Below are 61,549 nucleotides of genomic sequence, written 5' to 3'. Positions count from 1 at the left end.
GTAACACCTTCTTGTGGTACCAAAATGCTGCTGTGAAGCAGCGGTTTGCGCCGAGTGGCATGTCCTGTTTTTTGGCAGGCATGTCCTGTTTTGTCGCGTGTGTGCCTGGCGGGCATGTCCTGTTTTCTGGTAGGCGTGTCCTTTTCTGGCGGGCATGTCCCGTTTGGCCTGCACCTGGCGGGCATGTCCTGTTTTTGTCCGTTGGTTACTGCAGGAAGCATGACTTCATGTGTCCCCGGGATCTGGTTCAGGTGAGTCACTGCTTTGGGGATGGATAGGCAGAGAGCTTGGCCCTGCTCCATGCACCTGTTACTCGCCACACCCCCAGTCACCTGCATTCTTTGTGCTGCTCCGGAACCCGTGCACGGACCCACCTTCCCAGCCTGAGCGCGGTGATCAAAGTGCGCCGGTATGAGCGGGTACTGAGCACCACTAACAAATCTACGCTTTCAATTCTGTGTTAACCTCTTCACTGCAGGTACTGCATGGTTTTATTGTTACACACAGAAGATGAAAGTAATAAACCCGGGCAGGTTTTTTTGTTTTTGTTTAACCCTTTCACTCCTGGGCTGCTGTGCTTAAACAAGCCTTTGATTTTGGAACACAGACAATATAAATGTCAGGAAAGGATTATTGCAAAAAGCATCAATAGTGTTGTATTAAAAAAAAGTGTGTGTGTGTATGTATGTATGTATATATATATATATATTTATTTATTTATTTTCGAATTGAGTAGTGCGGTAAAGGCGGTGTCTTTAACCTCTTCAGTGCTGCAGGAGCCAGCAACATTGTGCTATGCGGGGGTTAATTGTATCCTCCTCCTACTTCTGCAGGTATACTTCCTGTAACAAAAAAAAATGTAAAGGAAAGCGGCATTGCTCCTTTAAAACCTGTCCTGTGGGGGTTCTTGAGGACGAGTTGGGAATGGCTGAAGCGTCCTGTCCCGCGCATACACACAGCGGGGTTCGCAAAGCTGCAATAAGGGGTATCAGAGAACGATCTTTTACCTGTCTGACTTGCAGTTTCTTCCAGTCAAGCTCAGATGCTGCTAATCGGCGCTTAATGAATCCCCCTCTCCCCCCCCTGCTTAGAGAGCGGTGTCCTATCGCTTGTATGACCATGTACTCATCGCTTTACAACATTGCAAGGGGCAGTAAATAATGCCTATGCCAAACAACGGGAATGAGTACAACAGGTACATGTCAAAGGCCAATTTCTAATTTAGATAAGTGAGTTGATTTGCATTTGTCTGTTAACCCTTTTGCTGCCAAAATTATGTTTGCTGTAAGTATTGCGAAGGTCCTTTATGTATGTATTTCGCCTTCCTTGGGATTAACCTTTTAACCCTAAAAGATCAGCATGAAGTGGAAGAAACGCAAACCGTATAAAATACGCAGCAGTGTAAAATTAGCACCAGGGATAAATTCTTCCACCGGGTCATTGCTCACATATTGTCTGTTTGATACCTAGCTCCCCATAATTACATTTACTGCAGTTACCCAGGTGAGGCACCTTTTGTATTAACTGCCCCCCCGCTGTAGTGAACTGATGATATGAGCTTCAGACAATAAGAGGCTCAGCTCTGAACATTCTGATCCAGAACGGGGAGAACGCAGAACCCAGAGCAGGGGCCCTGTTCCATGTACCAAGCACACGGGCTGTCGGTATGTGCCGGCGATATTCTTCTCCGGGTATAATGTTTCGGTTCCCATGGCTGACTGCGCAGCGTTACTACACAAATAGGATTTCCGCTCCCAGCACAGAGCCAAAACATGACTTCAATAATCGGCCTTTTGATGGAAGAAACCTTTGCCGTTTAACTGCTTCCGTCTCTGGAATGTCTCCAGTCCCCAAGAGCTACCAACAGGTCAGGATTTCAGGATATCCCTGCTTCACTCAGTCTCCGACTGAGCCACTGATTGAGCCACTTTTGCTGAAGCAGGGATATCCTGAAAACCTGACCTGTTGGTAGCTCTTGAGGACTGCAGTTGGCCGACCCTGCGCTAGCTATTGCAAAAAAGCAGTGAATGCTGTGAGAATGATACCTGCTAATGCACACAGTGCAATGCTTTTCTCACCAGCAACTAAAGTGTTAATTCCCCAAATACAATGAAATCTGAATTACGGGCTGTCTATGAAACGCTGTCACGTGAAGTGTCTAATTAATCATGGTTCCCTTGCAGCACAATTATAGGTCAGGGGATATTAAACATCACACCTAATGTCTTGTAAGACGAAGGTTAGAGGTTAAACTTGAGAGGGCTTTTGCTGTCTTTCATGTAACCGGAGTACGAGAGAATGAGATGTGTTACTTTGAAATAAGCCACTCTCTGTCCTGTGAACGTCACTTGTGTCAGGATACGCCGCTTGTGGGCTTTCTCTGCGCAGGGAACAGCGGAAAGCTGTCTGCCTTTCACTTCAAAGGAGAGAAGTGTGTCAGATATGGATATTTACTCAAATAGAAATGTAAGCTTTCGTAACAAAGGGGTGTGACCGACATAGGCGAGACCAGGGGGTGGGCAACTCCAGTCCTCAAGGGCAGGTCAGGTTTTCAGGATATCCCTGCTTCAGCACAGGGGATGTAGTCAATGATTGAGCCACTTGTGCTGAAGCAGGGAAACTGGACCTGTTGGGGACCCTTAAGGACTGGAGTTGGCCACTCCCAGGATAGAGGTGCTAAAGAAATGTCAAAGATGCTCGTTTGGGCGACGGTCCCTAAAGTCAGATCTCTGCTATAAGAACGGGGGGGGGGGTGTTAATGTATCCATCTTTTGGAACAAGATGTGCGTTTAGTGGAGCATAACACTACAAAAGTTTTGTGTTTTAGATGAACAAAAAATGAAAGGTAGTTGGTTTGTGAAGAGTTAATAAGGTGCATATATTAAAATTAAAACAGTCCTAATCTGCACCTTTTTACGTATTGGGAATGGCTGAAGGGGGGAAGGTGGTTTATTCTGAAAGGTTTGGTTTGTGCCGTTATAGAGTAAGTACAAGAATAATCTGTTTGTGCCGGAGTTTCACCCTAGCGGCGAATTCACATTTAAGAGCCTGCATTGTATTTCTCGCGTTCTTGAGCAAATTGCACGGATCTTTGAAACCACATGTTTGAAATCCCTATAAAGTGATGGGAGCTTATCTGTGTTCTAATACTATGGGGCTGTGTGCCATTATTTGTACTGCCATGTTCTTTATAGCATCAATACCACATAAGTGAGGCATGCACTTACCCCTGGCACTTACCCCTGGCACATACCTCGTGTTTCTGGCTAAACCTGCAGAGGTTTGTGGTCAGTAAGCTCCGATATTGTGTATGCGGCACTAATCTTTGCCGGGTGTTAGTGCCGGGCTCCGCCGGCCTTATTGCATCATTTCTCACTTGCTTGTCACTTGCCAAATGATGTTAGCCAGTAATTTACAAAGAATGTCAACTACTTGGGTGTTTACAATCTATTGTCTGCACTTTATGGTCCACCCTACACACTATTAAATCAGCCTCTTTAATCAGGTTCATGCACATAGCACTTTACAGCAGTAATACATGTGAGTGGGGGGGGGGGGGGGGGAGTATATATAAAATGTGTGTGTGTATATATCTATATCTATCATATAAAACAGAAAAGTACATTGAAAAAAGTGAGAACATGATATAATAGAAGGGATGAGTCCCACAGTAGGATGTAACATTATAGTAATTCAAAAGAATCTTTAACCCCCAATGTAATGCTGCCCCCCCCCGTCCCCCCCAAGAGGTTTAAAGGCTTCTGAAGGTGCAGTTACTTGTGTAACTTTTTGTGGATCTTTTGTTACAGCCTGAAGAGGATCACTGACCAGGGATCCTTTCTCTCTGCTGATCCCCCGACACCCTCATGAACAGAATCACCTTAAGGAACTTGTGGACAGCAGCAGCAGCGGCGATCAAACAGAAATAGGTAGGTTATTATGTTTTCTGCGCTTTGTTCATGAAAATCGGGTCCCCACGTGTGTTTTTCAGCGGCGCTTTCTCTGGTAACTCTGATTTATTGTCTGTTGTTTCCCAGTGAAAATGTAGAAATATAATGGGTAGAGCTAGAAAGCAAAGTTCATGATTTAAGGGCCGTCCTGCGGATCCATCCCGCACAAAACAAAATGAAAAGTACAGCTCAACCCCCTTATAACGCTGCGCTTGAGGTCCAAAGAATCACATCGCGTTATAAGCGGATCGCGATAGAAATAACGTACAATTGTTTGCATTGTACAATAAAGTATTTAAGACGCCAATAATCGTGTTGTAAAGTATTCATAATTACGAAAATTGGGAGCCGCGCGGGCATCGCGTTATAACGGGGTTGAGCTGTATGTCGTTGTTGTTAATACTTCGGGTTTTTTTTTATTGAGGTTTATGAAAGTTCTAGAGGGGATCCAAACAGGAAGAGGGGATAGTTCTTAAGGGGGTTACTTCACAAGGAAAACCGTTTGATGAAAGACGTGGAAGGGGAGAAAGGGTCGGTGTCAGAGAGGACATTCTCCTGATCTCGTGTAACATGAAGTGTGTGGAGTGGGGAAAAAATAACACATAAAATATCCTACAGATGAGGAATATGGGGGCTGTGTAATAAAAAGGCGTATTTTATTGTGACTGGTTTGACTACAATGACTCTTGTTCATACCGAGCCCTAAAACATCACCGTTACTGTGTCCCAGGTCAGGGGCGGCTCAGAAGCCCTCATTCCGATTCCAACCCAGAGGCGCCACCATCGGAGATGAGGAATCAGGAAGATCAAGCCGCCACCACCGTGTTGCAGAGACTGCTGCAGGAGCAGCTGCGATACGGAAATCCCAATGAGAATCGCAACCTGCTGGCCTTGCACCAACAAGCCACCGGGAACGTGCCTCCTTACGGCAACGGACAGGGTCACCAGAACGAAGGGCTGACCGCTCAGGACCTCCAGCTGGTTCCCCATGCTGCTCGCCAGGAGCCTCAGGGGCAGGAGATCCAGGTGGAGAACATGATGGAGAAGCAGCTCCCGTTGAGAGCTCAGAACAGCGAGGACCTTCCTACGTATGAGGAGGCCAAGGTTCAGTCTCAGTATTTCCGGGGTCAGCCGCACGCAAGCGTGGGAGCCGCCTTCTATGTGACTGGTGTTACCAACCAGAAGTTGAGGACTGAGGGCCGGCCGACTGTTCAGAGGGTCAGCCAAGGGAAAGTCCATCAAGATGACGGTCTGAAAGACCTCAAACAGGGCCACGTACGCTCTCTCAGCGAGAGGCTCATGCAGCTCTCGCTGGCCACCAGCGGGGTAAAAGCTCACGCCCCCGTCACCAGCGCACCGCTCTCTCCGCAGCCCATGGATATTTACAAGGGCGCCGGTTCTAACGAGATGTACAAGAACCACTCGCAAAAGGGGATGGAGCACAGGGGACCCCCGCCTGACTACCCCTTCAAGAACATTTCCACACTTCCCGCGCACGGAAAGGCCAGGGAATCGGGGTACCACTACGGGGAACACCGAGGCAGCCAGCAGAACCGCTCCGATGGGCCCATGGTCCGGTACCAGCCGCCTCCGGAATATGGAGCTTCCAGGTAAGATTTTATATATATATATATATATATATATATATATATATATATAGATATATCTATCTATATATATATATCAAAAAATAAATAGATGATACCGTTCTGTGGCTAACGAAATGCTTTTATTTGTGCGAGCTTTCGAGATACACTGATCTCTTCTTCCGGCGATGTTACAATGAATGAAGCAAGCAAAAGGTATACTTAAAAACAGTGTCTATTGGAATGTTATCTGTGCTAGTCCTTCCCCCCGTGTGGATGTGTTATATGGCTAGAGGTGTCAAAAGGTTCCTGAAAGCAAGTGATGTAAGAGTGTATGTGTATCTGTGTGAATATAAATGAATGGAGAGCCCACAGTGTATACAGTGCTTTACACAAGGTGTGTGTGGAGTGGGAGTGGATATAAATGGTGTGGGTAGGTGTGGAAATGTGAGAGATTGTAGCATAACTAAAAGTGTGTGTGGATACTATGTGGTCCCTATTGGTGTATAGGGATGGAAAAACAAGGAGTATAAGTATGTGTAAGAGACAGCTGTGTGTGCATACATATAGCACAGTATGTACAGACATGGCCTTTAGCGCTCATGGGAAGAGTCCACTTGTGTCAGTAATGACTCATAAAATTTCGATCTCTGTTTAGGCCACCGCTAAGTGTCCCGAACAGTTGCATAAATTTGTATTCATGCAACCGTCTCTCTTTCGGTGTTTTAAGATTACCTTTGAGTATGGCAACCCTCAGATCGTTCATCTTATGGCCAGAGTCAGAGAAATGTTCGCCGACAGGACTGTCTCTTGTTCCGCGTGTGATGCTGTGGCGGTGCAGGTTCATTCTCTTGTTTAGCCCCTGCCCTGTCTCACCTATGTAGTAGCAGCATTTCATGCACATGAAGCTCGGCTAACACGGTACTGATGATACCTCTATATATACACTCGCTCACATCCTTCCCCCCCTTCAAAATAGCTCATGTGTTTTTGTGGACCATTAAAGTTAATTAATTTTATTACCGTTTGGCAGCAGTAATTAATTTGCGCAGATTAGGAGGGAAACATGACCATCGATTGTATGCAAACGTTGTATCACCTTGTCTTGAAGCTAGTTAGGACCATGTCTACTAAGCAAATGCTATGCTATAAGGCAAGTGAATGGTCCGTAAGATGTGTTGTGACTAAGCAGCGCTTGGTAAATAAACCTTTAACGCCGTGCCGATCTGCCATTACCTTCCGTTTTTACAGGTTTCGATAATTCTCTTCAAAAGCCGGGTTGTGGGCTTCCAATTTCTCTTGGTGTGAGTGTGAAACCCTGTCTCTGTTCTTGCTTGTTCTGTCTTCCTGCACAGAACCGGTTTCCCTCTGAAAATCAGAGCCCCTTTAGAGCAGCATTGCATTAATAATAAGCAGCAAAAATCCCCCTAGGATTGAAGCAGGGGGTCTTCATAGCTGAATCTGGTTAATTTCAGATCTGGGGACCCCCTGCTTCCCGAGATACCTCTCCCCCCCCCTAACCCCCCTGCATAGGTACTGTATGGAGGTTAAATTCCCTGCGCGGGCTGAGGGTGACTTTGCGGCGTCTGTCCCGCGGAGGATTCACATCTCCATATTGTTCACCCAGCCAGGGATGCGACCAGCAGCACCTACAGAGGGAGCGAGTATCCCAGGAAACGGGGGGTCCCGGAGCTAAAATAAACTCCTATAAGAAACTAAACTAAAGGCTCCCAGGCAGAACGTCTCCCTTATTGAGGACTAAGGCGTGTGGTAAGGGAGTTGTATCATGCAGCTGTTCAAATAGGAAGGCTCGTTTCCACACCAGATGCGCTTTTGAAGTTAGGAGCCCTCTTGCTACATTTTGCCTAATATATATATATGATATTGTAAAGCCTCGGGCGGGACTTGATTTCTGTACAATAATCGCAGCGGATGATCTAATGATAAACACATCCTAACTATTCAGTTTGGGGTGGTTAATATGTGTATCTGTCTCAACCAGCCCAGGATCTGGTGGAGTGAATAAGGTGACTGCATATCATATAGAGGAGGGGGGGGGGGGGCGTGCAACTCCAGTCCTCAAGTGCCACCAACAGGTCAGGTTTTCAGGATATCCTTGCTTCAGCACAGGTCAATGACTGAGCCACCTGCCCTGAAGCAGGGATATCCTGAGAACCTGACCTGTTGGTGGGACTGGAGTTGCCCCCCCCTCCTGATGTAGACTGGCTAAGCTTATAGATAAGGATCAGCAGTTCCCAACCTTTGTACACGGTGCGCCCTCCGCTGGAAAACGTGTTACGGGAATGAATCTTATCGCCGACTCCTCAGACTATCGCTAACAGACCTGTGTGACCGATCCCAGGCAGTGTGGTGTCCTGAGCCCGTGGGGGGAGCACATGCTTAATAATCCCCCAAACTGCCCCTCCCTGTGTGCAGGCAGCATGGGGGTATCGCTGTCCCCCTCTGCGGGAGCTTCCAAAGTCACGCCCCACTATGCCTTGCTGCTGTGAATGCAAAGCATTGTGGGGAGCGACTTTGGAAACTCCTGCTGCGAGTGACAGCGATACCCCTCACACTAAGGTGCAGTTTGGGGCCTTACTAAGGCCTCGGACATGGTGGCAACAAGAGCGCTGGGCAGCGCTGACACTCATGCTCTCCTGCTCAAGCAGGAGCTTTTTCGTGTCCCTGCATGAGCGTCAGCGAGCGCGCTTGTGTGCCGGGTGGGAGGCGGAGCAGGAGGCGGGGCTAGCGCGTCACGGCGCCGACGTCACGGACTGCCATTGGCTTTTGGCAGTCACGTGACCGGCCCTGCACTTCCCTCAGAGGGAAAAATTAAATTGGGCTGTCGGCTGAAATTCCACACGCCTGCGGAAGCGCCGTCTAAAGCCGTGCTGAGAGGGATGATGTTTCCCCTCAGCGCGGCTCAGCGCGGTCTTTTTGACCATGGCCCTGGCCTACGTGCTCAGTCCCCGCACGGGCTCAGGACCCCACTATACTGCCTGGGAATCCGCCATGATAGATTTCTTTGGGGTCTTGGAGACCCCTCACAGACCCCTAAGGGTTCCTGAACCCCCTGATGGGAATCACGTGTGTGTTCCCCCCCCCCCCCCCCCCCCCGTCCCATGCCAATATCACTAATAAAATTGAGGTAAATCCGAACACTGAATGTGAAGATATTCAGTGTGTGTATATAACCAAATAACTCCTATTGTGGAAAGATAACAAGCACCATGGTATGCTGCCCTGGGGGCGATCCGTAGACTCACAGCCGTGAGCCAGGGACAGATCCCTCTGTGGCTAGGGGTATGTAACTCCTGGAGTAGGAACTGTCGCGAGTAGGATGAAATATCAAGTGGTATAGGTATAGGGTACTCGCGTCCTCCACAAAGTATCTCCGGGTCCGGCGTGCGCAGGGCTGAAGGGAATAGAAGATGGGAAGTCCTCCCACAGGGGGAAAGCAAAGTGGTGCGCTGCGCGATGATGGCGACTGGATCGCGTGAAAAAAAATAATCACTTTTATGCTAACCTGGCAGCATGAAAACCGGGAAACGGAGAACACGAATGCATTCTGCGCTGTGCAGTCCGAGACAAAACGCTGCACAGCGCAAAATGCACTCGTGTGTTCTATATGTTTCCTGATTTTCATGCTGATGGATTAGAATAAAAGTGATTTATTTTTTTCACGCGATCCAGTCGTCATCATAAAGGGAATAAGTGTTACAGACCCAAAAAAGTAAGTTGGGTAAAGGACTCCCTGCCGCCTGGTTGAAGAGTTACATAGTAGATGAGGTTGAAAAAAGACACGCGTCCATCAAGTTCAACCTATGCTAAATGTAGATGACAGATACTTTATCCTATATCTATACTTACAATATATTGATCCAGAGGAAGGCAAACAAACCCCAGTGACGCATCATCCAATGATATCTCATAAGGGGAAATAAATTCCTTCCTGACTTCAAATATTTGCAATCAGATTTCTCCCTGGATCAGCATCCTTCCCATGTATACTTATTTGGTATATCCCTGTATACCTTTCCTATCTAAATACATGTCCAACTTTTATTTTTTTTTAACAAGTTTATTGTATCTTCCATTAGTCTCCATGGGTAATGAATCCCACACTGTAACTGCCCTTACTGTAAAGAACCCTTTCCTTTGTTGCTGAAGTAATCTCCTTTCCCCCCAACCTTAAGTAAATAAATACTTACTACGTGGGCAATTAATATTTAAAGTGTGATCAAAGGCCTAATTCCAGTAGCCCCCAGTGCATGAATGATACATTGCAGAGTAAAGTACGGAGTCCCTTTTATTTCTGATTGTTACTTTTCAGTTGTGTGAGCCCTTTAAACAGGCAAAGGAAGACTTGCTAAAGCCATGAGCAGCAGCCAATCGGAATGCAAGTGTGACGCAGCCAATAAAAGGCTGGTGATTGGCACATGGGACAGGTTTTTCTTTGGCTGCTTGGCCTCTGGAATGCCCTTCCTTCACCGGCAGTATTTCACAGGGGGATTAGGTGAGCATTCCATGTATTAAGCTCTGCTTTCTGATTGGTTGAGGCTCTCACGTGTGCGTGAAAAGAAACTTGCAAATGTCATTAAAGTCAAACGCGCATATCTGTCCCGCCTCTCGCACACACATTATTGCAACTGCTGCTCCCATCCAATTCTCTGGAGGTGCATTTTAAAACCCCCAAATTTAACTTGTTTGTGTCTAACGATCAAAACCTCTTTTGTAACCACGGATTATTTGTAAAGGTATCAAAGGTGCAATCTGTGATCCTCTGTTTCAGATGGGGTGATGTTGCCTTTTGATAACTGTGCTAGTGCAGGGGGCCACCAACAGGTCAGGTTAGTCGTTGATTGACCAACTCCAGTCCTCAAGGGCCATGAACAGATCAGGGGTTTTGGATATCTGAGCCACTGATTGAGCCACCTGTGCTGAAGCAGGAATATCTGTAAACCTGAGCAGTTGGTGCCCTTGAGGACTGGAGTTGGCCACTCCTGTGCGAAAGTAAAACCTCTGATTTAATAGTACTTGGGTTTGAACCTCCAAAAGGTTATTTGACATTTTTTATGTAGCTGGTTCATGCACAGTGCAGCGTACACTGCTGGTGGCAGCGCTGTTTTAAATAAGTAACAGGAGTTTGTAGCATGAGTTTAGAAGAGGGAGTGCTTCTCTAATAAGAGTTTGTGTCACTGGATTAGCGCTTGCAGAGGGAGGGGATGAAGTAAAAGGCAGAGGAACCAGTCCTGTGCATTCGCGATGGCTGTGAAATTACAGCCCTGACTGCCGAGTGTGATCTGACCTACATTCCCCTTGTGACACATGCACAGATCCACCTCTTCCATATGTGGGCAGGCAGGATGAAACTGGGACTGCTCTGTGCTGCGAGCAGAGCTCGGAGACGCAAGCAGGTGACTCCTGTCATCTCCTGACTTTTAACTTCTCCACAACCGACGCACCGAGATTGGCACAGCTTTATTGGGAGAGTCCTGGTCGTGTTACTAAGTTGCACCCGTCGTCTTTGTGTGCGACGAGGCTTTGCCTGGATAGAGACTGGCGCAGTTTCCAGTTACCAGGAGATGGAACACGTTTAGATACTTTGCTCCCAAAATGAGGCAACACACATAGAAGATGCCAATGGAGGGAGGTGTCGACAAGCAGATATTTTGAAGAAACCTTAGTATCTCGTGAGATCTTTGGTGTTTGTTTGGGCAGCGCGCCTGATTTTCATGTATGTACAGAGCTTTGAATCCGGCTCCTCTTGTTTATACAGAGCTTGTGTACAGTATGTGTTTATAGATAGATATATATAGTTGTATATGATGTTGTGTACATTTCTAATACCCCGAACTCTTCTGTAATGAGTGTTTGGAGGATAGGAAAGAGATAATTAGCAGTTACATTTTATTTTAGGACTCCAAATCCCGGCATTGTTTCTTTTCCCTGAGAGTTTGTTTTGTACATTCTGCGCTCCTAGAAACGCTGGTACGTGAAGGCGTTAATTGTTATTTTATTGCCCTGCGCTTTTTAGATTTGAGAATACAGACAGACCCCCCCCCCCCCGCCCCCCTCACACGCATTGTGGTGTGGGTCAGGGAGTTGGATTTACCGTGTGTTTCTTTTCATCCGCAGGCAAAACCAGGATGCACAGCTCCAGTTCCAGTACCGATCCGCTCACTACCACAGCCCCACCTCCTCTCTCACCTCCCTGGGATCTATGAGCCTCCTGCAGTCGCCTCCTCCCCCTGGAATGTCACCGTCTCAGCAGCAGCAGCAGCAGCAGCAGCAGCAGCAGCAGCAGCAGCAGCAGCTTCCATCTCCGAGCCATGGGGACTTCTTCTCCGGACCTCCCCGGTCCCAGAACCACCCTCTGTCCAATCATTTCCAGCAGGGAGATTTCTACCGCCTGTCTCAGTCATACCTCGGTCAGCACCAGCAGCCTCAGATGGACCCTGTCATGTCCAGACCCCCCCAGCTGCCCTCTCCCTACCCGCAGATGCAGGCGGATCCCTTTGCCATTGTCTCCCGGGCGCAGCAGATGGTGGCCATACTTTCGGAGGAGAACAGGTCTTTGCGGCAGGAGTTGGAAGGATGCTATGACAAAGTGGCGAGGTTCCAGAAAGTATGTCCGTCTACCTAGTTAACCTTCTCCCCACTGTCATTTTCACGTAGAAATCCTTTAACCGCTTTACCGATTGCTGCATGTGCTTTTTTTTTTTTTTTTGGTGTGTGATGACATCATCACCATGGCATGTGACATCACCGGCAACAAACATTATGTAGCTGTATGTGCACATGTAACATCTCCTGATGAATTCATGTCAAACAGCTTTGCGGAGGAACGCTAGTTTTGTACATCTTGCTGCAGCCTCTTAAAGCGGTCCTGTCCTTTTTATATTGGTGTCAAATGGGACCCCCGCAGAAAATGAATATATGCAACGTAGTGTAATTGTGCCGAGTACCTCCTTACACACCGCCTTAAGAATACCTAACGGCGAATAACTAAACCCTTTCACTGCCAGTGTATGTATCCCCATTCTGCCACTTTATACAGGAGTGCCCAGTATCTATCTATCTATCTATCTATCTATCTATCTATCTATCTATCTATCTATCTATCTATCTATCTCAGACCTCTCTGGCTGTACATGGGTGAAGTTTGCAGAGCATCGGCCTATGTGCTTCACGTGGAGTTTAACTTGCAGCAATAACGGCTACGTCCCCCGCAGGGAGTCTGGGCAGTGTAGGAAGTGGCTGCAATTCTTGTAACCTGTGCTGTTTCTCTGGTCCTGGTACATGTTAGCTGGTTGTTAGTGCATCGTTATGCCGCATGTACAATGAATACAGAATGTTACTTCTCAGGCAGGCAACACCTGCAGTGTCATTACTGCGGGAGAGTATATACAACACGCTGTTCTCTGAGCTCCTTTGCATGGAGTCGCTGGCGCTCCGCCTTGCCGGCTCTGCGCTGGCGCTGCCTCGCCAGCTCTGCTCGCGCTGTACCTCGCCGGCTCTGCGTGGGCTGCTGGCACTGTGCCTCGCTGGCTCTGCGTGGGCTTGTGGTGCTTTCTCGCCGGCTCTGCGTGGGCTGCTGGTCAGCTGACGCTCTGCGAGGGGCATTTTGCAAGGCCCGCTGACGCTCTGTGCAGGGTGCTGAGCAAGGCCCGCTGACGCTCTGTGCGAGGCACTGCGCGAGGCCCGCTGACGCTCTGTGCAGGGTGCTGAGCAAGGCCCGCTGACGCTCTGTGCGAGGGACTGCGCGAGGCCCGCTGACGCTCTGTGCGAGGGACTGCGCGAGGCCCGCTGACGCTCTGTGCGAGGGACTGCGCGAGGCCCGCTGACGCTCTGTGCGAGGGACTGCGCGAGGCCCGCTGACGCTCTGTGCGAGGGACTGCGCGAGGCCCGCTGACGCTCTGCGCGGGGCCCGCTGACGCTCTGCGCGGGGCTCGCTCACGCTCTGCGCGGGGCTCGCTGACGCTCTGCGCGGGGCCCGCTGACGCTCTGCGCGGGGCCCGCTGACGCTCTGCGCGGGGCCAGCTGACGCTCTGCGCGGGGCTCGCTGACGCTCTGCGCGGGGCCAGCTGACGCTCTGCGCGGGGCCAGCTGACGCTCTGCGCGGGGCTCGCTGACGCTCTGCGCGGGGTCCACTGACGCTCTGCGCGGGGTCCGCTGACGCTGTGCGCGGGGCCTGCTGACGCTCTGCGCCGGGTCCGCTGACGCTCTGCGCCGGGTCCGCTGACGCTCTGCGCGGGGCCAGCTGACGCTCTGCGCGGGGCCTGCTGACACTCTGCGCGGGGCCTGCTGACACTCTGCGCGGGGCCCGCTGACGCTCTGCGCGGGGCCCGCTGATGCTCTGCGCGGGGCCCGCTGACGCTCTGCGCGGGGCCTGCTGACACTGCGCGGGGTCCGCTGACGCTCTGCGCGGGGCCAGCTGACGCTCTGCGCGGGGCCCGCTGACGCTCTGCGCGGGGCCAGCTGACGCTCTGCGCTGGGCCAGCTGACGCTCTGCGCGGGGCCTGCTGACGCTCTGCGCGGGGCCTGCTGACGCTCTGCGCGGGGCCTGCTGACGCTCTGCCTTATCTGTTTCAGATGGAAATGGAAATCCAGAGGGTTTCCGAAGCTTATGAAAATTTGGTGAAGTCCTCGTCCAAGAGGGAAACTTTGGAGAAAGCTATGAGAAGCAAACTGGAGGGAGAGATCCGCAGGCTGCACGATTTCAACAGGGATCTCAGAGGTAGCGCTAGGGGAGGAGCTGAGCATCTTTATACCCCACACCCAATTTATAGCTGCAGTTCCATGTAGGACCATAATACATAGTGGGTTTGTCATCATGTGCAAGGCAAGTTTAAGTATTTTTATTCATTTGATTGTAACCTGACATTTTTGACGGGTTACCCTCTTCACTCCGCATTATCTCTCTCTTATCCTGGCACATTCCTTAGTAGGTCTTCTGACGGGGCATATCTTAGATTACATTTGATTGCACTCTGACTAAGGATAAACCATCATCCCATCTCAGATCCCTCTGCTGTGAGGGTGGGGGTGGGGGAGGGTTAAATATTTAAAAATATGGATGTTCTATCCCTCTGTATTTCTTAACATATTAACCCTCGCCAGCACTGCACCTGTCGCAAGCAACATGCTTCTGTCCACCAATTACTTTGCTGAGCTAATCCCTCCAGATATGTGATAATCTAGTGAATTATTTGACCGTGAAAGGGTATTTGGAGCATCTAAGCCAGGGGCGGCCAGCTCCAGTCCTCAAGGACCCGCCACAGGTCTTCAGGATATCCCTGCTTCAGCGCAGGTGGCTGAATCAGTTGGTTAGTCGTTGACTGGCCAACTCCGGTCCTCAAAGGCCACCAACAGATCAGTGTTTACGGATATCCCTGCTTCAGCACAGGTGGCTCCATCAGTGGCTCAGTCTTCGACTGAGCCACTGATGGAGCCACCTGTGCTGAAGCAGGGATATCCTGAAGACTTGTTGCTGGCCCTTGAGGACTGGTGTTGGCCAGAGGTACTGCACTTCTCACCGGGCCTGAGAAGTGAGGGTGTTGACATGGATTGCCGGTCGGATGCGTCGGTGCCGGGATTATCGTCCCAGGCCCTTATGACCGTATAACTCAGGTATTCTGCTCCGTCTGGTTCTCTAAAGATTTTCGGGGAGTTTTCTAAGTTGAAGGCCTCTCCCTCCCGAGTGACATCTCGCCTGAGGGCTGTGTGGGAAAGACACTAAATTCCAGCCGACTCCCACACCTGACATGGAATTTGCTGCTCGCCGACACGCACTGCGCGCTGTTTCACCTGCAGCGCTACGCAGGCGGTGGGTACCTTAAATCCCCCCCGGTCTCTTAGAAAGAGTAAAGACATATGTTCTTATTTTGCAAATTGCCTTTCCTTCATCCTCCCTCCCCACCCCTCCTAACCCAAAAGTCTTCGTGTTTTTGTTTGCGGGTTTGTTTTTTGCGGTGCCTCGTTACAATGGCTGCCGTGTAGAATTTGGCTGCAGCTCAGCCGTTGTGCAATGTCTGCCGCATTTTATATCTCGTTCCTTTACTAGCCCCGAACAGACGCGCTGCGTTATAACCTTGTAAAAGCGTGTGCCTATGTTGTAAGTCACCTGTGAAATGTTTATAGCAGGGAGTGGCCAACTCAAGTCCACCAGGGCTACCAACAGGCCAGGCATTAGGGATATTATCCCTGCTTCAGCACAGGTGGCTCAACCAGTTGGTCAGTCGTTGACTGGCCAACTACAGGCCTCAAAGGGCTACCAGCAGATCCGAATTTACGGATATCCCTGCTTCAGCACAGGTGGCTCAGTCTTCGACTGTGCTGAAGCAGGGATATCCTGGAAACCTGGCCTGTTGGTAGCTCTTGAGGACTGGAGTTGGCCGCCCTTAGTTTATAGAGATACCTAAGTACGTGTAATTGTTCCTCTGCAGAACGCATGGAGACCGCCAACAAACAGCTCGCGGCGAAGGAGTTTGAGGGCACGGAAGACAGCAGGAAGACCATATCCCAGCTTCTGGCGCAGAGTGAGTGCCGCGCTGCGACCTTCCTTCCGGAGCGCAGGCGTCTGGTCCCTCGCTCACTGGCGTATGTGACATCTCGTGTGTAATTGCCTTGAAAAAAAAAAAAAAAGATAATATACACACACCTATAAGTATCTTTAAATCGTGGTTTGTACAGCGTGGGAAATTGGGGTTTGATTTCTTCTAGCTGCTCCCTTCTGTTTGATGTTGGTGAGCAGGTCGTTCTCCGCCTGTCACGGGAACGGGCAGGGACTCGGGACAGCCTGTGACCTGCCCGTTCAGAGCCCACCTTACAGAAGAAAGGAAAAAGCCAACTTCCAAACAGAAGCTGACAGCAGTTTTGCTTTAATCATGTCTACATTTTGATTTAAAGGAAGCTCATCTGCTTACAGATTATTGTTTCTTGGTGTTTGCCGGGTTGGGAATTCAGCGGAAATTCCTCAGAACAGAACTTCTGCTTTTTTTTTAACACCAGGGCAATTCTTTTACCCCCACCCCCTTCATCCCCACCACCCCCTTCTTCTCTCCCCCCCCCCTTCTACTCTTCCCCCCACCCTAGTTCATCCTTTCTGCTCCCCCCCACCCCCTTCTTCCTTTTCTCCTTCCCCCACACCCCCTTCTTCCTTTTTCATTTCTCCCCACTTCTCCACCCCTCCCTTCTTCCTTCCCCCCCGCCCCCGCCACCCTTCTTCCTTCCCTCCGCCCCCCTTCTTCCTTCCCCCCCCCCCCCCTCCAGCCCCCCTTCTTCCCCTGACAGAATTATTCCTGGTACACCGAAAATATATATTTGTACTGTGACAATTTTGGGGGAATTTCTCCTGAAATGGATAAGCATCGTTCCATTGGAACTATTTCTAGGTCTTTCATTTCCGGCCCAGTAAAGGGTTCCGTTTCCTTTAATGTCCCCCCTTTGGCCCAGGCGCACCCCTGCGGACCCCGTGACTCGGAGTTGGCTCTGTCCTGCTTACGCTGGGACCTTTCACTTTTTTAACATGACCTCGTGGACATGCCCTGTCACGGATTGCGGGCACTCAGGTCACTTTCACTGGGGGGGAATTTGTGTTAATCCGCGTTCCTTCAATTAACAGTCTGTCATTACCACTGCAGTTTTAATTAAAGGCAGCAGTGGGAATAATTATAATCTGTAAATAAATAAACATCACACATTGAGGAATAATCTCACCACTTTTTTTTATGGTGGGGAGTGGTTCTGCAGTAAACGCTTCTTTGTCGCACACATGCGCGCACACATACACGTGTGTGTGTGTGTATATATTATATATATATATGTATATATAAAAAAATAGAAGAAAAGAAGCGCTTTAACAATGGATTTAACAATGCTCATATGTGGTATGTATATGTATATATCCTTTCTGCGTAAGGCTGTAAATATTGCCTATGTGACAATTCATAAGGTATTTTAAATAACATTTGGTATCGCTTGCGTACTTTTAACATTCCTGCCTGAGCGCACTGCAGTGCGTTTTAATGCGGATTCTTCCTGGATCTCTTCGCGCATTCGTGAGATTACCGCTTCTGCTTTTCGCAATTGGTCTTGTTTGTGTTGCTGGGTAGATTCACAAAGATGAAAGCCTCACACAGATCGCTACAAGTGGCAATCTTTTTGATCCATCCTGTTTTCTTGTAGTCTCTGCCCGCATTTGCTGTCATCGCTGGATATTATTCCTTGGAATGCAATCCTGCTGGTCTGACGGTTACTGGGTGTAAACGGCCCCAGGGACTATGCAGTTATGCGTTCTTTTGTTTAGTTCCTGTTCCCTTGTAGCTGAACAAGCAGTGCAGACGGTGACAGCGCCATTCCTGACGCTTGCAGTCATTCCGTTAAAGGCGCAGGCAACGAAGTGATGCTCAACTCCCCAACAGGTCTGGTTTTCAGGGTATCCTATCTTCAGCACAGGTGGCTCAATCAAAAGCTCAGTCAAAGACATTAGCCTCTAATTGATCCACCTGTGCTGAAGCAGGGATATCTTTAAAACCTGACCTGTTGGAGTTCACCACCCCTGGTTTCATGGGTAAAATCTTAATTTGGGGCGACTATAATGAATTTCAATTAATTTGTGAACGACTGACTGAAAATGTTACCTTCACTTAAATTGACAACAAAGACTGCTTTTAGGATGGGAAAAGTGATTGACACGAATGCCCGTCAGTTAAATAACATGCTGGCACACTGCCTGAGCACCAATTGGATAGGTCAGAGGTGCGAACACATTTCGGTATACAATGTTTTACACACATTTCCAAGATGAAACTTCCCATAAGCATTGACGGCTCTCTCTGTCTGGGGCGCTAGAATGCTGGAAGCAGTTGGCCAACAAACCTTGTTTTGCTAATGTGCTCGTTTTTAGTCTCGAGGTCTGATGAGCACAGCGCCAAATACTGTGGGTTATGAACCTCACACTGCATTACTGGGGGACCCCTGCCTCGCTGAGCGAGGATGCAGCTGCCATCAATGGCAGCCACGTACCAAATCTTAGAGGAAACGTCACGAAAGCTCCTGTTTGTGAGACATTAGGTGCGAGTTCCATGAGAAAAAGCAAAAAATCCCAGTAATTGGGCTATTCTGGCCCAAACCCACTGTGGCAAGGGAGCAGGATCAGGGAGCTAAACCCATCGCCTTTACAGGCACACGGAGTCCTGTAGCTTTTATTGGCGGGGTTTGTGCAGAAGGGATAAAACTAACAACGGGTAACATTTGTGGGGAGAAGGTGAAGAGGAATCCTATTCCTGGGGGGACAGTGACAGGTGCATCCACTCCCTGGCTGTAAAAGGGAGCACCCTTTCCTGTCCATGCAGGAACAAGCACTGGGGCATACCACTAACAAAGCATAGCAGGGGACCGTGGGCAAAGCATCTCAGGCTGCGTTCAAACAGAATGCGATGTGACGCGCGCGCAAGTTCGCCACGCTTTTACTTTGGTGTGTGAGTTTTCAAACTGAAAACGACCCCGGCGGCGAAGTACGGCGTTGACACCGGTGCACTTGAAGGAGACAACTGAACTTGTGATTTCAAGCGGCAGCCGCGTCACGCGCACTTCGCCAGCCAATCACAAACACACACTTTTTTGTTTCTTTTTTTATTCAATGGCTGAGTAGTCCCGCCTCCAAGTCGGTTCATTCTGTCTGCTGGGGATGAGCACGCATCGCCGAGCAGACAGAGGCGCGGACGCGCAGTTTCCTGTCTGAACTCAGCCTTACTGGGAAAAGAGGGGCGTTGCCAAGGCAACTGGCTGGGAAGCCACAATGGGATAGCAACATTGTTGCAGTCTTGGCTGAGGAGCAATGGCTGCCTCAGAACAGGGAGCTTCCGGGAGAGGTGCCTTCAACTGCGACAGCCCGATACTTACCGGGCCCCTGGTCGATACGCTGGGAAGTCCTCGTCTTCTCCGTGCGGGAGTCCCGCGCCGCTGCATTTACTCCGTCGCACCTTTTTGTCAGGGACGGTTTTAAGAGGCGCCAGGAAAGTGTGCGGTATCAAGACGGAAACAGAAAAGCGAAGAGCAATTGTCGCTCTAATCTGAAAGTGATCCGGCCGCGCATTAATATAAATCCACTGAATCCACTGCCAGTTCTTCTTCTTACTATGCAAATGTTCTTTTGCATTCTGCCCAAACCCGCCAGCGCCGAGTATGTCTGACAAGTTAATTTTATCTGGTGACCGTTTCCGGGCCCTGCTTACCCCCCGGTAATGATGAACAGGCGTCCATCCCCCCATCCCCCGGCAGTTATTTCTCTTTAGAGAAGGGGCTTTAAGGTCAGTAGTGGGGGTTCAGAGGCTGGAATTATTTGGGGACCCCCCGTGATGTGGTTTTTTATTTTGCATGTCTCTCTCCCGAGCAGGAAGAAGCTACAGATCTCTAGCACTGGGCACCTTTTTTGTCGCGCTGTGTTTATTTTTTTTCGCAGGGTATTGGGGGCGCGGTCCCCGAACACCATTCTGAATTTTGTTTAATTTCATACCTGGCTCTAAAAGTTATAGTAGTCCCATAATATCTCCATTCCTGGGAACATGCTGACTTTATTCTCTGCGTTCAGTTGAGTTTGGGGGAATGTTTTGGGGTTTCTGGTGTGGTAATGGGGGTTATCCAAGTGCAACTTCGCACCAATTTTGCCCCAAGTGAGAACTCTTCTCTCGGGCTGATTTATGTCCCGAAGTTACCACAGACGCACACCCATCTTCAGGCGCACACCCAGATGTTTCTTGTGCATAGTTGGAAATAAAGGGATGGTGGTGATGCTGATTTTAATTACTGTTTAATTGCATGAGTCACAGGACGGGAATTGAAGAAGTGGGGAGGCTTCGAGTGCACAGTGGGGGCCATTTGAATATCGCTTTTCTCTTTTTATTTTTTATACAAACTGTGGACAGAGGTCACAGTGATTGAACAGAGGATATGTTGCACAGAAAAGGATAACCATATTCACCCCATCTACCCATGTTCCACCGATGCTGTTAATGCCATGTACCATTGTGGCATATATTCCTTTACTGCATAGGCATCCACGACCTCCGCTGGGCGACCGTTCCTTGTATTTACTACCCTTTCAGTGACAAGCTCCCGCATGCTTTCACTATATGTAAAACTCCTCGTAAATGAAATGTGAAGTTTTCGTTGCCGATTTTGTGCAGGAAATATAAACACCCCCCCTGGGGTGGGTTGTATTTGATAATATAACTAGGGGTGCAGCTGTGTCATTACTGTTTTATTGCTCGGGTTATAATAAATGTGTGCGTTTGGTATTCAATTGTAAGCAGATCTATTCTGCATTAATGGAACTCGCTGGAGCTTCTGTAACAATGTATCCATTCGAGCAGCCTGCGCTAGCTGAGCGCGCAAGGCGGGAACACGTCGGAGTGGCATCGTGCGTCTCTCATGCCTGTAACATCTTTCTCTTTCCCTCTTAGACAAGGAGATCCAGAGGGAGAAGGAGAAGCTGGAAATGGAGGTTTCCTCTTTACGCTCCTCAAATGATGACCAAAGGAGGCATATCGAAATCCGGGATCAGGCGCTGAACAACGCGCAGGCCAAGGTGATGAAACTGGAGGAGGAGGTAAGAGATCAAACAAGCATGCAGACCCATTCAGAGACAGCTGATCATGTCCCTTTGTCAGTAGGATACTGGCTGTGGTGTGATGCAGACCAGGAGCAATGTACCGCCATGTTTGCTCAAAAATAGGGATTAAAACCCCTCTGCTTTTCCTTCCAATGGGGGCTAAAAGTTTCCCAAACCTTGAGGATAGGCTACCATATTTAGTATTTATTACAAAGATCTCAAATCGTATCACTATGAAGAGTGAGTGATAAAGCTGTGGGATCAGGGAGTAAATTCAGCTATAATGCAGCATTGTGGTGCATTAAGTATATGTAAACGAAAAGATATAGACTTTGGGTTCCTTTTACCCCCAACAGCAGGGGTTCTCCACTCTGCCTCAAGTCACCCCCCCCCCCCCCCCGCAAGAGGTCAGGTTTTCAGAATATCCTGCTTCAGCACAGATGGCTTAATCTTCGAATGAGTCACTGATTGAGCCACATGTGCTGAAGCAGGGCTATCCTTAAAACCTGACCTGTTGAAGGGGGAGGGTGTCTTGAGGCCTGGAGTTAAGAACCCCTGCCCTACAGGAACCTTACACCGGGAATGATGTTTCCAGCACAAAGGGCAGCATCCAAGTGTCAGCTCTTGTGCCTTACTTGGTGGAGGGATGTAAGAGTAAAAGGGTAATCAGCATTGACAGAGGTTAAAGATCGATGGCCTGTAGCAGAGCTAAGGAGCTCTCCGCTGCTAAGTGGTGTTGGAAATGCACCTTCCTCACAAGCGCTGCCCGGGCACTGTCGGGATAAGAGCAATTCTTAGGAGTTCAGAATGAAACCTTTTCATGTTTGGCTCTCACGCCCGGGAGGCATCAGGCGGCGTGTGATGTTCGCAGAAAGTTTACCAATCCGTATCCGTGTGCGAGAAACAGCCCACAACGTGGTCTGCCTCCAGCTATTTCAAACAAACACGCTAAGGACGTGCCGAGAGGCTTGTTTTGTTTTTTGTTTAAAGGTACATTTCATGTTTGGGACTTCAAAGGTCTCTGAGGTTGTATTTCACTGTGTAAGGGGCAGATTAATGGCGCGGCAGATTAATGGCGTGTCGGTGCTGGAGACAGCGCCCAATCTGGCGCTAACTCCCATTCAAGCCCATGTGAGTTACAGTTGAATCCGGAGCTTGATGAATCTACCGCTAAGTACTTTAAAACTTCCCAGCAGACCTGTGTGCGGTGGCACTGCCACCCCTCCCCGGGCGAGATTGCTGTGTACCCACGGTGCCCCCTAAACTCTCTGCTTTTTTATTCTGAACAAAAAAACAAAGGAAGGGCTTTCCTACATGTTATTGTACAGAGGAGGGAGAGGGAGTAGGGGTGTGATACCTTTTTATTGTACCAACAAGTAGTTGATACGTTACAAGCTTTCCAACCTCTCGGGATACGGGTAGGACCTGATTAAGGACCCTGAGAGGTTGGAAAGCTTGTAACATGTCAACTCAACTCAACATCAATCTCTCCCTCCTCTGTCACTACATGAAAGAAAGGACCAGCACGGCCCCCCACCCTTCTGTGCCTACAAGGGCAATAATGTAACTGCAATACCAAACATCATTGTGAGCCCCTCGGAAGCCAAGGTGTAACTGGTTTTATTACTGTTTGTTAAATGTGCTTATTTTACCCATTAATCTGTTTCTGAATCGTTTAATCAGGAAGCGATGGTTTGAACCCACCCAAGAATCTGATTCGGATGATAACTGTAATCCTCCTGCACCCCCGCCCCTTTTTTTTTTTTAACTGTAAAAATACCTCTCTTATGAATTTTAAAAGCAAAGGAGATTAACGTCTCCGGAAGCAACGCCGCCTTATCTGTTCCCGGGATGTTGGACATCGCTGGCATTTTATCACAGTTGCCCTCTTGACGCCACTAAAGAATTTAGACCCCTGGTCAGTGATGGACAGTAGCGGAGTTGCCAGTCACTCATCCCATAGCACAGGAGTGGCCAACTCCCGTCCTCAAGGGCCACCAACAGGCCAGGTATTGGGTATATGCCTGCTTCAGCGCAGGGGGCTCAGTCTTCAGTACCTTGAGCGATGAGTATAAACAGAGAATTCCTGCCATAGTTTTGTCAAGTGGCATCTACAAGAGACCCTGTAAGTACTCTGAATACTCGGGATTCTCTGCATACTAGAACTGGACCATAAAAGGCTCTAGAAAATTGCGCTGGAACATAGCTTTATATTGCCTACCTCAGGTTTAACCCTTGACTTGCCAGAAAGGCCAACGCAAGTCACACTTCCAAGACGACACCTGGCTCCGATAATCTATTTAAACATTTGAGCCGGCCAGATTGCTGTATACTGTACTTATATATTTAAAAAAGAAGAGAGATATGGGACTGGGTAAGACTCTCTTTGTGGTATTTTTAATCTTTATTATTTAGGAGTAGTGGTTGCAGGAATGAACCACCCTGCAGGGGTGTTGGAGGCCAATACAATCAGGGTCCGCCATTTAATTAAGTAAACAAACCACGAATCGCCGTCCAAGTGATTTGGAAGCTGATGCACAGGTGGAGAAGGAATTCAAAATGCTGATGTGTGGTGACTGACACAGGGGAATAAGCGGTGCGCTGCTCTCCCCTGGGGACCTGACAGGTTAAGGAAAATAATATGCAAAAAATGTGACCAAACTGGTATTGGTCTGCCATGCCTCCGACGAGCGTGCCTAAGCAGGCCCGAGTAGCTGTTTGTGATGGCATCATCCACCTGCCGCTGTGACTTGTAGGGAGTCGGTAATCCAAACACTCAGTAGAAATGTTCTTGCTCATTTTGAGAGTTTTTGAGTCTTGGTATTTCCTGGCTGGAGTCCCAAACATCAGGCAGATATTTGGCTCGGATGTCTCTCTTTTTTTAGATCACATGTTTTCTTTTTTCGATACACGGTTTTCTCCCCCCCTCCTCCGTTCCACAGGCTGATTTAGTAATAAATATATCTGGATAAATAAAAAAAAAGATGTTCAGGGTGGGGGGGCTCATTTCCTACTCGCTATCGCTTCTTCTACAAAATATCATTGTTTGAGCCCCCCAATATAATAATAATAATAATAAAATCTGTTAGAACTCACAGCCACGGTACTCCCATACAATCTTGGGAAGACACTTGCAGATGTTTCTGGAGCTGAAAAACAATTAAAAATTGCAAATAAAGTGTGCAATTAACAATGTGCCATGAATCTGGATCACATTTTGATCCGGATCACTTTGCACCAGCTGGTCCATGTGCATGACGATTGTTAATCTGGTTTCTTGCGTCTCAAACCTGGCGGATTTATTTGACGGGAAGAGAGAAACCACTATTGGCGCACGTTTTGGTACATATTCCAATAATGTGCTCCCGATCTCCTCCTCCGATGCAAGTGGAGCTAAACTGGACCAGAGCAGCTTGATACATTGATGCAAAGTTGACCATCAAAATGGTCGTGCCGTTGGCACCTATTTTTAGAGCCGCGCTCCAGTTTGCGACACTTGATAGTGTCTCGCGTGTCAGTGCCACGGAGACTCCACGGCTCTGACCTCCGCTCCTCCTTGTTTCAGCTGAAGAAGAAGCAGGTTTATGTGGACAAGGTGGAGAAGATGCAGCAGGCTCTGGGTCAGCTTCAGGCCGCCTGTGAGAAGCGAGAGCAGCTGGAACACCGGCTCAGAACCAGGCTGGAGAGAGAGCTGGAATCTCTCCGCATGCAGCAGGTAACCCCCGTGTGTGTGTGTGTGTGTGTGTGTGTGTGTGTGTGTGTGTGTGTGTGTGTGTGTGCCGCATGCAGCAGGTAACCCACGTGTGTGTGTGTGTGTGTGTGTGTGTGCGCCGCATGCAGCAGGTAACCCACGTGTGTGTGTGCCGCATGCAGCAGGTAACCCACGTGTGTGTGTGTGCCGCATGCAGCAGGTAACCCCCCCCCCCCCGTGTGTGTGTGTGTACACACAGGAATATCCAGCTCCATTCCTAATGTGTGTAATATTGCATTTGGAGACAATAACAACAATTCCTTTGATCTAAAGTTGAATTATTTATTGTAGTTGAGATATAAAGTACGCTTCTGGCACCTTTTTTAAAACACAAACACACACACACACACACACACACACACACACACACACCAAAGTGCTGTGTGTGCACATTACTCTGTGTTTGCACAGTCAGGATGTGACAGAGCCCTGAGCCGTCCAAGTGTCCTGAAAAAACCACGAGAGGTGGAGTGTGGTGCGCTGCCCGCGGAGCGAGCAAAACAATCGTCTTGTTTGTTTGTCCAGAAAGAAAATGTGTTTAAATCATGCTCCATTCTAGCCGCTTCTTCTAGACACTCCTCTGGTCACTGACTGCGCCCTGTATACTGTGTCCTGCTCACATCATGGGGAGGAATTTTAACGAACTGAGTCTTTTCGCCAAGTCAATGGCTCATTGTTACAGGGCATAATACGTTCAGCTATTAACCCTTTGCAGTATTCTGTTGGACCATAGATTTAATGGGGTTGAATTCAATTTAAAATCCCTCACGGAGTCTGAGACCTATGAACACCCATGAATCGAAACATGGAGACTTTTTAAGGATAAGATGGAAATATAAACTTTGGTATGTATGTTATGTATGTATGTATGTATCTATGTATGTTATGTATGTATGTATGTATGTATGTAAGTATGTATGTTATGTATGTATGTATCTATGTATCTATGTATGTATGTATGTATGTATGTATGTATGTATGTATGTTATGTATGAAGCGTTTTATATTCCCGGCTACATCCTGGTCACAAGAAGTCATTGTAAAATCTTTGAATTTGAAGGTGTTGGAATTAAAAAAAAAAAAAAACAAACCTGCCTAATCACTCACTAGGCCGCATGTCACATTGATGCTGAGCCTTTTACTGTTAGAATCGTATGCTTCCACTTCCCAAACTTTGACATAATATATAGTGTGTGTGTGTGTGTGTGTGTGTGTGTGTGTGTGTGTGTGTGTGTGTGTGTGTGTGTGTGTGTGTGTGTGTGTGTGTATATGCAGAACAAACCTCCCACATGGCAGGTGTACAGCTGGTGGCTTTCAATGTTTTGTACTGTAGGAGTATGTTCCAAAGTTAAAGCTGTTCTGAGAAGATTGACCAGCTTGAATTCTTCCAATTTGGGCTAACATATACTCGTGACATGTTTTATAACATTTTTATTTTTCAACCGTCATGCTTTATTTGGAAGAAACCCATCTTGGTAACGTAAAGAAACATTTTTATGCTGTCTACTGATATTCCGGTGCATCTGTCCACAGGGACTGACCTGGGAAAACTGGGATGATTCTAACTTTTGTTTTTATGGGAACTGCCCCATTATGAAGTTAGTGACACTGAAATATTCCCCCCCCCCCCCGCCCCCCCTTCAAGTGAAACCTACAAACACGGCACCGGGAGGAAGCATTTAAAGAGCCTGGACTCATGACCACTGCCCCGCGCACCCACAGTGGCACTCACCCACCGTTAAGGCCAGCCACTGCCACCGACTACACTTCTGTCCCTTTTTGTCTCTGTAGGACTCCCAACAACACAATTAGATTGTAAGCTCTGCGGGGCAGGAACTCCCTTTCTCTTTTGTTTCTCTTCTGGTAACAATATTATCTGTTTTGCAAAGCCCTGTGCACACTGTTGGCGCTATATAAATACTATGCTTCTGTCCCAGCGTCAGGGGAGCTCTCAGTCCCCCAATGTGTCGGAGTACAACGCCGCGGCGCTCATGGAGCTGCTCAGAGAGAAGGAGGAGCGCGTTCTCGCCCTCGAAGCGGACATGACCAAGTGGGAGCAGAAGTACCTGGAGGAGAGCGTCATGAGGCAGTTTGCGCTGGATGCAGCCGCCACCGTGGCCGCGCAGAGGTGAGGGTCCGCACGGTGTCTAGTGCAGGGGTTCCCAACTCCCAGTCCTCAAGACCCCCTCCCCCCCCCAACAGGTCAGGATATCACTGCTTCAGCACGGGTAGCTCACTCAGTCCCTGCTTCAGCACAGTTGGCTCAATCAGAGGCTGTCGAAGACTCGGCCCCTGAGCCACGTGTGCTGAAGCTGGGATATCCGGAAAACCTGACCTGTTGAGGAAGAGGAGGAGGAGTGGGGAGGGGGTCTTGAGGCCGGGAGTTGACCGCCTCTGGTGCAGTGTGCTGGGGATCGCTGGCACAGCCTCTGCTTTTATTACATAACAGCAAATGTGTTGCAGATTCCTCCTGCTGGGAATGGGTCAAAAGGAAATATCTGGGGTATTCTGTTTTTTTTGGTATTTTATTTTTTATGTAGATATGTATTTCATAGATTTAAATTCTAGTGGACAGAGCGTTCCAAACCTCACAGGCTTCCCCCCCCCCCCCCCCCCCCAAACCTCACAGGTTCTCTCCCTCCCCCCCCCCCCAAACCTCACAGGTTCTCTCCCCCCCCCCCCCATTCTTTATACAAAGTAAAGCTAGATTTGATTTGCTATAAATATGGTATTCTGCTGTGCACGCTCCAATTCTGCGAATATTCCTAGGCAGAGTTCCGTTCTCCTGTACACCGTGCGGACACTTTGTTACACGTCGCAGAATACAGGAGTGGATGGGATAGCGCTTGTGTTGCACACCCGCCTGACAGTGCAGGGATTAGTGGGAGTTAAAGATGCAGGTGTTTTTAGCTGGCTGCCCAAGCTGGGAACTCGTTATAAATGTGTTTGGAATTGGGCCAGCCCCTAATTAGCTGGGTGTGCTTTGTATGCATTCCATGCTTATCTTCTCTCTCTGCCCTGTGTGCAGGAATTCTGCACATACAGTATCCCAGGGACAGAGCTGTTTGAGGATTATAAAGTAATAACGTTGCAATGCTACTCACTCAGTTTATTGGTATAAGCACACACTTTATTTTGTATTGAATGACTTGTTCTCCGGTTGTGTATACAGGCCTTTTGAACTGCAGTTTCTTTCTGGCCAGGTGTGTGTGTGTGTGTGTGTGTGTGTGTGTGTGTGTGTGTGTACACACACACACACACATACACGTATGTGTGTGTGTGTGTGTGTGTACACACACACACACACACATACACGTATGTATGTATGTATATGTGTGTGTGTGTGTGTATATTTGTTTTTTCTTTTTTTCGGTGCTTTGTGTAACACTTTTGTGCACCTCTCATTATACATTAATCCCAACACCATGTTTCTCCCAGTTTTGTTGGAGGCACCATATTAATGGTTGATTAGATTGCAAGCTCTTCAGGGCAGGGTTGCCTGTCCCCAGGTGTCTTCTTGTTAAATCTGCTACTCCCATTTGTTTCAAGGGGTTTCCTAGTTAAGGAGGTATTCACCTCCAGCATGCAGGCATTTTCGGGAGCCTAAAATGGCCACCAATAACAAGCTGCTGATGAGCCAGTTCTTATTTGAGGCCCCTGGTTGGCTCACACGCGTGAACCTGTCCAGAGGACATCTTGGAGGGGAGCAAATTCTCTCCTGTAATAGTTAAGTTGTAAGAAAAATACAATCCTACAGGAGGAGACCTGCTTGGGTTAGACGCCCCATAAGAATGGATGGTTTCAATTTGAAATCTTTCTGTATGCTAATTATTTAAAGTGCTAAGTAGGACTTGGTATACCGGGAGATAATGGACCCTATTTACTAAGCAGTATATATTCCATAAGACCCCCTTCTAGCATCTGAAGACCCCTTACAGCCCATCCACTTAAATGGACCTTAAAGTGTCTTCCAGCGCCGGATGTTGTCTTATGGAATAATTATCACTTATTAAATATGGGCCAGTATGTTCTGTAACGGGTGGTTCTGTCCATAGATGAGCCCTGACCTCACTCATTTCTGTCTCATTGTTAGAGACACCACGGCGATCAGCCACTCTCCCAGCGGGAGCTACGACATCTCTCTGGAGGCTCGGATCCAGAAGGAGGAAGAGGAGATCCTTCTGGCCAACAGGAGATGTGTGGACATGGAGGGCAGGTAAGCTGAAGACTCCTTCCCGGTGACCCCGGTGACCTCGGTGCTGGAAGTTCTGCGGCACCAGTGTGCCACAGACTCTCATCACCCACCATATGATCTCTTGTGTGGCCCCTAACATCGAAAAACCAGTGTAAAACCCTCCTCTCCAGCCCCCGTTCAGCTCCCTGAGAGCGGCGGACAACGTCCACTGGACATCACAAGGGTCACCAGAGTGCCGTCCAGTAGATGTCATTGGGACACCTGAGGGTTTTTTAGGTGCAATTCCTCCATAAATGTTTTTGAGAACCACAAAATACTCAAACAGTCCGCATTCAATTTTCGGAACAGTCATTTCTCTTTGGACATTATAAGGCAGTAAAATGATTTCTCTAGGGGAGGAAAGGGCAGGCATTATTTCTTTCATCTATCCACAAAAATGTGCAACTTGCAAATGGATATCCCTGGGGCGCTCAGCCTGAAGAAGGCGCTCTGTGCTAAGAACACAGCGCAGTGTCCCCTCTCCTTGGAACCTTGAGCGTCCCTTATCCCCCTGTGCTTCAGGCAGGGGGCTCGTCCCCACACAGTTCTGGGTACAGCACTGGGAACCTTGTCGGTGGTGATCCAGATATAGTAGGGATTCCGGTGTTCATTTTTTGCTTTCAGGCGTTTTCATTTTATAATGATAATAAAAAAATAATCTGTGTTTGCAATGAGAAATAATTGGCGCGCATTTTAAATTGGTGTTGATCGTGCACTTCGTTTTAGTTTCCATACCCCCCCCCCCCCCCCCCCGTGATGTCTCCTACCGTTGGCCAGGCTTCCACGAGAGTTTGAATAAAAAAGGCGGCTTCGTTTGCGGTGTTTATCGGGTTTAACCGAAAGTGCGAGATGATCAGTCAGTGTTTTTTCTGTGTTTTTCAGTTAAAACCTAAAGCTGGAATCCCAGTATATAATGATATTACCGTGCGCGCGCGTCTGACCATCGCTCTGTAAAGGTAGACTTAGAGGTGGAAGCCCGAGCCTGAGACTTATCTTTCCCCTCTGTCCCTCCCCAGGATAAAGACGCTGCACGCGCAGATCATTGAGAAGGACGCCATGATAAAAGTGCTTCAGCAGCGTTCCCGTAAGGATCACGGCAAGCTAGAGCCGCCTTCCTCCATGCGCCCGTCCAAGTCGCTGATGTCCATCTCCAATGCGAGCTCCGGCCTGCTCTCCCACTCCTCCACGCTGAGCAACACCCCCATCCTGGAGGAGAGGAGGGAGGACAGGAGCTGGAAGGGCAGCTTAGGTACGGTCTGCCATCTTTATGCGCTCCCAGGAATGCTCACGTCTCGCGTCTCCTTGGTTCATATTTCACGGAACAGGGATGTATAGGTACAATGAAGTTTAAGGAAGTCGGAACTGCAACTTACTACCTTCCCCCCCCCCCCCCCCCCCGCTTTTCCTTCAGGAGTTCTCCTGGGCACGGAATACCGATCCGACTCGGTTTCCTCCACTCCCTCGCCCGTTCTTCCATCCACGCCGCTGTTCTCTGCGCACGCCAAGACCGGGAGCAAAGACTGCTGCACGCAAACAGACCGAGGCAGCGAGCAGAACAAAGTGAGCGCGTCTCCTGGCGCCGTGCGCCTGGCCACTCCGAGTCCCCTGTACAGCACGGAAAGAACAGGTACTAATCTATATTGTACACTCCGAGAGGCCAGGCACCTCACCTGGCTATTTGCCCCTGGAGTGATGCATGGCTAACACACACACTTTGCACGTGACAAATGCAGAAGCTGTTACATCACTAAGTGCTTCTACTTTATTACAACTCTGTATAAAGGTGCCGTCCTGTATACTGAAGGAGCAATGATGTTTGGGCACCATTTGTAAATGTTTTTTGACTGCCGGATGTGGACTGCACTGATCACCGTCATGTCCTTAGTAATGGTGCTGCGAGCCCGGTCACTCACCCCTTCAGCAATCCAGGAAGATGCTCGTGTGTAAGAAAGATCTTCGCGTTTCCAAACGGTGTGAAAACATCGGCACGCTTTATTTATAACAACATGTGTAGAGAATTTGGCAAATCAATAAACACAATCTACTAGTATTCGTTATATTAACATAAGGGGTTAGCGCGCCGGTCCTCAAGTCTAGAAGACTGGTGTTTTTACCCCCGAAATATATCCTTATTGAGTTTCTGAGAAAAACACAAGTATATGTGCCTAGAATATCAATATAATAAAGGACTGCTAAGATACAGGTTATAATGAGTTCTGTGTCATACAGTATATACAATAGGTATATAGTAAGTTTCAAGTAAGAGAAAATAAAACAAATTCACTTGCTAAAGACAAGGAAATTATGAGTTTGTGTTTTAAAGATGCAATTCAAGCCTGCGAATTTTATACATGCACGCACGAATGAACGCGCACACACATACAAGCGCACACACACATACACACGCGCGCGCGTGCACACACACACAATGTAAACATTGGCAAAAAACTTCACCACCATTTTAAGTGCTGGGACCTTTTCTTACACAATACCATTTGTAAATTGCACCCAGTGCAGCTTTTCTGGTGTTCTGATATCCGGATTTAAAAACCCAACAGTAATTGAGTCTTCCTCTTTAATTTGGAGCTGGGTAAAGCCACATCCCTTTGTATCATTAGCGTGCATTCATTGTAGGCTCGTTCCATAAAAGGTATCAAATCCTTTTGAGTACTTTGTAGATGAAATTATAGTGTATGCAGCCTTTGAAACATCATAAGTCTCTTGAAGGAAGAATGAAATTTTATATATATATATATATATATCATGGGGCGGGCAGCTCCAGTCCTCAAGGGCCACTAACAGGCCGGGTCTTGGGGATATCCCTGCTTCAGCACAGGTGGCTCAATCAGCGGCTCACAGCTGAGCCACTCACTAATTGAGCCACCTGTGCTGAAGCAGGGATATCCCTATCAATGGCTCACAACTGAACCACTGATTGAGCCACCTGTGCTGAAGCAGGGATATCGTGAAACCCTGCCCAGAGTTGAAAATAATACAGTTCAGCTCCAGGGACCCCCTGTTCCCATTCTATAAGAGGGGGGGTGGGGGGGGGGCTTGCTTTAATTACCAGTTAACGAGCTGTTTTTATTTTCCCTCACAGATGCGGTTTTCCATCCCAGCACCTTGGATAGAAAGCCCGCCCTCCCCCCGCCTCCGGCGCCGGATCTCAGCGACGGCGAGCTGGTGGAATATCTCATATGAGCAAAGGACAGACTCTTTTTGTAATATTCTTGGTATTTATAGGAACAGCTGCCTGCAAAATAATTGTGATGCATTATCTGGAGGCGACGCAGAACAAAACAAAAAAAGGAAAGTTTTGTGGGGATTGTTCTTTTTCTCTCCTGCAAACTCATTTATATTTCTAAAAAGAAATATATCTACATTTTGTGCTGAAAGCGAGCGCGTCTGTTCCCGTTCCTTGCTGGAGACCGTTTGCGCGCGTTGCAGAGCAATCCGTGCAGGTGTCCAGCAGTGAGTACATTAATGTACAGAACAGAACGGCTTTCCCGTGCCTGGGGCGGCAGCCACGTGCATGGCAGGGGACGGCATCCACGTGCGTGGAAGGGGACGGCAGCCACGTGCATGGCAGGGGACAGCATCAACGTGCGTGGCGGGACGGCAGCCACGTGCATGGCAGGGGACGGCAGCCACGTGCGTGGCAGGGGACGGCAACCACGTGCGTGGCAGGGGACGGCAGCCACGTGCGTGGCAGGGCTCGGTGATCAGTGCGTTTTTGTTCTCGTTTAAATGCTTGCACCCAGCAGCAGGCAGTTGGGGGGCAGTTCCACTTAGAAACAAAGGGAAAGCGCTCGGTCCGTAACGCCTCCTGTGCCGCGTTTAACGTTGGCGTTATAAGATGTGTTTAATGGCTTTGTGACGTTCGGCCCAGAACAGCAGGTGCTGTGCAACGCACACGGGTTCCAGCCTCTGATCCAGGCTGGGGAGGAGCGGGCGTTCGAGTCTCTCCTCGCTATTTTACATGGAATAGTACAGGGGGGGTTCACCGTTGTGTGATTTGGGAGGAAAAATCTCTCTGGGGTCCAATTCTAGTCACTAAAGTGCTTCAGCCCCCATTGTTTCCTTAATGGCTATTTAAGCGAATGTGTTTAATGAAATTAATACTCTTCCTGAGACGCCAAAACCTTCTGATGCTGATATCAGATTTTGGATGTGTTTTATATATCCATAGTGTACATTGTCAGACGCGGGAATGGCCACACAGAGTAATGCGTAAAGAAGAATGTAGTGACAACGGCGACTCTTCCACTAGCGGCGTTAACTAGGAATTAGCTGAGCCCCCTTAATGCTGAAGAAAACGTACCTTCCCCCTCCGAATTCTCATGTAGTGCTCAATATTTTGGTGTGTTTTTTTTTGTGGAGTTTAACCCTTTCAGTGACCCAGCTGCCAGCAATGCACTGCAAAGCAGCTGTGAAAGGGTTAATATTCTTTTTCTAATGTAAAAAGCTGCAACATCTTCTTCTTTCTGGGTGGCGCGGTTCCATAAGGTGTCTGACTGCGCACACTTCTCAAGTGGCTGGTACATGGAGTGAGCGCACTTGTTATGGCCAACTCCAGTCCTCAAGCCCTCCCAACAGGTCAGGTTTTCAGGATATCCCTGCTTCAGCACAGGTGGCTCAATCAGTCCATGCTTCAGCACAGGTGGCTCAATCAGAGGCTCAGTCAAAGACTGAGCCTCTGATTGAGCCACCTGTGCTGAAGCTGGGATATCCTGAAAACCTGACCTGTTGGGGGAGGGCTTGGGGACTGCAGTTAAGCTCCCCTGTTGTATTACGAAAGTAAAGATTAGCGCAGCAGTTCCTCAGAGAGGAAATTAATCTCTTGCTGGTAGTTCAGGGGTTAATAAAAACAATAACCTTTTCAATTCATTTTCCTATCCTAAAAAAGCCTCTAATTACACCAATCTCATTGCTGTCACGTCTAATTAAAACCGGCGGCGCTGTTCAGCGGAGAGAAGCCTTCCTAATTCCATGCAAATATATTCAGTGTTAGGTTTGTTTGTAGCTGTGGAAAGCACACGAAGGTTGTTGTAACAAGTGTGCGTGTACCAGATATACGCATTCAGATATAGGGGGCCCGTATCCGATCCGTGCTGTATGTACAGGGCAGCTACTATAAAAGCATGTGTGCGGCCCGCAGGACGTTCGCAGGCAGTACCGGCGCTTTGTAATGGGCCAACGTAGATTGTTCCCGAGCTTCTGAAACCTCGCGGTTTTCGCCTGTCCCTAACCTCGCGAACAAACGGCCGTGTCACCGTGGCTGGAAATCGTCTTTAAGGGTTATGCGCTAAACCCGGGGAGGCCAACGCCAGTCCTCGAGGGCCACCAAGCAGGTCCGGTTTTCAAGATATACCTGCTTCAGCACAGGTGATGCGGTCGTTGACTGAGCCGCCTGTGCTGAAGCAGGGATAGCCTTAAAACCTGACCTGTTGGTGGCCCTTGAGGACTGGAGTTGCCCGCGCCTGTGCTAAACACTTGTAGCTTTTACAGTGTGACTGAAGTTCAGTTGAATAACTGCTACATTGTGTCACGCGTTACCGTGGCTTAGCGGACGTCTCCCTACATTAACCCCTATGCTGCTAGTAGCCAATGGACGTCTGACTCCAGTTATAACTGTGCTGCTCTGTTCCTGAAAAGCTGCATTCCTGCAGGATAACCCCACATCAAAAGGGAGCAAGTCATGTAAATAGATTAGAAACTTGCTGTAAATGTGGTGACTTTTGCCATAACGTCTTGTTTTTTAGCGCGCGTTACACGTTTACATCTTTGTGCTTATTTTTTTCCCCTCCTTTTGAACCGCCGCACGTTTTTTTTTCTTCCCATAAAAACAAAGTGTTATCTCAAGACGGCTTTGCACTGCCAAACAAAAACATATGAGATGAATGTGTCTTTTTAGGTAGCTTTTTAATATCCTCTTTTTTTAAAATATATATATATATATTATTTTTCAGAAGGTAAAAGTGTAGTAATATTTCTCCGTGGCACGTGGCGGGAGCTGCAGCGTATTGCAGAGCAATGTGTCGCTGACCGCTCTGGCAGCCGGAGGGTTAATTTAAATACTTGTATTGTTTAAAAGCACCGGGTGTGGTGTAACCGAGTAGAACTCGGTAAGATTTCTTTTATAACGTTTGAAGAATAGCTTTGTGCTTCTAAATAGGTTGCATTTTCATCCTTCCAAGTGTTTCTTCGGTGCTGTGAACTGGCAGCCTGTTTAATTTTTATATATATATATATATATATATATATATATATATATATATATATAAAAATAAATAAAATCTGGCTAGACTTTAGAGCACAGATGGCCAACTTCAGCCCTCAAGGGCCACCAACAGGCCATGTTTTCAGGATATCCCTGCTTCAGCACAGGTGGCTAAATCAGTGGCTCAGTACTTTAGACCACGTGCATCACAGTCAGCTTTGTTCTTTATCTGTCTGAGATATGCAGAGCGTCTTCCCTACTTTTTCACCGTTTCATTGCCCTCTTCCGGCTCTGTTGTAAGACTCGGGCCAACGAAAAGCAGAGCGTTTATGGGGCATTCTGGTGCCAGCCAAGTCTTCGGCAGGGAGATGTCCCATCTGTGCCAAGGCATTTTATCCTGAGCTGCTGCTCTAACCTCACTCCGCGCTGCCAGTGCCTGGCGTTTAGATGGGAACGGCGAGGCCTGGGGGGGACAGGAAATGTTGGCTTCCTGGATATTCACAGCATGTATTTGGTCGCATGCCACATACCGCTCGCCTAAATGTCGGATTGCTGTTGCTAAGGATTCTGGGTATGGGCATAGGAGTGGCCAACTCCAGTCCTCCTGGATCACCAACAGGTCAGGTTTTCAGGATATCCCTGCTTCAGCACAGGTGGCTCAGTCAATGACTGGGCCACCTGTGCTGAAGCAGGGATATCCTGAAAACCTGACCTGTGGGTGACCCTTGGCATAGAAGATGCAATGATAAGTTTTGCTTCCTGAGTCCACGACAGAGACTGCGTTTCATATCTTTCACCGCGTTTAAAACGTGGAACGATAGACTTACTTAGGATTGTTACATTCTAGGTTCAGTATCTTGAACTGGTTAAAATTCTTTTCTGGAGAATGTTTTCTTTTTGTGGGGTGACTGTTGGCTTCTTAACAGGGGGGGGTAACAAGGCTTGTATATTTTTGGTGCCTGGACCAATATTATCCCAAGTCGGGGGGTACTGGAAGGCATTGCAGAGCAGTGTCCTGCATATCCCTCTGGCATGGTAGGGGTTACTGATGTTCATACCCCCCAGAGGTGTAACACAATGAATAAATACTATGTTACTCCAGTAAACTGTTACATTGATGCCATTATGGTAACATGACACTTCTGAAATTGTTACCCATTAAGAAGAATCCCCTTTAGGTGTTATTACCAATGGGTAACGCAACTTTTGAAGTGTCGGAGTATTATCAGTGGAACAAGCTTTTTATCCTAATCTGGGATTTTTTTCCCTTTTTTATACGTTTGTATCTTGGCACAAAATCTTTCCAATCGTGTAGCTGAATATAAAACGATGTGTGTATATATGTGAGGATGGCTGGGAAGAGAGAGGGTCGTTCTTAGAAGGGGGTAAACTTTGGGCAATGTATTTGCTGGGCAAAGGTTGTTTTATTTTGTGTGGGGGTGGGGGGGGGGGGGGGGAAGGGGTTTGTACAGCAACTTTTTACAATGTTTTGTAACAGAAGAAGGATTATTTTTGCACTATTCTGTTTTTCTGTTGCTATGCTCCTAAACTGGAAAATTAAAGAAGATAAAAAACCTGCTAATCTGTACAATCGTTTGGTTTTCCTGTCATTATAATTCTTGCCCTTAAATAATGCCGCTCCTCTGTGTGACGCTTTAACGATTCAGGTCAATGTTTGATTAAAATAGGATCGATTGACTTGCATCGGGATGGGGGTACAATTACACGGGGGGGGGGGGTTATATATGAACACATACTTCAGTTAGGCTGCGCTTATAGTGCCTTGCGACGTCGCTCCGAAACAAAGCGACCAAAAATGTTGATGCCGGGTAAATTTGATTTTTTTTTTTTTAGAGACAGTCGCCACATGTGACTATCTCTAAACCAATCAAATTGCGCGGCCCACCCCTTTTAGTGACGTCACTGGCCTTGTCACCAGCGACGTTGCTAAAAGCCAAATTACAACTTTCGCCAGTGGCGACGGGCGACGTCATCGGTCGCGTCGCCAGCACTGTAAGCGCGGCCTATTGCGGACGAATACAGAAGCAATAAACCTTTGTTAGAGAGTTTCTAAAATCTGTGCTATCGGTGTTAGGAGTATTAACCCCTGAACTCCGGGCTATCTTGCTGCATGCCTCATTATTATCGTTTATTTGTAAAGCACCAGCATATTCCGTGGCCCGGTACAGAGCGACAATTACATCAACTGAGTGACATACAAATAAGGACAAACGAGCGCAAACAGGTACAGGAAGTAACGAGGGCCCTGGTCCCAGGAGCTTACACTCTAAAGGGAATGAGGGGCAATGTTGAAACAAAAGGGAAAGTGGCTGCTCGTTGTGGGATGGAGTATATATCAGGATGGAGTATGGTGTAGCTGCACTGCTGGATCTATTAAGGGTTGGGGGTGCGGTTGTTAGGGGGTGTTGGACAGCATGTAGCTCCATCCGCACAGTTGGTACCAGTCGAGTTGGGTGGATGTTTGGGATTATGCCAGATAGGCTTCCTTATAAAGGTGAGTCTCTGAATGCTGGGGGGAGTCTGATGGTGCGGTGCTGGGGGGAGTCTGATGGAGCGCGGTGCTGGGGGGAGTCTGATGGTGCGGTGCTGGGGGGAGTCTGATGGTGCGGTGCTGGGGGGGAGTCTGATGGTGCGCAGTGCTGGGGGGGAGTCTGATGGTGCGGTGCTGGGGGGAGTCTGATGGAGCGCGGTGCTGGGGGGAGTCTTATGGTGCGGTGCTGGGGGGGAGTCTGATGGTGCGCGGTGCTGGGGGGGAGCCTGATGGTGCGCGGTGCTGGGGGGAGTCTGATGGAGCGCGGTGCTGGGGGGAGTGATGGAGCGCTGTGCTGGGGGGAGTCTGATGGAGCGCGGTGATGGGGGGGAGTTTGATGGTGCGGTGCTGGGGGGAGTCTGATGGTGCGGTGCTGGGGGGAGTCTGATGGAGCGCGGTGATGGGGGGGGAGTCTGATGGTGCGGTGCTGGGGGAGAGTCTGATGGTGCGGTGCTGGGGAGAGTCTGATGGGGGGGAGTCTGATGGAGCGCGGTGCTGGGGGGAGAGTGATGGTGCGGTGCTGGGGGAGAGTCTGATGGTGCGGTGATGGGGGAGAGTCTGATGGTGCGCGGTGATGGGGGAGAGTCTGATGGTGCGGTGCTGGGGGAGAGTCTGATGGTGCGCAGTGATGGGGGAGAGTCTGATGGTGCGGTGCTGGGGGAGAGTCTGATGGTGCGCGGTGATGGGGGGAGTCTGATGGTGCGGTGCTGGGGGAGAGCCTGACGGTGCGGTGATGGGGGAGAGTCTGATGGTGCGGTGCTGGGGGAGAGTCTGATGGTGCGCAGTGATGGGGGAGAGTCTGATGGTGCGCGGTGATGGGGGGAGTCTGATGATGCGGTGCTGGGGGAGAGTCTGATGGAGCGCGGTGCTGGGGGAGAGTGATGGTGCTGGGGGGAGTCTGATGGTGCGGTGATGGGGGAGAGTCTGATGGTGCGCGGTGCTGGGGGGGGGACTGATGGTGCGGTGATGGGGGAATTCGAGAGAGAGGGGGCAGCACGGGAGAAGTCTTGTAGGCGGGAGTGAGAGGAAGTACTAAGGCAAGAGGAAAGGTGGATGTCATGGGCAGTACACGGGGCGTTTGGGTATGTATTTGAGGATGAGGGCTGAGATTTAAGGGGAGCAGCGTCACTGAGACTTTTGTATGTCATTACTAGCGTTTTGCATTTAATTCTAGAGGCTACGGGAAGCCAGTGCAGGGATTTGCAGAGTGGAGCGGTGACTGAGGTAGAGGAGTTGGCCCCAGCGTTTTGGATGGATTGGCGTTGGGACAGGTGGATGATAAATGCCGACTAGCAGAAGGTTGCAGTAGTCAAGGCGGGACAGGATGAGTGAGTGAATTAGGATTTTAGCTGCGTTGTGAGTGAGAAGGGCGTATCCTAGCGATATTTCGGAGGTGGCGGGACTTCGTGAGGGACTGAATGTGAGAAATGTATTTATTTGTAACCACATTTATATATTACCCTTATGAGGGCGGAGTTGAGGATGACTGCGGTTTGGGATGTTGAGGAGATTGTGGTATTATTGACAGTGAGGGTGAGTTTGGGGTGTGGCAGTGAAAGGGGAAAGATTAATAATCCTGTTTTGAACATGTTAAACTTCAGATAACGGTGGGACACCCAGGAGGAGATTTGCGGAGAGACAGTTAGTGACACGGGCCAGGGGTGTAGAGAGGTAAATGTGGGTATCGGCATAAAGATACAATCCTTTGATTTTCGGTATCCGCTCACTGTGAGAACAGGCAGGTCGGAGGGGAGAAGGAAACTCTCAAGGAGAAGTTGGATAAGAGAGGGCTGCGTCATAAAGACCAATGGTGTGCAGGAGAAGCGGGTGATCCAACGTGTCGCAGGCAGCAGAGAGATCCAGGAGAATTAGTACGGAGAACTGACCCTTAGGCCTTGCTTTATGGTACAGGTGCGCGCACACCTGTCGCTCGAGCGATCCCTGCACTGTGATCTGAGGCGATGAGGGGGGGGGGGGGTAGGGGTGTGTTGCCGTGATTTCACGAGGCTGGTTAGCCCTCATTGGCTGAACCGCTCGCGTGACGCGGCCGTCGTGCGAAAAAAACAGAATTATTTATCGGCTGAAAATTCTGCCGTGCGGTCTCTCTTCCTCGCTCGGGCGCATTATGGCCGGCCCGATAGAGGCACTGCGTTTTGTTTGCGCCACGCTCACTATAATTGCGGCCTCAGACAGCTGCGAGCAGGTCGTTGGCCACTTCTGTTAGTGCTGCCTCGGTGGTGGGTAGAGCACGGAAACCAGATTGCAGGGAGTTGGAGGAGAGAGAGTGAGAGGAGCGGTTGTACACCGGCCGTAAAAGGCTGTCCCCTTCACGCCGTTATCACCGGTAGGCAGACATCTTTTCCTAAGGTCTCTCACGTAATCGTATTGAGATCTGCATCTACATCTCTCCCAATCAGAGGGCCGGGGTGGAAGGGTCTCCAGCTGCTTCTTTACCAGAATGCAGAGTTAAGGCCGTTTCCCAAACCACGTGATCCCGTGATCCCGTCTAGAATTCCTCCAGATCTGCTCTAAATAAACCTAGCAACCAAGGGCCACGCCCTTAACCCTTTCAGGGAGGGTGACAAGAATTTAAAACGTAGAAACCGAGACACATTATAAAACATGACATCACTTAGAAATAGATATAAATAGATATAATGGTATGTGTGTAACCGCGTCGCCATTTATGCTGTATTATTGCTTTATTTCAGCTTCCTAACATAACGCTACAATGTAGCAAAATGACGGTTTGGATTATATGAATACATCGTTCCAGGAAATGATCTGTCCGAGCCTGTCCTGTTGATGACTGGAGCTTGTCGGAAGGGGTGAATCTTCTGAAACCCACTTGTGTTCTTTATCAAACTCTGTTATCGCAGGGTCTCTTTATCCAACATCTTCAACGCCACCTATCCCCTCTCCGGAAACGGGTCTCGCGGGCCGGCGCACAGCATGCAGGCTCGCAAAAGCCCCCCGCCCACCAACAGGTCAGGTTTTCAGGATATCCCTGCTTCAGCACAGGTGGCTCAGTCAAAGACGGCCTCTGATTGAACCACCTGTGCTGAAGTAGGGATATCCTGAAAACCTGACCTGTTGGGGGTCTTGAGGATGAGTTGAGAAGTCCCGCATGACTGTATTTAATATATACCTATAGCAGCCGGTAATTAGTTTACCAATATATTTCAAATATTTACTCTTGGATATGATCGCCTAAAAAACGCGCAGTATCTATTTTTACGGATTTAAGAGGTTTTTTTTGGTTTTGGTTTTGTTTTGTTTTTTTAAAAGTGAGTCCAAACAGGGAAACGCTAAAAACTGGGACATTTGAACGATTTTGAGAAAATTGTCGGGACGCCGGGAAGTTTAATCATAATCTGAGACGTTTGCTACTTCCGTGGTTTAAGAGAGCAACAACTTGCCAAATGTTAACCGTCTTATTTACAGTATTTATGTACCCTTAAAGTTAAAATTACTTTTTTGTGTCCTGTGAGAAATAAATGTTGGGTTTTCCCCCCGCCTGGGCTGTGACCCAAACACCATCACACTTACACAGACTGTGCTGCACCTTTAGCTGTTTGGACAATGATGGGACCATGATTATTTCCAAACAGGTATAAGGAGGTTGCACACGCAGTGTTCCCTCCTGAACAGAGACCGCAAATATGTTGTAAACCCTCAAACACATCGATTTTTTGGAAGCGCTTTGGTCGGGGAAGCCGACGCTGGATTTCAAACTGGTTTCACCCACTTCAAAGACCAGACCAATTGCAACTCTTCTACTCCTTCAGCCCATGACAAAAGGCAGAATGTTCAAATGATAAAACCGCGACGAGTAGAAGAGTCTCATTGACGGAAATCCCCCCAGCTCTGTCACTAATATCCGTGAGCCGCCTCTGTTGCCGTGGTAACGCGGGGTGAGGACCTGCGATTCCTGGCTTTTATCCTCAGCCGAGGGAGGAATTCATTATAATCGGTTAAAAGAGACTTCCAACTGTTTACAATGAATCCACTTCCTCTCGGAGGCCCCGGGCTTGTCTCGGCATCGCTGCAAATCCTCGCCTCTTATTTCCTGCGCTCTTTAAACATCTTTCTAAGAACTATCCCCCCCCCCCTGCCCCCTGAATGCGCCGCATTGTATACGGCTCCGAGTGTAAGCTCTGTGGGCACAGATCTCCCTCCTCACACGGTTCCTATTAACGGCGGCAGCACGCGCCCCCTGATTAAGCCGCGTGCTGCGTTTTACGTTGCAGCGTCGATGCTCTGTAAGAATCATAATGTGTTGAAGCCCGAGTTTTGTATTCGCTAGTGTGTATCCCAACAGAAGCCATACATGAACCAGAACGCCCTCCTACTGTCTCCGTACGTTCTCCCTACCTACCAATTAGATTGTAAGCTCTTCGGAGCAGGGACTCCTTTTCCTAAATATTACCTTTATGTCTGAAGCACTTCTCCCCTTTATATGTTATTTATATTATTTGTTATTTATATGCTTGTCACGTGTATTACTGCTGTGAGGCGCTATGTACATTAATGGCGCTGTATAAATAAAGACATACAATACATAAGCAAACCCTGGGGGGCGGGAGAGATTCCTGCGCTGCAGAGCTTGCAATCGGAACGGTAGAATGGGCTGTACTAGGAATGCAAGGACGTGTGCGGTGGGAGATGGTTATTCTGCCGTATTGTCCCTTATGTTTTTGGTCGCTCTGTTTAAGCCTCTTCCCCGGCTGCAGATTTCATTCTTGGAAAATACCGAGAGGTTTTATTGGAAACACATGTCTGGGGGGGGGGGGGGGGGGGGGGGGCTGTTTTCCTCCTTAGGAACAAAAAGTTTTTAAAAAAAACCCACTACATTAAATGCAGCAAAGAGTCAGAACTTGCAAACAAAAAATATATATTTTCTTGTTGTGGCGCCAACATGCGCTGCAACGCAGTACAATGTGTGATCCTGGCTTTTGACATGTCTGGACGTGACCTTGTTGTACAGTTTGACGCCTTTTTGCCCCTTCCAGGTGCCAGTCCTGGTTTTGTGTTCCCGTTTGCTGGTCGGTTGGCAGCTGTGGTAAGGCGCCAGCTCTGAGGCTTGACCGCCCCGCATCGTGGTGACCCTGTGGATTCTGTGGCGGTGCCTCCCGTGGCCCGTGCCGGGGTTTCTTGTGTTGCAGTGACCAGGCCTGGCGCATAGCTGGCGGATTAGGTAACGCGGCTCACACCCCACAGAGCTGTTTTTAAAATACTTTCCTCTGCGGTTTGGGGATTTTTCTGGACACGTAACTCGCAGGGTTTAAAATTACTGTCTTTTTTATTCCATAGCCGGGGACGTACAGAACCTCAAACTATTTACTTAGCAATTTTAGCTTGCAAATAGTAACGGGATGGTATTTAAATGCAGAGCGGACTCCTGCGGTATCTCTCCCCCCCCCCCCCGCCCCCCCTGCACAGAAAGGAGGGGGAATCCCTGCAGGAAAGAGAGAATAAGGCCATTTCTTTTTCTTGCAATGACTGATCTTTAACCCTTTCAGCATCAGAGGGGCATGCAGCGCTACAATCCCACGGTGCAACATGTCAAGCGTTGCAATAGCTTAAAAGCACTTAGTCATGTAACAGCTTCTCTACCATATGTTTTTCATTTTTTTAAATCCAGAGGACCCCCCCCCCCCCCGCCCCTGGTTAAAATTCTGTAAAACAATCTGTCGTTAAAATAAACGTTTGGGTGGGGGGTCTGAAGGGGCAGTCCGATATGAACCAATGGCAGAGGCATGTTTAAGGGGCTACAGGCGTAATTGTGACCCTGAATCTGGTTAATTCGTGCCTTATAAATAGGCCCCCGTGTAAGTATAGTAAAATCTATAGTAAGGAATTGTACACATGTATCATTTATTGAGGGATTCTGTAAAAAAAAATAATAATAAGCAAAACTGATCATTGTTAAAGAAACAGGAAAAATGACATATTTAACGATCCCCACGTGACATTGGTTCGTTTTATACAGGTTTTTTGCTGTCGTCTTTTTACTAGTTAAAAAAGGCCGCGTCTCTATTTTCTCTCCGCAAAATCCACATTGAGCGTCAGACATGGGAAAGTGATACTCGGTTTCCTTGTAGAGCGCAGCATGCTACTTTCTCTGTGAGTGGTAACATTGTACCTTTCTCCCAATGTTACTTTTACAGTATGTGTGGAAGCTTTTATCCCGTCTGTATTGTTATATCCCGCGTACGAGAATGGCATCGCGATGTTGTAAGATTGTGAAGCGCGGCGTATGTGGTTGGCGCTACGCAAACATAAACGTACATTCGCACAATGTGGGGCGGTGCTGCCGCCTCGGCGGCCCGGCAGGCCAGTGCGAGGGAGGGAAACCTGATGGGCCTTTCAGCTGCTCAAACAATGGGATGGAAAACACCGCAGGATGTTTACAGCTGGAATCGGAATGTAAACAGGAGCTTGGGAAAGAAACGGTAACTCCCGCAGTGCCTGGCATGCTCGGCCATGGAAGAGAGCTGCGCTGTATCTGTGTCAGGCGAGAGGCAGGGCTCACACACTGCCGTTAACCATATGTTTGTATAGCAATGTGCCAGCACAGGATTTGGCAGGCAGGTCCCTGCCCTGAGAAGCTTACAGTCTAGTTTATGGTGTTTGAGGCACAGTCAGATTGTGTGTGTATCTATCCCTCTGTCTATATCTATCTTTCTGCATCTCCAGCCCGTGTCTCTCCACTGCTGGATGAAGCCTCCCCAGTGATCCCCCAGGTCTTGCGGTTACAGCCTCTCTTCTCCACGTCGCTCCCACACATTCCCTCATCCCATCCTCCCCAGCCCGTCTCCCCACTGCTGGATGAAGCCTCCCCAGTGATCCCCCAGGTCCTGTGGTTACAGTCTCTTCTCCACGTCGCTCCCACATTCCCTCATCTCATCCTCCCCAGCCCGTGTCTCCCCACTGCTGGATGATGCCTCCCCAGTGATCTCCCAGGTCCTGCGGTTACAGCCTCTTCTCCACGTCGCTCCCACACATTCCCTCATCCCATCCTCCCCAGCCCGTGTCTCCCCACTGCTGGATGCAGACTCCCCAGTGATCCCCCAGGTCCTGCGGTTACAGCCTCTCTTCTCCACGTCGCTCCCACACATTCCCTCATCCCATCCTCCCCAGCCCGTGTCTCCCCACTGCTGGATGCAGACTCCCCAGTGATCCCCCAGGTCCTGCAGTTACAGCCTCTCTTCTCCACGTCGCTCCCACACATTCCCTCATCCCATCCTCCCCAGCCCGTGTCTCCTCACTGCTGGATGAAGCCTCCCCAGTGATCTCCCAGGTCCTGCGGTTACAGCCTCTCTTCTCCACGTCGCTCCACACATTGTCTCACCCCGTCCTCCCATCTTACTTTTGGTTGTCGTCTTGTTTTTTTTACATTTCCCTTGGAAATTCAGTTAAGTTCCATCTCTGTCCAACAATGGTCATTTCTTCTGGCGATATGTCCGTCCTGCCGCCATTTTGATTTCTTCCCCCTTTCTGACGATGTCACAGACTTGTGCTTGGTGTCCAACACTTTCATTCTTTTTCCTGTCTCTTCGGGTAATACCCAGCATGCATCTCTCCATACTTCTTTGGGTAATACCCAGCATGCATCTCTCCATACTTCATTACGTTGCCTGAAGCTTCAGAATTATGTTCTCATTTAGGGTCCCAGTTTCACACCCAGACGAGAGCACGGGCAGAATATACACCGTTACCTCGCTTGTATCTTCATGTAATCAAATGGTTGATGTGGTATTCCCATGAATGTCCCTTATAATATCAATGTAGCTTCTTCAACACTTTTTCTTCTTAGTGTAGTTAAAGCCGCCGGGGTGAATGCAGAATCAAATGCTTCTTGGCAAGTAGACTGATTTGGGTACAGGTCATGGGGTCTTCTTTGGATGAGGATAACTATATGGCATTTCATATGGCAGCATGTAAAGAGTTTTGCAGGGATTGGTCCTCAAATCTTCATCTCGCTGTCTCAAAGTGGCTCAAGAAGATGTATAGTGGCTCGTGTGCTGGTAATTTCAACCATACTACGAAAGCTTGAACAATATACCCGGCGAAAGTGGGAAAGATATTTGCCAACATGCACATGAGGTCGGCATGGCAAAAAAATAAAAATAATAAATATGTATATAATGTATATTCACCAGATTGGGGTCCAGCAAAAAAAAAAAAGAGACAGCACACTGCATGTAGTCTTCAGACAAAAAACTGTATTGAATCACAGGGCACTGCAACCAAGAGGTCACCCAGAGGGACCTTCATCAGGGTTGTGCCAGGGTCGCAGAACCCTGATGAAGGTCCCTCTGGGTGACCTCTTGGTTGCAGTGCCCTGTGATGCAATACAGTTTTTTGTCTGAAGACTACATGCAGTGTGCTGTCTCTTTTTTTTTTTTGCTGGACCCCAATCTGGTAAATATACATTTTGTTCCCTTCATATGGGATAAGCATCTGTTTTTGCCTGGTTAGTAGTGTGCCAACTGCCTTCTGTTTTATATATATACAATGGCTGCACGCTCCACAGCTAAAGCCTTCCCAAGCTGTTCCGAGCATAGGTAAATACAACAAGTGATGGAAATACCCACAATCTCCTGACTATTGTAAGATGCAATGAATGAACTTATTCTTTGTCATTTCTTTTTGCTTTCCTGTTCATTCGCCATTCTATTGATCTATAATAGTGGTCTGTGGCTCTTTGTCTCCCCCCAGTGGTACTTTCCTTGAACTACAGGTATTTCTACAAAATATACAATGTATCCTTCTTTCATTAGGGGGTAATTAGGGAACTGCTGGGCCCCCTGATGGTCACTGAGGGGTCCCTGACAGACCACATGTTATGTGAAATAATTGTATGGAATAGGGTGAGCTATGCACCCAACATATTGTAGTTCCCCTCACCTTAGTCCTGTATACCTCACTGCCTGCGTTCTCCCCAGCGCCCCTCACCGCCAGTGACAGCTCTGAGACTATCTGACCTTCTGGGATTATTTGGGGTGTTTGAGCTTTTTCCAGAGTTTGGCTTTTGGGCACAAGATTGAAAAGCCGCCTAAGGCTTTGTCCCCGCTGGCGCTGAGCGCGCTCATGCTTGGAGAGCTCTCCAAGCATGAGCGCCAGGTGTCCATCGCGTGAGCAGGGACTTGCATATATATATGTCACCTCGCCAAGCACCGCCCGCTCAGCGCTAGCGGGGACGCAGCCTAACCCGTCTCACATTCCCAAACCAGCATGGAGGTCCTTGTCTGGCAGAACCAGGACATCTTTGGCGCGGGAGGGACACCCCAGTTAAACACGCCCCTTCCTCGTTACCCCGGTCCCCACAACCTCATTAAATATGGAGGAGCTGCTTTCATTTCTCCGCCACTGTGAGCGTGTGTGTCGGCGTGGAGCCGGAAGAGCGAGTCTTCAATGCGTTACTCTCAGCCATTAGTGTCACGATCAATATGGGAGAGATGAAAGGAACAGGGATGTCTGTAACAAAGTATCTGCCAGAGCATTAAGTGTTAACCCTTTGCTGTGCTGTGAAAGTGCCGCAGTTGGGGTCGCCAATAGATTTTCCGGGGCCCAGGACTAGAGTTTTGACCGCCCCCCCCCCCCCCCAGCTGTGTTGGCGGTCTTGTGAGCCCCCCCATTTCACACCTCATAAGCCCCCTCCTCTGTTTCACCCCCTCTCCCAGTGTATTTCTCATCCCCCCAGTCTCACTCTTACCCCCTCTCTTCCTCACTGCACCCTCTTTTCCTCACTCATTGCCCCCCACTCACACTTCTCACTCTCCCCCCTCCACTATCACTCCATTACCTCCTCTCACTCAATTACGCTCCCTCAATGACGCAGCAGCGTGGGAGGGAGAGAGGCCCGCAGCAGCGTGGGGGAGAGAGAGGCCTGCAGCAGCGTGGGAGGCAGAGAGAGAGGCCCACAGCAGTGTGGGGGAGAGAGAGAGGCCCGCAGCAGCGTGGGAGGGAGAGAGAGAGGCCCACAGCAGTGTGGGGGAGAGAGAGAGGCCCGCAGCAGCGTGGGGGAGAGAGAGAGGCCCGCAGCAGCGTGGGGGAGAGAGAGGCCCGCAGCAGCGTGGGGGAGAGAGAGAGGCCCGCAGCAGCGTGGGGGAGAGAGAGGCCCGCAGCAGCGTGGGGGAGAGAGAGAGGCCCGCAGCAGCGTGGGGGAGAGAGAGAGAGGCCCGCAGCAGCGTGGGGGAGAGAGAGGCCCGCAGTAGCGTGGGGGAGAGAGGCCCGCAGCAGTGTGGGAGGGATAGAGAGAGAGGCCCGCAGCAGTGTGGGAGGGAGAGAGAGGCCCACAGCAGCATGGGAGGGATAGAGAGAGAGGCCCACAGCAGCGTGGGAGAGAGAGGCCCGCAGCAGTGTGGGAGAGAGAGAGAGGCCCGCAGCAGCGTGGGGGAGAGAGAGGCCCGCAGCAGCGTGGGGGAGAGATAGAGGCCTGCAGCAGCGTGGGGGAGAGATAGAGGCCTGCAGCAGCGTGGGGGAGAGAGAGAGGCCCGCAGCAGCGTGGGAGAGAGAGAGAGGCCCGCAGTAGCGTGGGGGAGAGAGAGGCCCGCAGCAGCATGGGAGAGAGGCCCGCAGCAGCAGCGTGGGAGAGAGAGGCCCGCAGCAGCGTGGGGGAGAGAGAGAGGCCGCAGCAGCGTGGTAGAGAGAGGCCCGCAGTAGCGTGGGGGAGAGAGAGAGAGAGAGGCCCGCAGCAGCGTGGGGGAGAGAGAGAGAGAGAGGCCCGCAGCAGCGTGGGGGAGAGAGAGAGAGGCCCGCAGCAGCGTGGGAGAGAGAGCTGCCCGCAGCAGCGTGGGAGAGAGAGATGCCCGCAGCAGCGTGGGAGAGAGAGGCCCACAGCAGCGTGGGAGAGAGAGATGCCCACAGCAGCGTGGGAGAGAGAGAGGCCCGCAGCAGCGTGGTAAAGAGAGGCCCGCAGCAGCGTGGGAGAGAGGCCCGCAGCAGCGTGGGGGAGAGAGAGAGGCCCGCAGCAGCGTGGTAGAGAGAGGCCCGCAGCAGCGTGGGAGAGATGCCCGCAGCAGCGTGGTAGAGAGAGGCCCGCAGCAGCGTGGGTGAGAGAGATGCCCGCAGCAGCGTGGGAGAGAGAGATGCCCGCAGCAGCGTGGGAGAGAGAGAGAGGCCCGCAGCAGCGTGGGGGAGAGAGAGGCCCGCAGCAGCGTGGGGGAGAGAGAGAGGCCCGCAGCAGCGTGGGGGAGAGAGAGGCCCGCAGCAGCGTGGGAGAGAGAGAGGCCCGCAGCAGTGTGGGGGAGAGAGAGAGGCCCGCAGCAGCGTGGGAGAGAGGCCCGCAGCAGTGTGGGGGAGAGAGAGAGGCCCGCAGCAGCGTGGTAGAGAGAGGCCCGCAGCAGCGTGGGAGAGATGCCCGCAGCAGCGTGGGTGAGAGAGGCCCGCAGCAGCGTGGGGGAGAGAGAGGCCCGCAGCAGCGTGGGGGAGAGAGAGGCCCACAGCAGCGTGGGGGAGAGGCCCGCAGCAGCGTGGGGGAGAGAGAGAGGCCCGCAGCAGCGTGGGGGAGAGGGAGGCCCGCAGCAGCGTGGGGGAGAGAGGCCCACAGCAGCGTGGGGGAGAGAGAGAGGCCTGCAGCAGCGTGGGGGAGAGAGAGGCCCGCAGCAGCGTGGGGTAGAGAGAGGCCCGCAGCAGCATGGGGGAGAGAGAGGCCCGCAGCAGCGTGGGGGAGGGAGAGAGGCTCGCAGCAGCATGGGGGAGAGAGAGGCCCGCAGCAGCGTGGGGTAGAGAGAGGCCCGCAGCAGCATGGGGGAGAGAGAGGCCCGCAGCAGCGTGGGGGAGGGAGAGAGGCTCGCAGCAGCATGGGAGAGAGAGAGGCCCGCAGCAGCGTGGGGTAGAGACAGAGGCCGCAGCAGCATGGGGGAGAGAGAGGCCCGCAGCAGCGTGGGAGAGAGAGAGGCCCACAGCAGCGTGGGAGAGAGGCCCGCAGCAGCGTGGGGGAGAGAGAGAGGCCCGCAGCAGCGTGGGAGAGAGGCCCGCAGCAGCGTGGGGGAGAGAGAGAGGCCCGCAGCAGCGTGGGAGAGAGGCCCGCAGCAGCGTGGGGGAGAGAGAGAGGCCCGCAGCAGCGTGGGAGAGAGGCCCGCAGCAGCGTGGGGGAGAGAGAGGCCCGCAGCAGCGTGGGGGAGAGAGAGAGGCCCGCAGCAGCGTGGGGGAGAGAGAGGCCCAGTCTCACTTGGCAATATATTACTTTCTTTGAGAGAGGCTCGGATCACACAGGATTGCCTGGAACTTGGCCTACCCTGTTCCTTTTCCCTTTGGGGGAAAGTGAGTGATACCCTGTACCCCTGTACCCTGTACCCCTGGTCCTGCTAGAGGGCCAGGGAAGAGCTAGGACAGCTGCGGTGCCCTTGGCCATAGTGGTTGTCCAAGGACCATCCTCCAGCTGACCGTCCCAGAGACCTGCCCTGTTACTGTGCTGTACAGACTGAGAGAATAAAACCGTTCCTGTTATACCTCCTGCCTGGTGTGTGATCTCAGCGGGTGGAGAGGTGTTAGTTCTACTGTACGAGATCATCTTCCCCTACCTGGAGGCTGCGGCAGATGGAGGCGCTGCACTGCTAGAGAAGCACGTGGGTAATGTACCCCAGAAACCTGATCCTGTGTCCCCACTACAACCGGCGGGCAGCTCGGCCCTCCTGTTACCGGGAGGTACCATGCACCACACGACCAGTGATGGCAGAGTCTCCCGGGGGGTGCGGGAAGCACCGTGACACATTAATAACCTTTTCTTGAAGGAGTAAGATAAAGATGGCTCCTGGCTATTATCCGTCATCTTCATCCCCCGGCGGTGAGCGCCGTGTTTCATCACCACGTGCACACGACTATTTAACATTCATTCCCGGCGCCGCGTCCTACAGACACACATCTATGTGTACTCCAGGAGCTTGCTGTTGTGATTACAGTTCCTAAATAGCAATTAATTAAGCCAGGGGCGGCTAACTCCAGTCCTCAAGGACCACCGACAGGTTTTCAGGATATCTCTGCTTCAGCACAAGTGATGCAGTCGAAGACTGAGCCACTGATTGAGCCACCTGAGCTGAAGCAGGGATATCCTGAAAACCTGTCCTGTTGGTCGCCCTTGAGGATTGGAGTTGGCTGTCCCTGAATCGGTTCCCCTTCAAGTTCACACAATGGCGGCTGCAGTCTGTAGCAGTTACAGGCGTAACCCCTTGAGTGCCAGAGAGGTCTGTTACGCTTAAAGTCCACCTCTGCACTCAAGGGGTTAAGTAAACTTCAAGAAATCTGAGAATTCCAAATAAACAGCATTTTACATTTATTACAATTATCATTTAAAAAGTGCAGTTTTTTTAAATTACAGATATTGACTTAAAAAGTATTGCATTCCTGCACCTAACGAATCCCTTCTTTCTGTATACACAACCCCCTTTCCTGTGCCCTCCATCCCCTTCCCTTTATTAGGAAGGAGGATTCCTTAATGGGGAACTTTAAACGCTGTCTGATGCATCAGTCTGTGGGAAGCATTTACTGTATACTCATAGGATCTGCCCATACAGAGCCCCACCTCCCTGCACAAGGTAAGAGCAGCTCTGAGTAACATCACACACAGGCAGGATACCGAGTCTCATCTCATCACACACAGGCAGGATACCGAGTCTCATCTCATCACACACAGGCAGGATACCGAGTCTCCTCTCATCACACACAGGCAGGATACCGAGTCTCATCTCATCACACACAGGCAGGATACCGAGTCTCCTCTCATCACACACAGGCAGGATACCGAGTCTCATCTCATCACACACAGGCAGGATACCGAGTCTCATCTCATCACACACAGGCAGGATACCGAGTCTCATCTCATCACACACAGGCAGGATACCGAGTCTCATCTCATCACACACAGGCAGGATACCGAGTCTCATCTCATCACACACAGGCAGGATACCGAGTCTCATCTCATCACACACAGGCAGGATACCGAGTCTCCTCTCATCACACACAGGCAGGATACCGAGTCTCATCTCATCACACACAGGCAGGATACCGAGTCTCATCTCATCACACACAGGCAGGATACCGAGTCTCATCTCATCACACACAGGCAGGATACCGAGTCTCATCTCATCACACACAGGCAGGATACCGAGTCTCATCTCATCACACACAGGCAGGATACCGAGTCTCATCTCATCACACACAGGCAGGATACCGAGTCTCATCTCATCACACACAGGCAGGATACCGAGTCTCCTCTCATCACACACAGGCAGGATACCGAGTCTCCTCTCATCACACACAGGCAGGATACCGAGTCTCATCTCATCACACACAGGCAGGATACCGAGTCTCCTCTCATCACACACAGGCAGGATACCGAGTCTCATCTCATCACACACAGGCAGGATACCGAGTCTCATCTCATCACACACAGGCAGGATACCGAGTCTCCTCTCATCACACACAGGCAGGATACCGAGTCTCCTCTCATCACACACAGGCTGGATACCGAGTCTCATCTCATCACACACAGGCAGGATACCGAGTCTCATCTCATCACACACAGGCAGGATACCGAGTCTCATCTCATCACACACAGGCAGGATACCGAGTCTCATCTCATCACACACAGGCAGGATACCGAGTCTCCTCTCATCACACACAGGCAGGATACCGAGTCTCCTCTCATCACACACAGGCAGGATACCGAGTCTCATCTCATCACACACAGGCAGGATACCGAGTCTCATCTCATCACACACAGGCTGAAACTGAGCCTGAGTCTCATCTCATCACACACAGGCAGGATACCGAGTCTCATCTCATCACACACAGGCAGGATACCGAGTCTCATCTCATCACACACAGGCAGGATACCGAGTCTCATCTCATCACTCACAGGCTGAAACTGAGCCTGAGTCTCATCTCATCACACACAAGCTGGATACTGAGCCTGAGTCTCATCTCATCACTCACAGGCTGGATACTGAGCCCGAGTCTCATCTCATCACTCACAGGCTGGATACTGAGCAAAGCCTGAGTCTCATCTCATCACTCACAGGCTGGATACTGAGCCCGAGTCTCATCTCATCACTCACAGGCTGGATACTGAGCAAAGCCTGAGTCTCATCTCATCACTCACAGGCTGGATACTGAGCCCGAGTCTCATCTCATCACTCACAGGCTGATACTGAGCAAAGCCTGAGTCTCATCTCATCACTCACAGGCTGGATACTGAGCAAAGCCTGAGTCTCATCTCATCACACACAGGCTGATACTGAGCCTGAGTCTCATCTCATCACACACAGGCTGGATACTGAGCCTGAGTCTCATCTCATCACTCACAGGCAGGATACTGAGCAAAGCCTGAGTCTCATCTCATCACTCACAGGCTGGATACTGAGCCTGAGTCTCATCTCGTCACTCACACGGTTGTGCTGCTTTTGGGAGAAGACTTGTTTGCAGTTTATCCCAGGTGCCTTTTCTTTTGCTTCTGTTCTAATATGTTTGTCAGCAAATGATATGTTCTGTTATATCACATCATCAATTAACAATGCAGTGTTTTGATTAATGATTTCCTATGGTTATTTAAGAATGTAATACCATTAGGTGTATGTGTGTGTGTATATGTATATATATATAAAATATATATAAAATCATGAATAAAGCAGAAAATAGCCGTGTTAGTCCAGTTGCGATAGTGCAGAATAAATGAGTTCTTCAGTATTAGGTGATACCTTTTTTATTGGACTAACAATTTATGTCATAGGACAAGAAGAGAGGAGAACTCTCGAAAACTTGTCCTATGACATAAATTGTTAGTCCAATAAAAAAGGTATCACCTAATACTGAAGAACTCATTTATTCTGCACTATATAAAATCATATACACATGTCTTAGACAGGTCTGCAACCCTGCTTTTTGCCATTATCACCTAGCATACAGTGTGTATATATATATATATATATATATATATATATATATATATATATATATATATATATATATATATATATATATATATATATATATATATATATATAATCGCTGTGTGTCTATGAATGTTTTCACTGTCAGAGGTGTCATCAATTGACCCAGTGGTGTCGCGCCTGTGGTAACGCCGGCCTGCGCCATTTCTCACGCTGGTAAGGTTTAGAGGGCAGTTTCTCTGACCAGAAATAAAAATGACTAGTGATTTACATGCGTTTTTGGGGGGATGTAGTTGGTGGTCTTCCCACCTGTAATCACCGCGGCATCATCCCAAACTCCCTTCAGGAAACCTGGAGCCGGGATTATAATCCGCCTGATCCTGGTTTTATTAGCATCACCGCGGCGTCACAATGAGGCCGCTACCATTCTAATGTAGTCAGTTGTGCATCGTATGTAATATTAATGTGGTGTTGTTTTCAGTCCCAAGTGTGGACTTGCCGCGCAGAACTTCAGATATTCAGGCACAGGTCTGAAGAGCTGACAATTTATTTGCTTGTAACATAGTAGCGTGCCAGATGTCGCAGAGTTTAGTTACAAAGTAATCAGCAGGCACGTTGTTGTGAAGGTACAGGCCCAGGGTGTGTGTCTTTATGCTGCCGCGTGTGATTTTTCGGTATCGCCACACCTAGCATGATTAGGATTCTGTTGGACCTGCCCAGGTGTGGTGTCACACTGCACCTCACCTCCCGTACATCTACTTTCTATTGGCTCATATTATAAAAAAAATATATATCAAATACACTTTCCCAAGCGATTTACCTAAAACACGTACATGCCTCAAAAATAGATTTCTTTTTTAAAAAATTTTTAAAAATTAATTCAGATTTTCTTAAGTTTTTTTGTTTAGCAAAGTTCTTTGTTTCCCCGTCACTTTTCAATCACTTGTTTTTGTTTTATGCCAGGGAGTAACACCCCTTCCTTCAGCTTCTGACTAAAAGAATACATTTTTGGGAGAATGTGTGGATATCCTATTCCTAGAACCATTACTGAGTGGTCACTAGCGTGACTTAGGGGGGCTCAACTCCAGTCCTCAAGACCCCCCCCCCCCAACAGGTCAGCTTTAAAGGATATCCCTGCTTCAGCACAGGTGGCTCAATCAGTGGATAGTCTTTGACTGAGCCACTGATTGAGCCACCTGTTCTGAAGCAGGGCTAGCCTTAAAACCTGACTTGGTGGGGCGCTGGGGGGGTCTTGAGGACTGAAGTTGAGCCCCCCTGTCCGTGAATAGCAAGGTAAGTACATTCATGCGTATCTGCAAATTCCCTGCTTATACTGAACACTTTGTATTGTATTGTATGTCTTTATTTATATAGCGCCAAAAGTATACTCAGCACTTAACAAAGAATACAGTACAGGGAATTATAATAATACAATAAGCGCAGCAAAATCAGACAATAGGAAAGGAAATCCCTGCCCCGAAGAGCTTACAATCTAAGTGGTATGATGGGAGAGTTACAGAGACAGCAGGTGAGGGAATAAGTGCAGTAGATGGCTCGGCTTGGTCACAAGTGGTGGTAGGAAGGAGTGACTGTGGGTGTGGGACAGTAGCCATGAGTGCAGGCTATTGGGATGCTGGATTTGTGGGGCGAGTTTTAAGGTTAGTCAGTATTAAATCAGAAGGTTAACACCATGTACAGGGGAAGAGATGGCAGGGAGGCGTGGGTGAGATCAGGTGGGTATGTCTGGGTTCAGGCTTAGGGGAGATCCCCAGCAGCAGGAAGGAGTAGATAGTGGGTGTGAATAGAGGATTTGTGGGGGTGCTTTTTATTGCGGGGTATAGAAGTTGTTGGGAGAGGGGTGTATAAATAATGGTGCAGTGGGGAGTGGGGAAGTTGGAGAGAACAGAGACATTCACAAAGGAGTGAGGACACAGTAAACAGAAAAAGCAGTAGGGAGGGCATAGTGAGATGCAGGAGGAGAGACTTCCCAGGTACTGGAGGATAGGAAGAGTACAGAGAATCACAGCTTTTAGCAAGTTAAGTTCTCACAGCTGCAGAGTTGTTGTTGTGCAGAGTCCCGATCTTCCTCCAATCTTCACCTCCAATTTCAACTCCAAAATTAACTCTACAGACACTTTAAATGTGACACTTTCCTGTTACACAGCCATTGTGTGTAACAATGCAGTTTCCTCCCCCTCTGGCCCGCAGTGAAAGGGTTAACCTCTCTCGCACGGGCCCACCTCCAGAGCTGAAGGGGTTAAAAGAACATTCTTTCCATGTCCGTTTGATTGGTTCTGCGGAGACTCCACCTGCCACGAATCCTTCTTTGTGCCACGAAGAGCCGTCTAACTCACTGTCCCTTCCTTGTGTCCCCAGAGAGGAAACGTCTTTATTGCAACGGCTGCGACACAACCAGTGACAGAAGCGCGCTGGGACGCGGAGAAATACCGATATTGTGACTCAGAGACACGCCGCCTCTGGATCTCTCGGTCCCCGGGATGTTTTCTTAGCAGACGAGTATATTCTCTAGAGTTTGGTGCTACCCAACCTCGGTGTAATATGTGCACATCAGGAGATTGCTGCGCAATGTAAGGAACAATGGCAAATGTTCAGCGGATGCCCCCAAGTTCTCTAACAATGGAATCCTTGTCCTGTGCACTAATGGGGAACAGAGTTCCTAGTAATGAAAGATGGGCATGCAAGCTGGCAAATAGCCTGACGGTGTCGGGTACCCTGTGGGCACTCCTGTCTCTCCTCTCGGCTGCCATCAGCTGCATCAGCTTCTTCATCCCATACTGGCTTTTTGGCTTCCAGATGGGGAAACCTGTTTCCTTCAGCACTTTCCGCAGATGTACCTACCCTGCTCAGACAGAGGAGAGGAGCGTGGTGATGGTGGAGGAGTGTGGGAGGTATGCCAGCTTCAGTACCATCCCCAGCCTGTCCTGGCAAATCTGCACGGTGGTGACCGGCGTTGGTTGTGCTTTGCTTCTGCTGGTGTCTCTGGCCGCGGTGCTGGGCTGCTGTGTCGGAGATCTCATCTCTAGAATGACCGGCAGATTTCTGGGGGCGATGCAGTTTGTTGGAGGTAAGAACGATCATCTTCACATTCCTAGGCGATGGTCTGAGTATCATGCGCCCTGGTCCGTCAGGCACTCAAGGGGTTAAGTAGTGGTACCGTGCCTAATTGTAGGATAACTTGATTCAGCACGGCCCTCCTGCAGGGTCAGTTTGAAAGAAGTCTTCGCTATAATGTGTAGTACGGAGTCAGATTTTACCTCTTTAGTTTCTACCATGCTCAGGGATTATTTATTTAAAGTACAGTATGTTTTTTTTAGTCCTGACAAATAAAGCCAAACAACCTACATTGAAATGGCAGCTCAGCCCTTCTCATTAAGGGACATTATTTGACTTCAAAGAAGATCATTTGAACAGCTCAGAACTTCACTTATAAGACTCTCTGTGCGGCTGCGTGGCTGGAGCAGAGTATGCAACTGAGGCTGCCATGTGAACGCTCTGCGGCTGCTGCATGCCCACCTCCAACACTTCTCAGAGGAAAACAGGCACACAGACCCCCCAACAACCCTCCTAGAGACCCCCCAACACCCCTCCTAGAGACCCCCCAACACCCCTCCTAGAGACCCCCCAACACCCCTCCTAGAGACCCCCCAACACCCCTCCTAGAGACCCCCCAACACCCCTCCTAGAGACCCCCCAACACCCCTCCTAGAGACTCCCCAACACCCCTCCTAGAGACCCCCCAACACCCCTCCTAGAGACCCCCCAACAACCCTCCTAGAGACCCCCAACACCATCCTTAAAGACCCCCAACCCCCCCAGAGACCCCCAACACCCCCCTCGAGATCCCCAACACCCCCCCTAGAAATCCCCAACACCCCCCCTAGAGATCCCCAACACCCCCCCCAGGAGACCCCCAAAACCCCCCCAAGGAGATGCCCAATACCCCCCCCCCCCAGGAGATCACCAACACCCCTCCTAGAGACTCCCAACACCCCCCTATAGACCCCCAACACCTCCCCCCCCAAGACCACACAACACCCCTCCTAGAGGCCCGCGTGCGCTCAGCAGCAGAGGAAACTAGTACAAGTAAAACACTGCGTGGGGGGCAGTGCCGCGCGCTCCAACACTGTACTTTACCTGCCACATCGGTACAGTTGGAGGGTTTGACTGAGCCTCTGATTGAGCAACCTGTGCAGAAGCAGGGATATCCCGAAAACCTGACCTGTGTTAACCCCGTGAGTGCCCCAAGATGTTTCCTAAACGGCAGGAGGACCGGTACTCGTGGGGCCTCTGATTAGGGGTGCCAGGGGGCTTCTCCAAATATACTGGACTAAATGGTGAAAGGTGCGATGCGCACGACACACACACACCTCTTACCTCTCTCCACTCCATGCTGTTTCCTCCTTTCCTTTGCCCCACCTCCAGGTTCCTGACACCTCCTCCTGATTGGCTGCTGCTGTGTAATGCAGCCAACCAGGATGGAGGAAGCTGCCCAGCCCCCTAGCAGCAGCCCCGCTCTCTCCCTGCTCGGGGAAATCCTGAAAAACCAATCATTTTAGCAGGGCTTTAAATATGGCCGCCACAGATCCGTTCCTAAATCATGCCTTATTTCCCAGCTCAGATCACAGCTTTGGGATGTCTGCGGCGTTCCTCCCGGTTTTGGGCGCGGGGGTTTCACTCGCCCCTGATTAAAAGCGTCTTGTATATAAGGAAGTTAGGATTCGGTCTGGGACGTCTCCACCGCCGTTTAGCTGCTACTCGCCTCGCCGCCGGACCTCTCCCCGCCGGCCGCTTCCCCGCCAAGTCCTTAACCTTAGCCTAAACCCCCCTAATCTTACCCCCGAATACTCACGCTAACCCTTTACCCTAAAAACCTAAACCCCTTCGGTCTGGGAAATTTGTCCGCCATCGTTTCGCCGAGACTCACCCCACTGCCGGAAATGTCCGCCGCCGGCCACTTCGCTGCCTACCCTAAAACCCCCTACCCTACGCTCTTACCCCAAAACCCCTTAAATTAGCCCCCTCCCCTAAACAGTAATAAAACTTAGAAGCGTCCGGCGGCGGTGATTCCAGGGGCGGATCGGCGTGCGGGGGTGAGTCGCTGGCAAACGGGAACGACCAAATGTCCCTTTCCGAAATCCCTTATCCTAAAACCCTTATCCTAAAACCCCTATCCTAAAACCCCTATCCTTAGCCAACTACCCCAACTACTAAACGAACCCTTAAATGAACGTACCGTGGCAGAGCGGCTGGCGGCGGGGGGACCCTCGGCGGGCGATCGCCGGGGCAGACTTGGCCGCGACCAATGTCCCATTCTCGGATTTGGAGATAATTGATCTCCAGGGTTTGGCGAGTGGGGCAGCGCAGGGGGTTATTGGGGTAGCGCAGGGGGTTATTGGGGCAGTGCAGGGGGTTATTGGGGTAGCGCAGGGGGTTATTGGGGCAGCGCAGGGGGTTATTGGGGCAGCGCAGGGGGTTATTGGGGCAGCGCAGGGGGTTATTGGGGCGGCGCAGGGGGTTATTGGGGCGGCGCAGGGGGTTATTGGGGCGGCGCAGGGGGTTATTGGGGCAGCGCAGGGGGTTATTGGGGCAGCACAGGGGGGTTATTGGGGCAGCGCAGGGGGTTATTGGGGCAGCGCAGGGGGTTATTGGGGCGGCGCAGGGGGTTATTGGGGCGGCGCAGGGGGTTATTGGGGCGGCGCAGGGGGTTATTGGGGCGGCGCAGGGGGTTATTGGGGCAGCACAGGGGGGTTATTGGGGCAGCGCAGGGGGTTATTGGGGCAGCACAGGGGGTTATTGGGGCAGCGCAAGGGGTTATTGGGGCAGCACAGGGGGGTTATTGGAGCAGCACAGGGGGTTATTGGGGCAGCGCAGGGGGTTATTGGGGCAGCGCAGGGGGGTTATTGGGGCAGCGCAGGGGGTTATTGGGGCAGCGCAGGGGGTTATTGGGGCAGCACAGGGGGTTATTGGGGCAGCGCAGGGGGTTATTGGGGCAGGGGGTTATTGGGGCAGGGGGGTATTGGGGCAGCACAGGGGGTTATTGGGGCAGCGCAGGGGGTTATTGGGGGTAGCGCAGGGGGTTATTGGGGCAGCGCAGGGGGTTATTGGGGCAGCGCAGGGGGTTATTGGGGCAGCGCAGGGGGTTATTGGGGTAGCGCAGGGGGTTATTGGGGTAGCGCAGGGGGTTATTGGGGCAGCGCAGGGGGTTATTGGGGCAGCGCAGGGGGTTATTGGGGCAGCGCAGGGGGTTATTGGGGCAGCGCAGGGGGTTATTGGGGCAGCGCAGGGGGTTATTGGGGCGGCCAAATGTCCCTTTCCGAAATCCCTTATCCTAAAACCCTTATCCTAAAACCCCTATCCTAAAACCCCTATCCTTAGCCAACTACCCCAACTACTAAACGAACCCTTAAATGAACGTACCGTGGCAGAGCGGCTGGCGGCGGGGGGACCCTCGGCGGGCGATCGCCGGGGCAGACTTGGCCGCGACCAATGTCCCATTCTCGGATTTGGAGATAATTGATCTCCAGGGTTTGGCGAGTGGGGCAGCGCAGGGGGTTATTGGGGTAGCGCAGGGGGTTATTGGGGCAGTGCAGGGGGTTATTGGGGTAGCGCAGGGGGTTATTGGGGCAGCGCAGGGGGTTATTGGGGCAGCGCAGGGGGTTATTGGGGCAGCGCAGGGGGTTATTGGGGTAGCGCAGGGGGTTATTGGGGCGGCGCAGGGGGTTATTGGGGCAGCGCAGGGGGTTATTGGGGCAGCGCAGGGGGTTATTGGGGCGGCGCAGGGGGTTATTGGGGCGGCGCAGGGGGTTATTGGGGCGGCGCAGGGGGTTATTGGGGCGGCGCAGGGGGTTATTGGGGCAGCGCAGGGGGTTATTGGGGCAGCACAGGGGGGTTATTGGGGCAGCGCAGGGGGTTATTGGGGCAGCACAGGGGGTTATTGGGGCAGCGCAAGGGGTTATTGGGGCAGCACAGGGGGGTTATTGGAGCAGCACAGGGGGTTATTGGGGCAGCGCAGGGGGTTATTGGGGCAGCGCAGGGGGGTTATTGGGGCAGCGCAGGGGGTTATTGGGGCAGCGCAGGGGGTTATTGGGGCAGCACAGGGGGTTATTGGGGCAGCGCAGGGGGTTATTGGGGCAGGGGGTTATTGGGGCAGGGGGGTATTGGGGCAGCACAGGGGGTTATTGGGGCAGCGCAGGGGGTTATTGGGGGTAGCGCAGGGGGTTATTGGGGCAGCGCAGGGGGTTATTGGGGCAGCGCAGGGGGTTATTGGGGCAGCGCAGGGGGTTATTGGGGCAGCGCAGGGGGTTATTGGGGCAGCGCAGGGGGTTATTGGGGCAGCGCAGGGGGTTATTGGGGCAGCACAGGGGGGTTATTGGGGCAGCGCAGGGGGTTATTCGGGCAGCACAGGGGGTTATTGGGGCAGCAAAGGGGGTTATTGGGGCAGCACAGGGGGGTTATTGGGGCAGCGCAGGGGGTTATTGGGGCAGCGCAGGGGGTTATTGGGGCAGCACAGGGGGGTTATTGGGGCAGCACAGGGGGGTTATTGGGGCAGCGCAGGGGGTTATTGGGGCAGCACGGGGTTATTGGGGCAGCACAGGGGGTTATTGGGGCAGCGCAGGGGGTTATTGGGGCAGCGCAGGGGGTTATTGGGGCAGGGGGTTATTGGGGCAGGGGGGTATTGGGGCAGCACAGGGGGTTATTGGGGCAGCACAGGGGGTTATTGGGGT

The 61,549-nt window shown here is 50.3% G+C and overlaps 2 protein-coding genes across 2 annotated transcripts in view; both read left to right on the top strand.

The window, feature by feature from the left end:
• The first annotated feature begins 3,813 nt into the window (after window positions 1-3,813).
• AMOT (angiomotin) lies at window positions 3,814-36,790 on the top strand. Its single transcript, XM_075573485.1, has 12 exons — window positions 3,814-3,929; window positions 4,681-5,560; window positions 11,675-12,164; window positions 14,132-14,276; window positions 15,985-16,077; window positions 21,004-21,149; window positions 24,718-24,867; window positions 26,841-27,031; window positions 28,997-29,119; window positions 30,154-30,386; window positions 30,549-30,764; window positions 32,238-36,790. The coding sequence occupies exons 2-12, from the start codon at window positions 4,740-4,742 to the stop codon at window positions 32,336-32,338; spliced, it is 2,709 nt and encodes a 902-aa protein (XP_075429600.1). The 5' UTR covers window positions 3,814-3,929; window positions 4,681-4,739; the 3' UTR covers window positions 32,339-36,790.
• Window positions 36,791-52,769: 15,979 nt separating this feature from the next.
• LHFPL1 (LHFPL tetraspan subfamily member 1) overlaps window positions 52,770-61,549 on the top strand; it is a 13,062-nt gene continuing 4,282 nt past the window's right edge. Inside the window, exons 1-2 of the mRNA XM_075573484.1 lie at window positions 52,770-53,350; window positions 56,181-56,889. Of these exons, the coding sequence (XP_075429599.1) occupies window positions 56,403-56,889 (487 nt within the window). The 5' untranslated portion in view covers window positions 52,770-53,350; window positions 56,181-56,402. The remainder of the gene's footprint in view (window positions 53,351-56,180; window positions 56,890-61,549) is intronic.

The sequence above is a fragment of the Ascaphus truei genome, chromosome 16 (assembly GCF_040206685.1).
Source record: "Ascaphus truei isolate aAscTru1 chromosome 16, aAscTru1.hap1, whole genome shotgun sequence".
In the NCBI taxonomy this organism is placed as follows: domain Eukaryota; kingdom Metazoa; phylum Chordata; class Amphibia; order Anura; family Ascaphidae; genus Ascaphus; species Ascaphus truei.
This window is presented reverse-complemented; position numbering and strand designations above follow the sequence as displayed.

Coding starts and splice junctions, on each gene's coding strand:
- AMOT (XM_075573485.1), top strand. CDS start 4,740: ATGAGGAATCAGGAAGATCAAGCCGCCACCACCGTGTTGCAGAGACTG. Junction 5,561..11,674: donor CCGGAATATGGAGCTTCCAG/GTAAGATTTTAT, acceptor TTTCATCCGCAG/GCAAAACCAGGATGCACAGC. Junction 30,387..30,548: donor GAGCTGGAAGGGCAGCTTAG/GTACGGTCTGCC, acceptor CTTTTCCTTCAG/GAGTTCTCCTGGGCACGGAA.